Source organism: Ailuropoda melanoleuca, chromosome 6 (genome assembly GCF_002007445.2).
Source record: "Ailuropoda melanoleuca isolate Jingjing chromosome 6, ASM200744v2, whole genome shotgun sequence".
Taxonomy (NCBI): Eukaryota; Metazoa; Chordata; class Mammalia; order Carnivora; family Ursidae; genus Ailuropoda; species Ailuropoda melanoleuca.
In genome coordinates, this window is record NC_048223.1 from 25,925,635 (window position 1) to 25,997,723 (window position 72,089).

At 37.6% G+C, this 72,089-nt stretch overlaps 1 protein-coding gene across 1 annotated transcript; it reads left to right on the forward strand.

Annotated features, from left to right (window-relative positions):
• Positions 1–17,221: 17,221 nt before the first annotated feature.
• On the forward strand, positions 17,222–17,410 carry LOC109491022 (small nuclear ribonucleoprotein G-like). The gene has a single exon (XM_034661798.1). It carries the CDS (start codon positions 17,222–17,224, stop codon positions 17,408–17,410), a length of 189 nt encoding a protein of 62 aa, XP_034517689.1.
• The last annotated feature ends 54,679 nt before the right edge of the window (positions 17,411–72,089 follow it).

Genomic DNA, 72,089 nt, shown 5'->3' on the forward strand with positions numbered 1-72,089 from the left:
TATAAAAATGTAGAATTTCTCCCATGAGTCTTCATGAAGGGGCCTTCATTTGGAAATGGAGCAAAGAAAATACAACGAGTTCCACTGGATTATTTCTTTTACATCTTTACTACCTAGTGTCCAAATATTTTAGCACAAAGCCTAACTTGGTAAGAGTTGTTATACTAGGAGTCTAAGTTAAGAAACTTCTAGAACATCCCTATATATGTTTGCTTGAAAATCCATGAATTCTGCATTCTCCGTGAAGTGATAATAAATCTACTAACATTTGCATTTCACAAAATACTTTCATATGCAGTCCCTACCAAGGCAACTTTCAGGCAAATATTATCATCTTCATTTTAACACTGAGAGAATCATACATATTAAATAATTTACAGAAGATCTTTTAGCCAGGGAATGAGGAACAATATNATTTTCCATCTCTACAGATTTGCTATCCTGGACATTTCATGTAAATGGATTCATAAAATATATGGTCCTTTGTGACTGGCTTTTTTCACTTAGCTTAATACTTTCCAGGTTCACCCTTCTTTTAGTATATATCAGTATTTCTTTCTTTTTTTTTGCTGAATAAAATTCCATTTTATGATTATACCATATTTATTTATTATCAGTTGATGGGCACTTAGGTTGTATCCATTTTTTTTTTTGCTATTTTTAATAATGCTAACATTCTTGTACAAGTTTTTATGTGGACATACATTCTCATTTCTTAGGGTCTATACTTAGGGATACAATTGCTCGGTTCTTATGAATGTTCAGCATTTTGAAGAAGTGCCAAACTGTTTTCCATAGTGGCTGCACCATCATACATGCCCACCAGCAACGTATGAGTTCTGACTTCTCCCCGTCCTTGCCAATGCTAGTTATTGTGCATCTTTTTGATTACAGCAGTCCTGGTGGGTGTGAGGTGGCATCTCATTGTGGTTTTGATTTACATTTTCCCAGAGATTAATGATGCTGGACATCTTCCATGCACTTATTGGCCATTTGTATATCTTTAAAGAAATGTTTATTTGGCTCACTTACCTATTTTAAAAAATGAGTTTTTTGCTTTTTTATTGTTGAGTTATAAGTTTCTTTATGTATTCAGGATACAAGACCATTTTGGGTATACGGTTTAGGAATATTTTCTTCCATTCTGTGGGTTGTCTTTTCATTTTCTTGATAGTGTATTTGATGCACAAAATTTTTACATTTTAATGAAGTCCAATTTATTTATTTTCTTTTGCTGTTGTGCTTTCGGTATCATATCTAAGAAATCATTGCTTAATTCGAAGTCACAAATATTTACTCTGATGTTTTCTTCAAGGAATTTTAGAGCTTTAGCTATTACATTAGGATATATGATCTATATTGAGTTAATTTTGGTATATGGTATGAGGTAGATGTCCAAATTCTCTTTTGCATGTAGATATCAAAATTCTCAGACATTTGTTGGAAAGACAATTCTTTTCCCATTGAATTGTCTTTGTACCCTTATCAAAAATCAATTGACCATAAACATGAGGGTTTATTCCTGGATTCTCAAATCTGTTTCATTGATCTTTATGTCTTTTTTAATGTCAGTACCACATTATCTGTAGTAGGTTTTGAAATCAGAAAGTGTAAGTCCCTCAACTTTGTTGTTCTTTTTCAAGATCATTTGGCTATTCTGAGTCTAGATTGTCAGTATTTTTTCAACAACAAAGTTGGGATTTTGATAGGGTTGACGCTGAAGTTGTAGAACAACTTGGGGAGCATTTCCATCTTAACAATGTTAACTTTTCTGCACCATGAACATGGAGTATCTTTCCCTTTATTTGGATCTTATTTCATTTCTTTCAACAACTTTTTATAGACTTTATGTGTCCTGTACTTCTTTTATTAAATTTTATTCCTAGGTATTTTATTCCTTTGTTGTTGTTGTTGTTGTTGTTGTAATAAATGAGATTGTTTCTTAATTTTATTATTGGGTTGTTCACTGCTATTGTATGGAAGTACTATTGATTTTTAAAAACCTTTACTGCCACATTGCTAAACTTGTTTGTTTTGGTTCTTTTTTACTGCAACATAATATTTCATTGTTATTCTTTGGCCTGTTGAGATATATTTAGATTTGTCTCAGTTTTTGGATATTCTGAATATATATATATATATATATATATATATATATATATATATATACATATATACACACACACACACACTATAGTTTTATGATTAGCTTTGGTAAACATTGCAAGTCAGCTTAGATGATTTGCTTTTTTTTCCATTCTTTGGGTATAGCAACTGTCAGTTCAAACTAATTTATAATGATTTCTATTTATGTGATTAATTGGTATTTATCAAAATTGAAGAAATGGAAAAGACTTCAAAAGACTGGATTTAGTGTGATGAGTGTTGAGGTGTGAGATTGATAGGAGGGTAATAAGAAGATTTGGAATATGAGGAGGAGAATACATAGCTTAAAAAGACATATTCAATAGATTTTTTTTTCTAAAAAGCTACATAAAATTAAAAATTGAAAATATTTCCCAAAGGTGAGAAAGACTGATTTGGTGTCATTTATAGACATGATTTAAGCAGGAAGAACAAGGGTGCCTGGATGGCTTAGTCCATTGAGCATCTGCCTTCAGCTCAGGTCGTGATCTCGGGGTCCTGGGATCGAGTCCTGAGTCGGCCTCCCAGATCAGTGAGGAGTCTGCTTCTCCCTCTCACAATCCCTCTGTGAGCTCTCTCTCTCTCTCTCTCTCTGTCAAAGAAAGAATGGCCCTTACCTCCACCAGCCCTCCTATGCTTTACCTCTCATTTAAAATTAAAATAAATAAATAAATAAAATGAAATAAAATGAAATAAAATAAAATAAAATAAAATAAAAAAACAGAAAGAACATACCAGCTTCTTTCTATGTGCTTAGTTTTAGAGGTCAGTCTTTTCCTATATAGCTAAACCTCATCTGTAATCTAGTCTTCAGATGTTTCATTACAAGTAGTTAAAAAACAAAGTAGTTTAATTTAAATGTAAAGAAATGAATTTAAAGAATTGATTTAAAGGCTATTTTTCCCCAGATTGCATCTCTTCTCTGATGAAAAGGATCAGAAAAAAGTAAAAATAATCTTTACTGGAAAAATTAACTAAAGAATGGTGGTGAGGTGAAATTTGTCATGCTTGAACAAAATCCTTGCCTATTTGGGAGAAACTTGAACAGGTTTCCTAAAATGTTTTTGCTTGGGGAGATAATGAAAAAGATAATAAAAATGTCTTTTAAAATTTAACTAAAAATAGGTACAACTATACACTTCAACATTGGCAGGATTTCAGCTCTTAATGAGAAATGAAAAGGAAGCCAAATTTGAAGAAAAATTGTTAGGTATATTTAAAGTTAGAGTAATTTATTTTGTGTGCACTTTATGGAACATTTTGATTTAGAAGTTTTGGATACAGATGATGGATTAAAGTGTTCTTTTTAAAAGTCAACATAGTTATTGATCTGAAAGTTTAAAAGTTTCTTGAATTTAAGGACTTTAAAAAAATTTTTTTATTATTTTTAAAAGATTTATTTTATTTTATTTCTTTAAAGATTTATTTATTTCAGAGAGAGACAGACAGCACAAGCTGGGGGAGGGAGAGAGGGAGAAGGAAAACAGACTACTGGGTGAGTGTGGAGACTGACCATGCAGGGATTTATCCCAGNAATTTATTATTTTTAAAAGATTTATTTTATTTTATTTCTTTAAAGATTTATTTATTTCAGAGAGAGACAGACAGCACAAGCTGGGGGAGGGAGAGAGGGAGAAGGAAAACAGACTCCTGGGTGAGTGTGGAGACTGACCATGCAGGGATTTATCCCAGGACCCTGAGATCTTGACCTGAGCCTAAATCAAGAGCCAGCTGCTTAACCAAATGAGCCACCTAGTTGCTCCAAGGACATTGTCTGCATTAATATCATTTATATTCCTGTTTTCTTGCTGTATTTTTCTCCACTTCTTTCTCTACCCTTTTCTTTGGTTGTTTCAATGTCTGTGCTTATGACTTTTCCAATATGTTGACTGCATAGTTTTATCACCCTCCTCATTTTCCACGAACTTCTCTGGCTCTTCATTTCACCTGGAGCTGGTATGGATTCCTAGTTCTGAAATTCTGCTTTTGGACCACAACTTTCATTCATCTCTGTCATTGTTAATCTTACAGAACTTTTTCTTCTCTCTCACTGAAAAGCCCTCCTTACCTTATTTCCCACCTTGCTCCTTCTCTGATGAATTATTATAATTAATACCCCTGATAGCTACACAAAAATACTCTTTCATTTGACTCTCTGGCTTGTGGGCTTTGCTAATTCCCCAGTTTTGGTGAATAACAAAATCAATTCTTTTTGCTATCACTTCTGGAAGTTGAGCTTTCCTGGAGAAGATCAGATGACAGTTATGATTGGCTGACTATTCCAGGAGGCAGTCAGTTGGCTTCTTTCCGATTGACCTCTTCTGTACATAGAGCCTCAATATCTTCATAGAACCATGACCCATTTGACAATTGGCTTACCCCCTACTTATTTCCAGCAGGGACTATTCCAATCTCAAATCCTAATTCCCTCCTGTGTTCCCTCTATTTTTCTCAAATAAAGAGCTTCATTCTTGCCTCCTCTCCTTCCTAATACCTCGTTATCTAACCTCCCATTCTTTCCCTTATACCACCGTTTCTTTTTTTTTTCTCTCCAGTATGAACTTCTACCTAGGTGCCTTTGATCCCATCTGCAAGTTTTTTTTTTAAGATTTTATTTATTTATTAGACAGAGATAGAGACAGCCAGTGAGAGAGGGAACACAAGCAGGGAGAGTGGGAGAGGAAGAAGCAGGCTCCTAGCGGATGAGCCTGATGTGGGGCTCGATCCCACAACGCCGGGATCATGCCCTGAGCCGAAGGCAGACGCTTAACCATCTGCAAATTTTAAACCCTACTGCATCACTTACCTTTCTTGCATGGTCAATTTCTCAAACTCACCTATTCCTGTCTCTAAGGAAATATTCCTTTTTCCAAGCTAGTGGTTCTCAACTGGGGACAATTTTCCCCCTAGGGGATATTTAGCAATGCCTGGAGATACTTTTAGTTGTCACAACTGGTAAGAGGGGTACTACTGTCTTCTATTGAGTAGAGGCCAGGTTTGCTGTTGAACATGCTGCAAGACACACAGCACACTCCCATAGTGAAAAAATTACCCAGCCCCAGATGTCATCAGTGCCATGGTGGAAAAACCCTATTCAATGCCTAATTCAAACCCAAATTTTGTTTCTCCAGAAAATTTAAATAATATGTTCTTATGACTGTGTTTATTCTTTGAGATCTTCCCTCCTTAGTCTCCTGCTTTTTCAGTGGCAATCTTCTAGAATAGAAGTCAATATTTACTGGTTTAATTCCCACTCATATCTCTAAAAGACACATGATAATGATGAAAATTACTACCCTCTAGAAATTATTAAGGTCTTTAACAAACTCAGCTTTTCCCCTGAGCTTCTCACAATGACCTTGGGAATGAGGGAAGCACATGGGAATATTTCTGTCATCCTTATGTGTTAATTGATTATTAGCCACATAAACATATGATATTGAACTTTACTTATTTAAACATTTGCTTTATTATGGAGAATAAAAAATTATCCTTGCTGAATTTTCTGTTGAGAAACACTAGGAAGCAGCGTCATGAAACAAATATTCTTAAAGACACATTTAAAATTCAATTGTGTAAAATAATTTTCTACAGTATATGAGTACTTGCCAGAAATTATAGAATTAATTAAAAAGTGTCAGGTTGCTTATACAGATGGGGCCAAATCTGTAAGGCTCTACTGTGGGTGTGATTTCCTACAAGGAGGCCACAGCGTTCCTTAAAAACATCAACAGATCCAACACCATTCGTGGACACACCTTGCTTCAAGCATTTGCTTCTCTGTCTTTTCTGAGCATTTAATAGGATATCTTAAACACAAGAAAATGAACAAATTTCTAGCAAAATGGGAAATAACCCGAAACTCTTCTTCTACCCTATAACTAGCACAGAAAGTTGAAGGAGTTGCTTAGAATCCCTGAACTCAAAATAGAGCTCTTATTTTCCTTCTTAGGGGAAAAACAATGAAACATCATAAGACACAACCCTGGATGAAGTTATTCATCCTAATGATGAAGAGTAGCTTGCAAGGTTGAATTATTCCTTCATAGATTTTTTTTTTTTTTTTTTTTTTTTTTTTTTTTTTTTTTTAGTTTCCAGCTTTTTCCAGTAACTACTCTCCTACAAAGCAAACTGCAGTGAAAATATAGCTTGTGATGCAGAGGGGACTCTGAGTTTAAATATATTTAAAACATGCAATGTAGGTTGTTGCATTAGAGGGTTTTTAAATTAATCACCAACTTTCTCTTTTCACTGTAAAAAGCCCTCAAGAGTACTCTCTCAGGGAAATGTAGAGACTCCTCAGGGATCCAGAGAGCTTTCCTGTCCCTTTTCATGACCCAAATGGCTTGAAATCTCACCAAGAGGAGAAATAGTGACATTTCTACCCAAAGTAGCCTGAACATGTATCACTAATCTTTCTGAAATTCATTTCATTTTTTATAAATTGATAATATAACAGCACTTTATTTATTAGCCATTGACTTAGGGAGGGAAAAATTTTTTGGAAAAGAGGTCTGATTAGATTGGCAGCAGGGTCTGGAGAGTAAAGGCAGAGGTATTTGAAGAATAGGAGTAAAACTCTAATCCTAAAAGTGACATATACCATTAGTATTGGTAGATTTGGATTATTTTCCTGCATATAAAAATAATTTAATTCACAATCTCTTTTTCTAAGAAACTGACACGTAACTCTTTTTACTCTTCCAAGGAATGTGTTCAGACAGTGAAAATATCTATAATGAATGAGGATATCTATTATGAATGCCTTTAAACCATAATACCACAGTTATCCAAAGAAGGGATGATAAAATTTATAGATGACAATCTCAGTTCTCTTTAAATTATTCATTTTTAAAGTTCAAAATCAAGAATATAAAAAAGAAGAAAATAGCGAAAGAAATTAAACAGGATTCCTGTCTGACAGTTATTGGGAACCAGTGATTAGAAACTAGGTACAATATGTTCTACAAAGGACTTTTTAAAATTTCAGTTTTTGGTTGCTTTTAGAGCTGTTCGACCTTTCCTTAGGGGAACACAAGTGTCAAACTGGTGTTGAAGTACTTTTCTGACTGGAGGAAGAAGTTTTGAAGAGAGGGTTGAGTTTTTAATCTCCTGAAGTATGTCTTATTTCAAATTTTAGGACAGACTCTTGTTAATCTACAGTTTGAAATTTTGCTTTTCTGACAATGGAAGATGACTCCAGAAGAAAACAGAGTTTGTGAACACAGTCCAGTGAATTTCTGGTTTTGTTTTTGTTTTTTGTCCTGTTGCATGTGTTAGTTTACATTTCCTACTTGGCATTTAGAAGTCAGGAAGCAAATGGCGCCTCAGAGGATTTAATTGAAAAGTTCAATGAAGGGACTATTTATGCTCATAGGCAGGGTAAGGGAAACAAAAGTTGTGAAGAGCCAAGGTATGAGCAACAGCTAGAAGCCTAAGTATAGGCTTCCCCTAGGCCTGATGGACCCATCAGGGGAAGCTCTCAGTAGACCTGGAGGCAAGAGTTGTGGAAGTGGCTGCACCTGATAGGAGCTGCAATCCTAGGTAGATAAGCTGAGCTTTCCACACTTTCCAAGTCAGCTGCTTCATGCTTGATTGGGTTGATTGGAAACAGTGGTGGGAGATTAGAGCGCAGGAAGAAGAGAAAAGCCACAGTGATTCCTCTCTCAGTCTCCTTCACACCTGCAGTTCCTGTTGGCAGGTCCACCATGGTTCCAGCTACTCCCTGGTAAGCCTGGACCCTGGGCTCCAGCCGTTAACACTTTTTCCTACTTAGCAGGGGGAATGGGTTCTTTCTGTTGCTGATCTCTGGGTTGGCTTACAGTCCTGTCTTGCTTTTTAGCTCTTCTATCACTTTTGAAACGAACTCACAGCTTTTAATTTCCTCCATTTTAAAAACTAAAAATGGTGTATACTCCCCTGTTTCATCCTGATAGATATTTTATATTTTTAATTGCTGCTTTGAGTGGTATCTTATTTTTCCTTATAGTTCTATAATCAATACCTTATTATCTATTTGGTCATTGTTGATACAGAGGAATGACTTTATATATGCCAACCTGGCTCTACTCTGATATTAATTTTAATGTTTATTGATTCTTTTGTGTTTTCAATGGAGATAATCATATCTGGAAAGAAATGCTTATACCTCTTATTTCTTTTGCTAGCATATCACACTGGCCAAGACTTTAAGTCTTATGTTTGGTAGTAGTGATAGTAGCATTCTTTTTTGGATTACAATTTTAATTGGAATATGTCTACGGTTTTCCATTTTGGCATGTTTGTTGCAGTTCTTTTAGATCTATAGCTCTTTACAAATTTAGGAAATTTTTATTTCTAGTTTTTTGAGTGTTTTAATAAAAAATTGATGGTAACTTTTACCATTATTTTTTCAGCATGTTTTGAGATAATCATACACTTTTCCTTCTTTATTTTATTTTTTTTTAAAGATTTTATTTATTTATTTGACAGAGAGACAGTCAGCGAGAGAGGGAACACAAGCAGGGGGAGTGGGAGAGGAAGAAGCAGGCTCCCAGCAGAGGAGCCTGATGTGGGGCTCGGTCCCAGGACCCTGGGATCACGCCCTGAGCCGAAGGCAGACGCTCACGACTGAGCCACCCAGGCGTCCCTCATTTTTCCTTCTTTAATTCCTTAATATGGTGTATTTTGTGGCTAGATTTCCTGATATTTCTTGAATTACTGGGACCAATTTTATTCATACTTTATTTTTTTAAAACATTGTTGATTACATTAGTTAGAAGATTCTATTCTATCTACTTATCATCTCTAATTAACTTTGGATCTAGGTTCATAAATGAAAGGGATATTTTATTATCTTTGTCAGCATTCTGTCTCATTAAGGTTTTCAAAATTCTAGCTTTCGATTTTATTAATCTTCTCTATTGTTTCCATGTGTTTTAGTTCTTCAATTATTTTATTTATCTTTGTTATTACCTTCCTTTTTTTTTTTTTTTTGGTCTCTTTGGACTTGTTCTATTGCTCTTTTCCCATCTTCCTTCATTGCTCGTTTTTTCCAATATTTTTTTGCTTTCTGTTGTATGCATTTAAAACTATAAATTTCCTACTGAATGTCACGTTAGCAATGCCTAAAATTTTTTATGAAATGTTTGCAGTTTTTCTTCTCTTAGTGTTTTTAGATTTCCCTTATTTTTTTTCTCCTTTGGTAGAGGGGTTATTTAGTAATAAGTTATTCAATTTCTATACAATTACAGCTTCTAAGCATATTGTTACTGATTTTCCATTTTTTCCTAATAGATGATATAATAGGTATGATATAAAATTTTAAAACATTTGTTGAGATTCTCATTGTGGAACTCTATGCAATTAATTTTCTTTATTCCAAGAAAATATGTGTTCTCTTGTTGTGGGGGGTCAAATTCCATATAGATCCATATGTTAGTTTTGATATTTTGAATTTTTTCTATTTTTTCTATGCTTAACTTATTTGATTCTGAGAGGGATATGTTGAAAACTTGAATTCCAATTGTTTATGTATCTGTTTTTCACTGTATTTTTCTCAGTTGTGTCTTTACATTTTTTGAGTGTATATTCTTAGGTGCCTGTGTCCATGAACTTACATCTTTTGATATGCTTTTCCTTTTCCCAGTATATATTGTTTTTTTATGTCCTGATTTTTATTTTGTCTGATATTAACATAGCTACTCAGGCCTACATTTTATTTGTTTTATTGTTTATTCATCTTGATGTCATAAAGGTACTCTCCTGTATTCACTCTAAAGATTTTGAAATTTTGCCTTTTACATATAAATCGTTACTCCATCTGGAATTGATTTTTATGTATGGTGTGAGATGGGGTTCAAATTTTATTTTTTTTCTTCCATAGAGTCGATCTCTATTTTTCTTCCCCCTACTGAGCTGAAACGTCAAGTATTATATAACAAACTTCCATATACATGTTACGTTGGTTCTGGTCTTCCTACTCAGGTCTATTTGCCTATCTTTGCACCAAATACCTTGGTCTTACTTACAAGTTCTGTACCAAGTCTTAGTATCATAAGAGCAAGTTCCCCTGAGGTTTTTTTTTTTTTTTTTCCCTCCCAAGTGTTCTTTGTGAGTATCTTGGTCTATTGCTATGCAATGTAAGTTTTCAAAAAAAGCTTGTTGAACTATAGAAAATCTTATTGCCCCATTTTGGAATGCCTTGAGAATGAGAAAAAGTAAAGTCTTGAAAAACAACCAAACCCACTTCGCATGTGATTCTGGCAGGCTTCTCTTCATTTATTTGGCCTTTGATAATGGCCTTTGGTCATTGATATCCTGACAATATTGCACTTTGTATTCATGAACATGGCTGTACTCCCTATTTGTTATGGTACTCTTTAATGTTATTCATTAAGTTTTTATAATTCTTTTTTTTTTTTTAAGATTTTATTAATTTGACAGAGAGAGAGAGACAGCTAGCAAGAGAGGGAGCACAAGCAGGGGGAGTGGGAGAGGAAGAAGCAGGCTCATAGCAGAAGAGCCTGATGCGGGGTTCAATCCCAGGACTCCAGGACCACGCCCTGAGCCTAAGGCAGATGCCTAATGACTCAGCCACCCAGGCGCCCCAAGTTTTTATAATTCTTAACATAAAGGAGATTCACTTACAGCACTAAGCTGAAGTCAGTTCCTGCCATCACTAGTTCTCTGTAGGGCTAAAGTGACAGACACATGACAAAGGCAGCCTCTTGTACAATAATGTGTCTAGTCTGCTTCAGCTGCCATAACAGAATATTAAAAGCTGGGTGCCTTAAACAACAAAAAAAAAGTTTCTTATAGTTCTGGAGGCTACAAGTTCAAGAACAAGGTGCCCACTGATTGAATTTCTGGTGAAAGCTCTGTTCTTGGCCTGTAAACAGCTACCTTCTCAGTGTGTCCTCACATGGTGGAGAGAGAGAGAGATAGCACAAGAGCAAGCAAGGAAGACTGAGCTCTCTGGTATTTCTTCTTGTAAAGACACTAATCCTATTAGATCACAGCTCCACTCTTAGGACCTCAGAAGACCTTAATTACTTCATAAAAACCCTATCTCCAAATACAGTTATAGTGGAGGCTAGGGCTTCAACATAGGAATTCTGGGGAACACCATTCAGTCCAAAGCACAGTGCTTCCAGGCTCTTCCTCATGGCCCTTTGTTCTTTGAAACTAGGGGTAAAAGGCACCACTGCCAGTCTAGCTGCAACTCTCCACTATGCTGAACACCTGCTTTCCATTCTACTGTGTTATAGTTTCAATATGATGGTAAAGATGCTTGAGGAGTATCCGTTTGGAAACCCAGAAATGCAGAGTCATGCAGAAGAAAGTTGCTCATTTTCCTTATTTCCCCATGTCCAGTTGGGGAAAGCAGAACAGGGATGAAATATTTACTCCATTCTTTTAAGCAGGAAGGGATGCTCTGTCTCATAGGGCAAAACATCAGTTGGTCCTACTCTGGTTTTTCTCCTTCTGGTTTCATCAGCCTGATAGAAAGTCCTTCTAGATGCTGAGCTTAAATCATTTGTGTTGATTTTCGGCATTGCTGTGAGCTTTTCTAACTTCACAGATATTTTAGTTGGAAGGCAAAGAGGCTAGCTCAACACCCTTTCAATGGGAACGCCCAACTTACCAGTTTTCACATTAAACAAATTTATGCTTTTTGGCCACAAAAAGAAAAAAGATAAATAAAAACAAAACACCCAGAATACTGGGTGTTGCAATTAGAATTTTTGTGTGTTTAAATAAGATCCATATTTTCAGTCATGGCTATTTTTCCTTTTTCTGTGGGCATATCATCAATATGTGAAAATCCTAAAGGCCAAACAAATGAAGAGAAGCCTGCCAGAATCACATGTGAAGTGGGTTTGGTTGTCTTTCAAGACTTTACTTTTTCTCATACTTATTTCAAGAGTATAGTTGTTAAGTTAAATGCTTTTCTGAGGGTGAACCCTTCTGTGGCTTTGATCGAGAGCAATACTTTTTCAATTACGTGTGGTATTATATGATGGCAATCCAATGCCAAGTTAATATTTCCATAGTTTTCCAGTGTTGATGATGAACAAATCATACAGATTGTTCTTTTATATTTTGAAGATTGAGATGAAGTTCTAAACTAAAAAAAAAAAAAAGAAAAAAGAAAAAAAAATTATCCTTTTAGGAGCCAAAGTTTATAAACTCTTTCAGGCAGGCCTAGCCTTATAACCATGTATAATGTAGTGTTTTAAGAACACAAACTTAGGAATCAGGCACTTTTACCTGAGTGAATAATTAAAACTTCCCGAATCTTAGCTTTCTAACACATAAAATATAAATTACAATATTATCTACCTCACTGTGTTTATGTGACATTTACAAGACTTATTTAGTATAGTACTTGCTGCAAATGAACATTCCTTAAAAGCTGGTTATCGTTAAGTATTACTGTTCTCATGAATTATATCAAAGACTAAATGAAGTTCTTTAGTTATAAGTCTTCTGAAACAGTATTTTCCAAACCAAAGGATACTACACACTAATAAGCTATCTACATACTGAATGCCATAAGTGAGAAGAAAGCTAAGCTTAGCTAGTTTTGCTGAGGGGTGTCTTGAAGGAGACTTAGAAAGTCATAGAATATGCCTGCTCCTTGAAATCTTAGAGGATGGTGGTCAAATCACATTGTATGGTGTTATTTTTCCTGCATTAAGAATTGAAGTACATGAAGCTTTTAGAAACATGGCAATAATAACCATGGCTTAGTATTTTCTGTCCTAAACCAATCAGGAAAACATAATATAAGCCTTTGTTAAAAAGAAGTTGGAATTTTGTCCTTTGAGGAATTTCAAACATCTAGTCTCCATCTCAAACATCTAGTTTGTATCTCAAATAACAAAATAGAAGAATTATTCCAATTAAGATATCTGCTCTGTATGTGCCAATCCATTGTTCAAAGAGCAACATTCTGATATATGATTTGTTTTTCTTCTGAATGGGTCTCCTGACCACAGAAACAGTGGCCAATGTCCCAGGTTAGATCTACATACGTGGGTGCCTTGTGGTGTGTGAGAACGATGGACAAAGACCACTGGTGGTCGTGTCTCCTCTCTTCTGCTCTCAGCAACTAAAATAGTTTGTTCCAAGCATGCATACCGCAACTGTATGTAACTGCACCTAGCCATTTTCTTTGTAATTTGGCTTAATAATCCTCAGTGATCATTTGATTATGCCTCATAGGGATATTGCTTCTACTCCAGTGGTTTATTAAGTTATTTGTATCAATCACATACACTATTATTCTGGTAAACTAGTACTATATAACAAATGACTTCAAAACTTAGTGGCTTAAAACAACAGCCACTTTATTTTTCCATGATTCTTGTGGGTCAGGAATTTAGGCAGGATTTGGTAGGGTGATTCTTGAGTAGAGCCACTAGTGGTAGCTAGTCTGGTCTAGAGGGTCCAACACAGGTCTCCTGCCTTGAAGGAGTGTCTGTAAAGCCCCTCCATGTGGTTTCTAAGCAGGGTAGATGGACTTTTTACACAGCTGATGGCTTCCCCAGAACGGATGTTTCAAGAGAAGAAGATGGCAAGTAGATGTCTTCTTCTGACCTGGCCCCTGAAGTCATTCAGGGTCACTTCCTCCTCATTCCCTTGGTAAGAAGCAAGTCACAGGCCCAGCCCAGATATAAAGAGAGAGGATGATTACACAAGACCATGAATCCTGAGGACATGGGTGGCTATGTGAACATGAGTTCACTGGGTGGCTATGTTTTGAGATTAGTCTCTCTGAGAAGACTCTAGATAAAAACAGTTCTTTCAGTCGCAATATAATTATTTTAGTAATGCTTTCGTAGACTTTATAAATTGGCACCTTGGAAACCATCTGGTTGGCCTACCCCTTCATCAGGTTCTGTTGATGCTAATAACCTGTATTGTTCTGCAGCATATGTCTACAGTCTTCTCCATGGGAATTTAGTTGACATGAGTTCATTTCAAGAGCCAGCTTACCATGTGTGAACTGATTAAAAGAATCTAAGTTTACAACAGTGGAGCTCAGATCATCAGCTGTACTCTGACTCCCATGGAAAGGGGAATACACAGCTAGCCCTAGTTCATTACCATATAGCTTAGTTTGCCACCATACTCAATATATAACATCCCTCCAGTTTTATACATCCCTGTAATGCAGATCTTAAATAATTGTTAAATTAAAGAATCTGCCAATTCTACTGTCAGATGCTGTTTATCATCGAAATAACCTTCTTCCCATTCTTCCTGCTCAGGCCTTCCTCCCTGCAGTCGAAACTACTGTAAATCTAGTGATCCTTTAAAGAGCCAAAAAAGATCATGATACTTCTCAGCTTGGAGCCCTTCAATGGCTGCTATTCTTACTTTAGTAAAATCCAAAGTTGTTACGGTGACTTATGAGGCCCTATGTGACTATGCCCCTTTCTTTCTCTCTGTTCTTTTTTTTTTTTTTAAGATTTTATTTATTTATTTGACAGATAGCATACAAGTGGGGGAGCAGCAGGCAGAGGGAGAGAGAGAAGCCAGCCTCTGGTTGAGCAGGGAGCCTGATGTGGGGTGAGGCTCGATCTCAGGACCCTGAGATCATGACCTGAGCCAAAGGCAGATGGCAGACGCTTATCTGACTGAGCCACCCAGGGGCCCATCTTTTTCTCTGTTCTTATACATTTATTCATTAGTTCATTCATTTTGCAAATATTATTTCTGCTATGTGCTAGACAGTCTCATATGCAGAAGATCCAGCCGTGAACAAAGCAGAGAAAAATGGAGTATTCTCCCCCCCCTTCTCCATTCACATTGGCCTCCCTGCTGTTCTGGAACATTCCTAGCACAGTCCCGTTTCTGGGCCTTTGTGCTTGCCATTCCCTGAGAATGTTCTTCTACCAGATATCTCAGATGGCTTGCTTTCTCATTCATTTAGTTCTTTGTGTTCAAATACCACCTCCACAGTCTATTTCTTGACCATCCAATAGAAAGCAGTAGTTATGGCCATATCATAGTCCCTTCTCCCTGTTATCTTATTATCACCATATGACAAACTAGATATGTAATTGCTGGCTTTTTTCACTAGATTGGAAGGTCTGTGAGGGCAGGGCTTATTTGGTTTATTTAGTGTTACAGCCTGTCTGAATCACAGTAGGCTTTCAAAAAGTGCTTGTTGAGTGAATTTTTGGTTTCAGTCATATGAATTCTGTTAACAAAAAAACCAAATAGTCCAGTTGGGGAAAGCCAATAATTATAAGCCCCTTTCTTGTCTGTATTTGTTATTTATCTAGACCATTTAACTGCAGTTAGATTGCATTTGGTGGTTTGAGCCCCTTCCTTCGAAGTGAAATACATTATAACCTCTATTTACCTATGGTGGCATAAAGAGGGAGGCAGCAAAAGCCCTACACTGTAGTTTAACAGAACAATTAAGGACCCTATTTGTACTTTATTAAGAGAAAATATATGGGAGAAGTATCTTGAATCATCATCTTTAGATTATCCATATTTTCATATTCATGCATTATCCTCATTCCTAACTTACCCTGTTAGGCAATGAAGTAGAAAATGTTGGTTTGCTTTAAATAAAAAGCCACTCAAATTAAACCAACACCATTTAAAATCACATTACATTAAATGGACCACTATTCATCATGAAGTAACTACAACTACACAAGTAAAATGGAGAACTGGACAGAACTCTTTAATTTTGTCACTGATGTGTCTCAAACTGATTAACGTAGGTACAAAACACCACTTACTTTTAACGCAAAGAATTCGGATAATGCCTTGATATGCCACGCTGTTTATGTAAACAGATCGATTTCAATCTTTTCTACCCTCAGCTTTCAAGTTACATAGGATTTTGAGCTATTTAAACAATATTAACTCAAAAAAGGAAAGAAAAGTAATAATCAATGCTGAGTTCTTCCAGTAGGTCTGAAGCAATATAAACTAAATTATAATCATTACTCATGAAGGAAATATTGATACCATTGGAACTTTCATATAGGGGTCAGCAAATCAAGACTGTAGGACAAATCCTGCCTCCCACTTATTTTCGTTCAGCCTGAGAGCTGAGAATGGATTTTACATTTTTAAACAGCTGAAAAATCAAACAGAGAATATTTCATGATATGTGAAAGATGAGATTTAAATTTCAGTATTCATAAAGTTTCACTGGAACACAGGCACAGCTCTTTGTTCACATATTGTGTAGGCCTGCTTTCCTGCTGGAGTTGAGTAGTTTCAAGAGAGATCATTTGGCCCCCAAAGTCTAAAATATCAACTACCTGGACTTGTTCAGAAAAAGATGGCCGACTCTGCTTTGGTACGCTGATTTCTCCAAATTTTGTCAGTAGATCATGCATCAGAATTAAGTCAAGAAAAAAAAAATGTGTAGATTCTCCATCTCTCCTTTAGACCTACTTGTCGCCTGGCCCCAGAGCAGTTTCAAGGCTCTAACCTCTGGGCCTATAAGGCTCTGTTGGGCAGGAAATAGCATCAGAAGGTCTTGAGACTCACTCCCTACACATGGACTGCTACCTATTTTCCTTGCAATAAACTAACTGTGGTATTATTTCCTTGTTCATGACACCACACTCATTCTGTGTATTATTGTAAATAACCGCTTCAGGAGGCAGACTCTTTGGTTCATAATGACAGCACACATTTTTCTCAGGGTTTATTTTGTTTACATCCTTAGAGTATCTTTAGTTACACGCTTATGTTAATAGGGTAATTTAAATAGGGTAATAGAAAAAGACAAAATCCATAAAGTGATATTACAGATTAAATGACTTGCCATGTAGAACAGATTAAGTACCAACACTCATAAGCAAAACTACCACTGGTTTCACATTAATTTAGATTTGAAGATAAAATGGTGCTCAATCATGAATTATGCCTGGAGAAAAAGGGATTGGGCTCATTTATTGAATGACACCTGGGGAGCTGTATTCTAGTGCATTACACAGAAGCAAAAATAATTAATCCACATGTGCTGCATCTTTCAGTCTCTATAGGGTCTAGGTAAGAATTTGAGACCTGAATCCTTTAAAAAAGAGATGTTCCTGGCCGAGTAGACACCATGATCAAAGCTCACTCGCCTGAGTTGAAAATATTTATGGGCAAGAAATTATCATTGAAATTAAATGGTGGTAGACATGTCCAAGGAATATTGAGGGGGTTTGATCCATTTATGAATCTTGTGATAGGTGAATGTGTGGAGATGGCAGCTGGTGGGCCACAGAACAATACTGGAATGGTGGTAATATGAGGAAATAGTGTCATCATGTTAGAAGCCTTGGAATGACTATTAAACAATGGGTGTGTTCATCAGAAGAAATCAACTGCTTCCACATGTCCTCTCTCCAAAGCACCTGTTTTACTACAATATAAAAATCAGGTCATTTGCATTTTCATATTGAACTTTTTTATTAAACTTTTGTAATAGTAAAAAAAAAAACAAAACGCATGCGCTAGAGAGGTGTTCCTGGATTCCTAGGAAACTACATCAACAATCTTTAAATCTCTCTTTTTGGCCTTATTTGATAATGTTGTGACTTATTTATCCTATGAAAATATTTGTAATTTATAATGTCATTATTATTTTCTTCAGGGGTTAACTATCAAAAGAATTACTTTTGAAATGCTTTATTAGTGTGGGCCATATAGGCAATAAATAAATGTTAAATGACGAAATGTGACATGTATAATTTTTTAAGCAAAGGAGGAGAAAGTGAATACTAACTGTTGCTATCTTGTTCTAAAATGGAGCTAGAAGAATACTCATTTCAGTTCTGTAGACAGAGCGGCAGAGAAGCAGAGGTAGAGCAAGAGACACACAAAGAGACAGAGACAGAGAAAGACACACAGAAAACATAGTGAGACAGAGAGACAGAGACAGGGAAAGACGCACAGAAAACATAGTGAGACAGAGAAGACAGAGACAGGGAAAGACGCACAGAAAACATAGTGAGACAGAGAGACAGAGACAGGGAAAGACGCACAGAAAACATAGTGAGACAGAGAGACAGAGACAGGGAAAGACGCACAGAAAACATAGTGAGACAGAGAGACAGAGACAGGGAAAGACGCACAGAAAACATAGTGAGACAGAGAGACAGAGACAGGGAAAGACGCACAGAAAACATAGTGAGACAGAGAGACAGAGACAGGGAAAGACGCACAGAAAACATAGTGAGACAGAGAGACAGAGACAGGGAAAGACGCACAGAAAACATAGTGAGACAGAGAGACAGAGACAGGGAAAGACGCACAGAAAACATAGTGAGACAGAGAGACAGAGACAGGGAAAGACGCACAGAAAACATAGTGAGACAGAGAGACAGAGACAGGGAAAGACGCACAGAAAACATAGTGAGACAGAGAGACAGAGACAGGGAAAGACGCACAGAAAACATAGTGAGACAGAGAGACAGAGACAGGGAAAGACGCACAGAAAACATAGTGAGACAGAGAGACAGAGACAGGGAAAGACGCACAGAAAACATAGTGAGACAGAGAGAGACAGAGACAGGGAAAGAGGGAGACAGACAGACAGAGAGACACACAGAGCAAAACAGACAGAGACAGGGAGACAGAGACAGAGAGAGGGAGACAGAGAGGGAGACAGAGACAGAGAGGGAGACAGAGATGTGGAGAGAGACAGAGGCAGGGGGAGAGGCAGGGGGAGAGGGGAGAAGCAGGGGAAGAAGGGAGGGGGAGAGACACACAGTGGGATGGAGACAGAGAGACACACAGAGGGACAGAGAGAGAGAGGGACAGAGAGAGAGAGGGACAGAGAGAGAGACAGAGAGACACAGAGAGACAGAGGGACACAGAGAGAAAGAGAGAGAGGCAGGGAGAGAGTGACAGAGAGAGAGAGACAGACAAAGAGAGAGAGACACACAGAAAGACACACATACTGAGACAGAGACTAAGAAACAGAGAGATTCTAAGAGAGACAGAGAGATATACTGAGATCTTGAGGAGGCCATGAACAGAGGGAGGAAGAGACTGGAGTTAAGCAACCCCAAGTCAAGGAGTGCCTGGAGACATCAAATTGGGAGAAGCAGAATTCACCCTCAAGCCAAGAGGGAATATAGTCCTACTGACATCTTGATTTTGGACTCAGGCCCTCCAGAACTGTGAGAGAATAAACTTCTGTTGTTGCAAGCCACTCAGTTGGTAGTAATTCATTACAGGAGCCCTAGAAAATTAACACAACAAGATTTCTTTTGGTTTATAGTTTTTCAGGTTCTCTCAGCTTCTGGAATCTATAGGTTTGTGCCTTTCAACAAATTTGGAAAGATTTCAGCCATTATGTCTTTGAATATTTTTTTAGTCTCACTCTCTTTCCTTTTGGAGCTTTAATGATGCAAATGTTGAATCTTTTGTTATTGTCCCAGAGATTCCTAAGTTCTTCCCATTTATTTATTTATTTTTTAGGGCTGCTTTTTTTTTTTTTAATGTTGTCAGATTGCAAAAATTCCATTTTTATGTCCTCAAATTCACCAATTTTATCTTATGTTATCTCCACTCTATTATTAAGTCCTTGCAGTGATTTTCTTAATTTCTCTTACTGTATTTTTCAGTTCTATAATTTCTACTTGGTGCTTTTAAAATAACTTCTCTTCCTTTGTGGAGATTTTCTATTTTTTTTCCATTCATTTCAAGGAAATTTGTGCTTGATTGTGTAAGCATTTTTATGGCAGCTGCTTTAAAATCTTTGTCAGATAATTTCAACATTTGATTCATCTTAGTATTGGCATCACTTGATTGTCTTTTCTCATTCAACTTGTAATTTTCTTGGTTCTTATTCTGACAGGTGATTTTTTTTTTAATTTCTTACTGTACCCTGGACTCTTTTTTTGTTATTTCCAGGGTTTAACCTATAAGACTTATAGTTTTACTAGTCAGGGAGGAGCAAGGAGAAGGGAGTTTATGGCATCTTCTTTGGACCCAAAGTCTTAGGTAAACTTTCTATTCAAGTATAATGCATGCACAGAGAAGGAGCATCCTGATACAGTTGAATTGTATCCTCCAAAAAGATATGTTGAAGTCCTAATCCCTAGTACCTGACAGTGTGACCTTATCTGGAAAGAGGGTTATTGCAGTTGTAATTATTTAAGATGAGGTCCTATTGGAATAGGGTGAACTCTTACTCCAATAGGACTCTTGTAGTGATGGGAAGAGGGTAAGAGACACAGAGATACAGACATATGGGGGGGGGACATCATATGATCATACAGGCAGAGATTGAAGTGCTACAGCTACAAATTAAGGAACACTGAGGATTGCCAGTAAACCAGGAGAAGCTAGAAAGAGGCGAAGGAAAAATTCTCCCCTGCAGGTTTTAGAGGGAACATGGCCCTGCTGACACCTTGATCTCAGAATTCTAACCTCCAGATTTGTGACACAATACATTTTGGTTATTTTAAGCTACCCACTTTGTGTACTTTTTACAGCAGCCTTAGCAAACTACTACACTTTATGTTTTCAAAGTCCCTGCCAGGTAGAGGAAAGATGGTCTGATTATGATATTGAACAACTGGTACTTCACAGAAGTGTCACATGTTTTCCCAGTCTAAAATCAAATTAAATGCTACTAGCCATTATCAGTTATATATAAAGGAGAAAATACAGGGCAGTAAGACTTCTACATGTTTCTTTTTGTAACATTTTCTATTTGGACACCTACAACTTACTATGATGCATGGTTAGGGACAAAGACTTCACTGCTGCTTGGGAAACTTTTATTCATTTCTTGTTGGATCCCTGTCCATCTTCCCACATTTCCCCCCTTGAATCTCTCCCACACTCTATAAATGATTAATTTCTACTCTTCTAAGCAAACTCTCTCCAGATGAACCAGAATTTTCATAAAACAAATCCCTCAGCTCTTCTCCCGTCATCTCCAAGGAAGTGTTCAAATCTGCATTGTACCTACTTCCACATCTTTGTGCAGCCTCTTGTCTCTGAAGACAAAACTCTGGGTCAACAGGGCCCAACTGGGGGAAAAATATTAGCTAGGGGAAAAATATTAGCTAGTGGAAAAAATAATTTAGGTGTATTGCTGACATTTCTAGACCTCTGAATTTTTTATCCATAAATGAAGGGTATAGGATTAGATTATCCTGAGGATTCCTTCCAACCCTCATCACCTTGACTCAATTTCAAGAGATCACTTATGGCAGACAAATCAAGGAAGAGGCTGTGCTGGAAGAGGGCAGAAGATCGTTCAAGAGAACTTGGCAAAGTATAGACCATTTCCTTCCATTACTTACAGTACTTCCTGGTGGCAAACAATGAGCAAAGAAGAAAATCAGGATGGAACTGGAAACCCTTGGCAAGCCAGTCCACATGACACAGGTGAAGGTGTGTGCACGATGAGAAGCAAGAACCAAGGGACTCAATAACTGTTTCATAGTCTTGCTTTATTCCAGCACTGCTAAGTAGAAATATAATGTGGGTCACAAATGGGAGCCACTTACATGAAAAGCAACAGGTGAAATCAATGTTAATGATATGTTAACAATAATGTTACATTCTTATTTATATTAAGTCTTGATTCCTGTGCATATATTTCACCTACATCACAACTCAATTTGATGAGTGACATTTCAAGTGCTCAGTAGCCACATGTGGCTAGTTGCTACCACACTGAACAGTGTAACTCTACACTACCTACTATCAGTGACTTCTGATTATGTACACATTTGCTCCTTCAGTCAACACTAAAACAACCATTCACTATTTCCCATCCTCTAGGTTTCTTACTTCCTGACTTTATCACTGGTTTTCATCTTTCTGTCTACTGTTAGACTCCAAATTAACGTTTTACTAGGACAATAATAAAGCTTGTTAATCATGTCTTACTTTACAAAAAGCAGAATACTAAAAAAATACAGAGGTAGAAAGTCTGAAAGTTGTTTAAAATGCTATTATATATATTTATATAGTGCTTTATGATTTGCCATGATTTTCTGCTACAATGCCTTCTTTAATTCTCATGATGATACTGTGAAGTTTTCCAACCGGAATTTGCACTTGCTTCTTAGCACACCTAAGGTGTCAACATGTCCAAAACTAAAATGATCATTTTTCCTTTCTCTACTTGTATTTTTTTCTGTATTCTTGTGCTTAAAGAGGGTTGTAACACCATTTGCCACTTCAACCTGTCTGGGAGACAACCTAGGTATCTATCTTGCTTCACACCTCTTTTGTCTCTAAAACCCATATCTAACTAGTCACCAAGTCCTGCTGATTCTACCTTTTAAATATATCTTAAATCTAGATGTTTTCTTTTTTTCCCTCTCCTATCTCATCTTGATGGTCAAGCCCACATCATTTCATGCATAAACTATTATAATAGCTTTGTAACTGCTCTCTACCTCCATACTAGTCCCCTAATCCATTCTCTATAATCCCCCTTCCAGAACACAAAAGAGTTTGACACTTCCCCATGTGAAACCTTAATGACTCTACATTTCTTAAACTAGTGCTTTTCTAAGTTTAGTGTAAACTCAAATAATCTGGGCATCTTGTCAAAGACAAGATTCAGATTCTGACTCAGAAGGTCCAAGACAGATTCTGTATTTTGAAGGGAGATGCTGCTGCTGCTTGTCTATGGACCACATGTTGAGTGGTAGTGGCCTGGAGGATGAGGTATACACTTGGAGAATGGCATTCACTAGGCTCTTGGGATCTAGCTCTATCTCTATCTAGCTTTCAGCCTTAAAAAATATTTTCCTTCATCTCCAATCAGCTTAAACTGCTTCTCTACTCTCTAGACTCTCCAATCTAAGTCATTCAATTTTGGCATATGAAAAAAAAATTCACCTGAGCTGAAACCCCAAATTTAAAATTCCAGTAACTTTTTATCTAACTTTACAACCCCATCACTAAGAGGCAAATGGACAGGACAGGCAACAGATTCCAACCTCAGCGTCTATTCTGTCCTCTTGTAGGTTTTTCTTTCTAATGAACCCAAGGAGAACATTTTGTAAAGTCTTCACAGTTCTGTTTGTTAACTGGTCCCACTCAGCATTGTAGGTGTGAGCTGAGAGAAGAGCGACTCAAGCTCCTTAAGGCTGGGGGTTTCATTGAAGCAGCCCGATGGCCTGGATCCTTTGGAGCTGTTCCAACAGCGTTGTGAAGTATAGGATACCTCTCTGAGCAACTTTCTCATCTCTTCTTCCAAGACCACTGTCCTTTGTACTCAGGCAGCAAATATTGTCACATTGTGTGAGGTTTTCCTCTCTTTTACTCGAGGCATAGATCTTCTTCCTTCCCCTTTCCAGTCCGGGTACCTAGGTCAAGTGCCATATTCACTTCCCACACCTTCCCTATCTACATATTACTCTCCTCATACTTTTGTTTTCATTCATGCGTTCATTAGTTTTCATTCTGGAAATATTTACTGAGCAATTGCTATGTGCTCTACTCTGTGTGAGGTACTAGGGAATATAGTGATGAGAGAGATGACATTATTCCTATACTCAACATTGCTTAAGGGCTCTGAGAGAGACAGACACTGAAACAATTATGGTTAAGTATTTTAAAAAACTAAAGGTGTTTTGGGAGCCTGCAGCTAGAGTTCTAATAATTTAATTTACCCCAAGATGTTAATACCTGATGTTAATGTGTCACAGCTCCCACTGGCCCTTCTGTTTTAAAAATTACTCCTTCTTGGGGGCACCTGGGTGGCACAGCGGTTAAGCATCTGCCTTCGGCTCAGGGCGTGATCCCGGCGTTGTGGGATCGAGCCCCACATCAGGCTCTTCTGCTGTGAGCCTGCTTCTTCCTCTCCCACCCCCCCTGCTTGTGTTCCCTCTCTCGCTGGCTGTCTCTATCTCTGTCGAATAAATAAATAAAATCTTTAAAAAAAAAATTACTCTTTCTTGAGGTGCCTGGGTGGCTCAGTCAGTTAGGCTTCTGACTCTTGACTTCAGCTCAGGTTACGATCTCAGGTTGTGAGATTGAGCACTGTTTCGGGCTCCATGCTCAGCTGGGAGTCTGCTGGAGATTCTTTCTCTTTCTCTCCCTCTGCCTCTCCCCCTCCTTCTCTCATCTACATAAATAAATCTTTAAAAATTACTTTCTCTTTATTGTTACTGTTATATTTCCAAATTCCAGACATATATTAATATCTGTGATTTAGGAATAAGAATTCAGAATTCTCAGAAATTTCCAAAATTATGAGTCATTCTTAAAATACATCCAATATTCTTCNTAAAATACATCTGATATTCTTCCTACTCTTAAAACTCATCATTATGGATTTCTAGAATTATTTGATTAATAAATAAGAGATAATAAGTTTGTAAGTTACTTGCCAAGAACCATAGCCTACAGTGAAAATTTAGACGCTGAAAAATTCTAGTGAACATTATTAGGTGGTATTCAAATAATGTAATATTTGTATCTTCTAGCAAGGTTAATAGCACCCCACCAAATCAGATGCCTAAATTGCCATTTTAAGGCCTTATTTTATCTCTTAAATTTGTTCACTGAAACACTTTTCATAGGATTTTTGTAAGGTAAACTGTTTATGTAGGCTATGAACACATAATATGGCTATAGCTGCAAGCCTGAGTTACTGACTAGATGAATCATTTCTCTTATGTAGCCTTGTCCTTGTTCCTAAAAAAGTTGACCTTGACCTTTAACTTCACATGTCCACTTTTACTTCTTGCTTTTGACTTGACGTTTGCATATTCCTTAGAATTAATAAGTTTTCTGTGTTGATTATTAGGTTTAATTCCTGCAGGGGAATTTAAATTATTTTCCCTGATTTCTCAATTGATTTCTTAGTATTTGGAATTTAGGAACCATTTTTCATGCGGTTCTGGGGAGGAATTCCTATCTGCAAACACTGCTATTTATACATCATTTTTATAGGGAAATGTGTTTCAAGTTCCAAATGACTGGTTTACCATTGTGAATACTCTTGAAAACACCCTTTATGGATAAAGGGGCTTTCTACTATGACCTTTGCGGTTATTCTTTCCTGGGAGCGGAGATGGGATTATTATATTTTTACCTGTTGCTAATAGGCTCTGAATGCCTCTTCTCGAAATAATTTTATACATATTTCAACCAAGTAAGGGGGACTGCTTTTCTTTGTGAGTTTCCTATGTAAGCTTTGTCTAGAAATTGTGCTTGCTTCTAGGTTTAACATTGGCATTAGAGAATAAGGGGGGAAAAGAGGCCTTTTCCTCAGTTTTTTGAATAAGATAAGTGTGCCTCAGTATTAGTGCACTCCGTGTATGTACCAGGGGAATTTGTAAAAGGAACAGGTCCTTCCTTTCAACCATTTATCTCTCTGCACTGCCGGGGCTTAGCTGTGGACAGTGGAAAGATTCCTCTGGGGCTGACTATTAATCTCTGGCATCCAAAAATGCTATGATATTTGGAAGAAGAAAATAATAATCCCTCTAACAGAGGGCTGAAAGACAATTTGGGCAATATTTGGACTTGGTATGATTTTCATGAGAACTGTAAATAAAAAAGAAAGTGACAAGTTATGGACAGCAAAAGGATGGTTCTAATCGTTCACTCGTGAGTCCAACAAGCACATGTACTGAGTGATCCCTAAGGAATTAAACCCTGTAAGATGGGAAGGCAGAAAAGAAATGAGGTCAAATGTCTGGCATGCAGACGTTCAGTAGACATTTGCCTCACTGAATTAAAGTTAGGTCCTCGCCTTTGAATGCTTTCCTGATCAATGAACCAAAGCAAGATTTAAAAACTCTTAAATAAATCACATTTAAAGAAAAATGAGCATAGGGTAAATTTACCATAGCAAACCCTCAATTTATCATAACCTTACTAATACCAACCCTTAATTACCTAGAGTTTTAAAGAAAGAACAAACATGAGAAAATGAACTCCCATTAGTGTCCATTCAGGATCTAACATTCTATTGCCTTTCTAATTACACCAAAAATAGTATATGGTGAAAAATGGTTCAGCATGATCAATTTTAAACACAGAAATGACAGAAATAAAAAAACATGCTTACTTTTAAGATTTTTATTATGGAAAAGCAGATAAAAACATTTAAAGTGTTGAAACAAAACGAAGGTTTTATAACCACAAAAATTGAATGCAGCAGAATAGCCAAATATCCATAAATACTGGTTAATTCAAGCTGCTTTATACCTGAGAACCCATGAGGAAACTGGAGTCATTCTATCATAGCAGCTTTTAAACCTTCTGGATTTGCAGGGAGTTATGGGGATTACTATGACCTGACTTTTGTGACATGGTTAACCATTCCTCTAAAATTCAATCTTCCAAATGATATGGCCCTCTACCAAGACCCTCAGTCTTTTGGGGAATTTCCATTCAAACCAAGCTGTTCATGGTAAATGGCATCCTTCAGGAAATTTCCACTTGTGGGATCTGATACTTGACTTCTTTCCTCCAATGCATCCTCTAGGGTACTCTCAAGTGTGGTTTAGGATTATTTGAGCCATCTCCTCAGATTTATCTCCCTATTCTATCTGTCACAGCCCAGTGCTGCCTTGGCAGGTAATTCCATAACACAAGCTTAGAGTTGCAGCAGCAGGGGAATAATCCATTCCAGAGTCTACACAAAACTCTAGGCAGTCACACAAAGGGACTGCAGAGTAGCTAACCTTCCCCCCCTCAGCACCTCACACACACCTCCTGGAAACAGATGATATTACCTCAGTCAGGCAGTGCAAATGCAATCAGTAAGAAGCCTTTGGAGAAGGCTGGAAGCCTGGAATAATCTTCATCCCAAACCTAGAATGAAACTGGAAACTCAGAGAAACCCAAAGATGATTTTCAATTCTCCAACTCCTTCAACCTAAAAACAAATAAAAACAAATAAAGGAAGGAAGGAGGGAAAGAAGGAAGAAGCTGAAAGAATTTATTTCCCCGGCTACAATTACAAAGCTAACTGTGGAAGAAAGAAAACCTAAAAATGATAAGTAGGCTGCCCTTATGGGAGGAAGCAATTCCTCTCCATTAGGAAACTCCCAAGAGGATGTTCTTAGGTATTTAAAAAAATTTTTTATTAAATAATAATCCAATTGTTATTCAGTATTAGTATCATCAACATGATTTTTACAATGATGGTGGTAGTGAAGGAGCTGTTAGGTAAACAACAGAATAATGTGGCTTCCATTTTCTACCATGGCAGCTGTTTATGAAATACATTATGTATCGTTATGTTATAGTATATTTTATATTATACTGTATATAGCTGACTACAGGGTTTTTCATGGGGAAAATCACAGGACAGGCTGACTACAAAAATATATTCTTTTAAATTGAGGTATAACTGACATATATTAGTTTCAGATGCACACCATAATGATTCCATATTTGTATATACTGAAATGATCATCACTATAAGGCTACTTATATCTGTTTCCATACACAGTTACAAAATTTTTTCTTGTCATGAGAACTTTTAAGATTTATTCCTAGCAACTTTTAAATATACAATATAGCAGTATTGACTATAGTCACCATGCTGTGTGTTACGTGCTGTACAGTATGCTTTTAGAAAGCACATTTTTGTTAAATAAAGAAAAATAAGAAAATGAATTTAAGTCAATAGGTGTTATTAAGAATAGAGAACCCAGAAATGGACCCTCGGCTCTTTGGGCAACTAATCTTTGATAAAGCAGGAAAAAACTTCCGGTGGAAAAAAGACAGTCTCTTCAATAACTCGTGCTGGGAAAATTGGACAGCTACATGCAAAAGAATGAAACTTGACCACTCTCTCACACCATACACAAAAATAAACTCCAAATGGATGAAAGACCTCAATGTGAGACAGGAATCCATCAAAATTCTAGAGGAGAACATAGGCAACAACTTCTATGACATCGGCCAGAGCAACCTTTTTCACGACACATCTCCAAAGGCAAGAGAAATAAAAGATAAAATGAACTTATGGGACTTTATCAGGATAAAGAGCTTCTGCACAGCCAAGGAAACAGTCAAAAAAACTAAGAGACAGCCCACGGAATGGGAGAATATATTTGCAAAGGACACCACAGATAAAGGACTGGTATCCAAGATCTACAAAGAACTTCTCAAACTCAATACACGAGAAACAAATAAACAAATCATAAAATGGGCAGAAGATATGAACAGACACTTTTCCAATGAAGACATACAAATGGCTAACAGACACATGAAAAAATGTTCAAAATCATTAGCCATCAGGGAAATTCAAATCAAAACCACACTGAGATACCACCTTACGCCAGTTAGAATGGCAAAGATAGACAAGGCAAGAAACAACAATTGTTGGAGAGGATGTGGAGAAAGGGGATCCCTCCTACATTGTTGGTGGGAATGCAAGTTGGTACAGCCACTCTGGAAAACAGTGTGGAGGTCCCTTAAAAAGTTAAAAATTGAACTACCCTATGACCCAGCCATTGCACTACTGGGTGTTTACCCCAAAGATACAGACGTAGTAAAGAGAAGGGCCATATGCACCCCAATGTTCATAGCTGCATTGTCCACAATAGCCAAATCATGGAAGGAGCCGAGATGCCCTTCAACAGATGACTGGATTAAGAAGCTGTGGTCCATATATACAATGGAATATTACTCAGCTATCAGAAAGAACGAATTCTCAACATTTGCTGCAACATGGACGGCACTGGAGGAGATAATGCTAAGTGAAATAAGTCAAGCAGAGAAAGACAATTATCATATGATTTCTCTCATCTATGGAACATAAGAACTAGGATGATCGGTAGGGGAAGAAAGGGATAAAGAAAAGGGGGGTAATCAGAAGGGGGAATGAAACATGAGAGACTATGGACTATGAGAAACAAACTGAAGACTTCAGAGGGGAGGGGGTGGGGGAATGGGATAGACTGGTGATGGGTAGTAAGGAGGGCACGTATTGCATGGTGCACTGGGTGTTATACGCAACTAATGAAGCATCAAACTTTGCATCGGAATCCGGGGATGTACTGTATGGTGATTAACATAATATAATAATAAAAAAAAAAGAATAGGTGTTATTCTCAACAAAAGACATTCTTTCATGCTTTATGTGCAAATAGAATCTCCTATCTGGATATGCCCAATCTTTGACTCACTTGTAACCCACTCTGCGTCTCCCACTGTGTCCGTTACCATTGGTGCCTCACCCATATTGCTCCACATTTCTGGGCACCCCAAACACTAAGTTCTTGTGACTCTTTCCTTGAGGGTTTTCTCTGGCCATGGAAGTCCACCTAATGCATGTGTGGGGCAGACCAGAAATGCCTAGGAGGTAACACTTTCTGGGGACCATCCTCAACCAGTAACTGAGGGAAGTTGGTGGAAAAATAACCCAGCTGCCTCACACCTCACTTGCGACAATGCTGAAGTGTATTCTACATAACGAGAGTCCTTGGGAGGGACTAGTCCCCTGGTCTCTATCATGCTAACTTGAAATCACCTGTTAGATCAACTCCTGCGCCACATCCTTGTCTTAGGGCATGTTTGGGGGAACTCAACCTAAGGTATCCCTCACAGGCCCAATTTCACCCATTCTATCACCTTTATCCTTACAACTCTCATCACCAATCACTTAGGGAGCAATAAGTCTCAGAAAATCTTGGGCCTAAGATGAATGGAGATGCCTTCTTCCTTCTAGTTTGTGCTTGCTTCAGCCCCACCTGTAACCCCATGCCCACCTCCACTCCCTCCCTTACCCTGACCCAGCTCCTACCCTCCCACCTATAAGCCACCACTCCTCCTAGAAACAATAGCTATTGCTGATTCTTGTTCAAAAGAAAAAAAAAAAAAAGAATGAAGCTGCACTGATAAAATAGCAGATGGCAAAGATAGGTACATATCAACTTCCTGCATACAACCTTTCTTAATTCGCTAAGACCAGAATTTCTGAGGAACATCCGGAAATCCAGACGTTTCCTTTGATTGTTGCAGCTATGATAAAAGTAAGCAGAGCAAATCTCTGATTCTACACCTACCACCCACTTTTCCCCCACGCCAAGATAATAAATTGTTTAAAATACTTTGCTTTAACTCTTATGATATATTGCTTCTGTTATTGCTTTCTATTTATACCTCTAGTCCAACAGTTCCTGGAACTGTTGATGCGTAAAGCTTAAACCAACTGCTCCAGTTCTGAACAAAACTGACAGCTATCTCCGGGTTTGCTAATTAGGAAAATCTTTAAGGCAAAGAACTGGGTAAAAAGAGCGTATTATTCATTTCTAAGCAGTATTTTTTGATCTAAATCAATAAGAGCTGTTTCCCCCTCTGATCTGTCCTATATGTTGTTCGTATTCCTAGATAATCATTCTTTAATCTGGTTATTCCGTGGGGCGCATAGCTTTGTTATGAGCTGCATTTACTGTCTTCTTCAGCCATTTGTGCTCCCAACACATGTAGTTTTGGACAGACCAGTGACTTTGCAGAGTTTTCAAAAGCAAGGTCCCGGACCACCTGCATCAGCACCCTATGGGGCAGTGGCTGAGATTCATCAGGCCACCCGCAGCTGGCTCAATGCCACTCTGGGGAGAAGCCCAATGATTGTTAGGTGCAGATTAAGTTTGGGAACAACAGATTTGGGTGTTTAAATTTGACCAGACTTAGATTGTGAAGTTCAAGCTACATTTTCTTCCTCTCTCCCAGGACTGAATTCATGGCTTTGCCCTCATCAGTTGGCTGTAGCTGACTAAGCTAATAAGCTTTTATGCTAATACCATTCCTAGGAATGACAGACACACACTAATCCCTTCTGCTGGAAAGTGAAAAAAAGAAAACAATGACAAATATTGTTTTCGAAGAGTAAAAATACACCCATGTTTTCTAATGGAAAAAATATGACTTGTATAAGCATCACATTTTACAGGGCAGAAGCAGGGCTCATATTTTCATGATTTTGCTAGACTACCCCTCTGGGAGCAGATCTTTGAGGAAAGACGTTCTTTCTAGTTTCCTGACTTAGATGTTGGAGAAAAATGAAGAAGATTGCTCTACATTTGTATTGGTGAAGAAATGTTCTTATTTTTATTTTTTTTTTCAAAAATCAGTGTTTTGGGGATAGCTACAGTTCAAATCTCATGTGGTCTTATGTAAACGCTCTTGGTTTTTCCATCTGTCAAGATGCTATTAAGTAAATTCAGTCTCTTTAGAAATAATCATTGTTTCCTGGCCCTGGGTTTGGAAGGATTTCCAAAGAAGATGACAGAAGTTTGGAACACAGTCACACTTGGCATTGTCATGACAGTATTCATTATGGGCATATAGAGTACAGTTTGGCTTAAAGAGGAGGGGGATTTTACTCTGGAATCCTATGTGTTTGTAGATGTCAACAAACCACTGTGAGAAAACATATACGACTCTGGTGAGTAAATAAATACTTTCTTCCTGGAGTAGAGAACCCATTGTAGGATCAATTGATCTGTGTAAGAACAGAACAATAGTGATGTCTTTTAGAAACAGCTTCCAGAGCAATGTGCAAAGTACACATCTTTTGATGAAGTTCACATTTGCCATTGATGGGAGATGGCAGCATGTGGCATTTTCCCATAAATGTTTGCATTGTTCTTTGGATATTGTGGCATGTCCTTATATCCATGTGAGGGCATCGCAAAATAATATTGTTTGTGGCTCAGTACTGCTGAGACCTAAAGACTTAGGTCAGCAGTGGTTCCATATGAGAGATGTTTATAGTAGGAGTTAATTCATGGAAATGTGCCTGATGAAAAGAGTGTGAGCTCTTGTGCTCAGAATGGGTTTACAAGCTCCTCTCTCTTTCCAGCCTGATATGTTATACAGCTCCCTATCTCTTTATGTCTAGCCAAGAATTTTCCAAGGCAAAAGATCTGGAAATGTTTCTTCATCACTTGAATACCTGGCAACATAAATGAATAATATTTTGCACAGCTTTTCTGTTTTTGAGTCATAGACCTAAGGAGCATAAACCAATTTTTCAGTTTTTAAATCATTTGAACCTTTTGTTACTCTCCTCCTAATTAGTGTCCATTGTATTTCAAAACCCATTTTTATGTATTTATTAATAGCAAGAGTATTAAATGAAACCATAGAAACCTCTGGAGGAGAAAGAGTTCTATTTCTTTTTTTAAAAACAAGTAATTTACTGAACTTCTTTTCTACTAAAGTCAAAAGCTTTAATTTTAATGGCTGGAAATTAACATTCAGTAAATTTTTTTTCAGCTTCTCTTTGAACTTCTACCTTGACACATAGTCTGCCAACTCCATGAAAAGAATTATTTAAATCAATCAATCAGAAGTGCTTTTTAACAGGTTTATATATCATATACATGTATTAAATTTTCTGCCTTACTCAATTTTCTGAAGAGTTACATTAAAATATCATTTTTTGGAAAGCAGTTTTTATTTCTCTATCATGGGCATCTTAATTGAACTGATTTTTGTTTGGGTTTGGGTGTTTTGGCTTGGATTTTTAAAACATTGACTTAGAGGTTTTGTGCTTCAATTTTATCCTAAACCCAGCCGGCACACCCCAGCTGAATTTGATAATCTACAGATCCTTGTCGCTGGAGAAGGTCTACGGACAGCATCTCCAGCCTCACCTGGGAGCTTATGAGAGTCAGCGTCTCAGGCCCCAACCTAGACCTCCGGATTCAGAATCTGTACTTTTCTTTTCTTTTCTTTTTTTTTTTTTTTAAGATTGATTTATTTGAGAGACAGAGAGAGAGAGAGAGCGTGAGCAGGGAGAGGGGCAGAGGAAGAGAGAGAAGCCTCAAGCAGACTTGCTGCTGAGTGTGGAGTCTGCTTCAGGGCTTGATCCCGGGACCCTGAGATCATGACCTGAGCCAAGATCAAGAGCCAGATGCTTAACTGGCTGAGCCACCCAGTTTCCCTCCAGAATCCGTACTTTAACAAGATTTCCTAGGTGAGTCTTCTATACATTAAAATTGAGAAGCTCTATTCTGATGTAATCCTTCCACTTTAGGGTGGCATTTTCAAATTAAAGAACTCAGTGGCTTGGTTTTATAGATTTAAAAGATACATAATAACTAAAAGATAGTAAATCTTTAAGGCAGAAGGCACCACAATGATTCTGTAGTGCTGAGCACCCTGCTAGCAGGTCGATCTGCGCTTAAGTTTGAAGTGCTATGGTGTTGACATGATGGCCCCCCGGCCCTGTACTGGAACTAGAGAAAGGGACGGAAGCGTGCATGGAGAGGGAGCTCACAGCTGAGAGGAGCGACACACAGGTAAATGTGGAAATAGGACACACTGCTGACCACAGAGATCTAGAAGTAGCTCAGGGAGTGCCTAATTCTGTGGTTAGAAGGTGGGGCAGAGAACAGATCATGAAGCCTTCTCAGAAAAGATGAGTCGATGTCTAGCATTTCACTGCACGGGCAAGTTGGAGAATGATCCAGGCAGACAAGCATGAAGGGAGGGAGACAGATAAACATCTCTAAGGAAATTCACAGGGTTGGGTTTTGGGGAACACGAGGTATGTATAAGCAAGGGGGCAGCAGGTGGGAGAGAACCTCAGGAAGCTGTGGGAAATGAGGCTGCATAAGAGACACAGAGGCCTTCGGGTGCTAAGGAGCTGGGCTTTTGTCAAACGGGGCCTGGGGAAGTTTTGAGTAGGGAGGGCACAGCCAGCTTGGTGGTTTTGAAAGGTCATTCCGGATGCAGTGTGGAGAATGGACTAGAGGCCGATGGAGAAAGAGAAGAGTAAGGGAGACCAGCACGGAGGTGGCCGCAGGGGCCCGGATGAGAGATGGTGATTGCCTTGCATGAGGTGGTAGCCGTGGCGATGGTCAGCTCAGGATAGAATCAAAAAATAAAGAGGAGGAATTTCTTTTCTCTCTGCCCCACTCTGTCCTTCAAATCTTTGCAGACACTGTTCTTTGCTGAATCTTTGCTTATTCAGAGCAAACATTTTCTGGTCTTTGAAATGCTACATTTAAGACTTGGGTTTGCATCCCTCCACAACTCCCTCAGTTTATTTATATCCCACATGCATGGTCGTGCCAAGAGTTAAGAAAAGGGAAAGTTAAGTGGGGAAAGGGAACTAAAAATTGCTGGGTTACCTAAACAGGCCAGGTGCACCATAAACATGCCTCATTTACTTCCCACAACCCTGCAAAGTAAGTATTCTTACCTGTTTTAGAGATGAAAAGAATACAGATCTCCCTATGATTATTGGCTTCCACCAGTAGAACCTGAATTTGTAACCAGAGGTCTGTGATTCACATATTAAACTTGTCTGCATGGCAAGGATGCTCGGAGCAGCGTCAACCACCACTGCCCCATGGTTCGCTGCATGCATGGGTGCCCATCAGTGGCCTTCTCTGGCTCCACAACTTTCCTATTGAACAAGTTAACTGGAACCAGAAGATAAGCGGAGAAAATACCCCGAGTGGCCAGGTAGGTGACAAAAAAATCCAAATTCTCTTTGAAAGGACCTCATAGGCACAGCTTGTTTACTTTATTTGTACATAATTCTCTCAAGCTGGGCCATATGTTTTTGCAGCCCACAGACAATTAGAAACAGCAAATTAAGAACGTGTGGGAAGCAAGTGAGATCTAATAGCCGACAAACTGACATCAAGGGATGAGATGGAAAAATGTTAAGAGCCGTAGAGATGAGAAGTCAAGAAGCCTCAGTGATAGTTTTGGTCACCGAGAGAGAGGCAGACAGTCCCACGGATTTTACTAATCCTCCAGGGCGTGACGGTATACAGCACAAATTATAAACCCGAAGAGTCAAAGTAAACCTTATCTCCCACCCAAAGGAGAAAGTCTCAGTATAACATCTGGTGTCGGAGCACCACTTTTGCCTCTAGCTGAGCCATTCCGGTAGTATGAGAGTGTGGATCCTTTCCTGGTTAACAGTTGTCAGCAATTCTAGAAGATCCTTACAGTCTGCTACACAAAACCTCTCTTAGTGATGTCTACCAATTAGCCAGTGTTCAGTGTTTTTTTGTTTTTTACATAATAATCATCCAAATATTAGGAGACAAGTGTTACCAGCATGGACTAGTAACATGAAAGTCCAGGACTATAGTCTTCAAAGAGCTGCTGCTTCCTTGTCTCTTACTTTCTTTCAAGTCTGCTCGGAGAGGATGCTCTGCCCCTGCCGGGACCATCCGGGGACATTACTTGTGAATCTCAGGAAACAAAATATTCTGTAGTCACTTGAAGTTGTAAACACAGACCCAATCCTGTGGTTTAGTGTCTAACCAAATATATTCATCGATCCTTCAGTATTCATTGGAAGCAAGTCTTCCTCCTGTCCTACACCTTCTTGCCTCCTGCTTTCAGTGGCAGGCTTTTCCGCTCTGTTTACCACTCATCTTCCCAATTCTATAACTGCTGTTTCCAAACATGGAGCTCTAAGCAAGGGGGGGAAGAAAAGTGGAGGGGGACAGGAAAGTTCCTACTTGACTGGTACTACCCTGCCCTGGCTCTTAAGTCTCAAGAGTTTAATGTGCAATGAATCACATGGAGATCTCATTAAAATGAAGATTCTGATTAGGTAGGCCTGGAGTGAAATCTGAGATTCTGCATTTCTAATAAGTTCCCAGCTTACACAGATCGTGTTATGCTATGGATCTTGCTTGCTTTGAGTAACAAGCATTCAGAGAGTCCCCTTTAGGTCCTCTCACTTACTGCCATTCTCTTAATGTAGCTAGTTAATGCAATTTCTTTACTTTAGCAACTCTTTCAACTATACTGCCTTGGTGGTACATATCATTATCCTTTACTATTGGTGACCCTCACCCTGATGGGACACCTCCTTGATCACAATACCTTCCAATATAACTTCAGGTTCAGTTTCCAAAGGTAATTCATCTAGATGTAGGAAATGCATCTAGAACACCCCAAGAGGTATGGAAGTCCACACAGTGGACTTGGGTTTGGAATGTGGAAACTGAAACTGGCAATACAGCTCTTTCCAAAGAAGTTGCTTCACATGTTCTTTCTCCTTATCCAACAATCTAGCTTTTTAAAATTCACAGTCTGGGTGAAAAGTCATGTATGTCATAACCAATTCTAGATATTTCCTTTTTTTTTTTTTCAATTCTAGATATTTCTTTTAAAAATTTACATCTTGGTCATTGCTCTCATAGCTAAATTTGTATCTCATAAACTGCAGTAGACACCTATTTTCTCCTGACTGTGACAAAAATCTTGCTTTCACATATAGTTTCTGAATATTCACTATTTTCTAGATGCCTCTTCATTTGTCATTAGTCTACCTAAACTAAGGTAGCTAGAATCAGACCTCTTACTCCTCATAGAGTCTGACCAGCCCAGAGTTCGCTGGGGTGGTTGTTTTCTGTCTTCTACATGTTTGACTTAATGCTCTTGACATTTGAATGTATATGGACAAGCAAAGGGAAAAAGGGAAAAATCAATGTCAAGTATATAATCTTGAGCTGGACTACCTGTAAAATTGAACACCATTAATAGAAAGCAAAGAAATTAAGATGATATGGGAGGTAGAGTAGTTCCATTTTAGACCTTTCGAGTTTAAGAGGCCAGCAGGATACCTGTGTGGAAATGTTCAGTAGGTATTAAGAAATTGGAGACTGGAACATTCTAGAAGTTAAATCTAGAAAAAGAGATTTGGTGATTATTCTTATAAAGATAATATTTGAAATCTAGAGAATATATATGTCAGTTGAGCTTAGAGGAAGAAGGTAGTCAGTTCGAGCCTGGAGATGATGAAAGCTTACCCAGATTCCAAGAGAAGATAACATGTTCTCCAGAACTGGATAGTTACCTAACTGATTCAAAATATTTCTACCTGTCACATTGTGTGAAAGTTGTATCAGTTTTATTTCTTAGAATTTTCCTAACAGAGAAGTATGCATGATGCCACCTAGGAGGGAGTTACAAGGTAGTTGTCTGATATATCATAAGGAACATCATTTACCTGATTAATAACCATTGCCACCCACTGCTTGTCAGGCCAGAGTCTTACAAGAATGGCACATGGAATTTTTGATGTGTAGGAGGAATTGGAGATGAGACCTGGATCAGTTGGGGAAAAAAGTAGGGTTGGGCAGCTGGGGGTTGAGTGGGCTAGGTTGTAGGAAGGTATTTGCAAACACCACAGGGAGACTCCAAAATTTATTGCTTCATGGAACTAGCATCTATTCAAAATGAGCTATTTTGTTGAGTAATCCTCACCTAGCCAATGATTTTATAAAAAATGTATGTATTCCAGTTAAAAATAATTTTAGGTTTACTTTTTCCTTTCTCTCTTAAAAATTGGATTATATTGCATTATTCTTTTTTTATATCATATATTTGTTATCTATAGTCAAAGGAGTGGCAATGGCTGTTTTACAGGAAAGCATGAAGAAATGATACAATAGAAATTTAAAGGATATCCACAAATTTTTTTTCTATTTCAAAAATGTACCTTTTTACTTGGATCTGGCATTAAAAATCCATACTTCAGAATACAAATACCCAATGTAACTTTTGATTATTGTTTTACTTTCTATAAATAAAATACTAAGATAATCATAATTTAATAATTGCATGAAATAGTAAGTTTAATAATTGCATAGCTAAAGAGATATAGTGTTAAGTGTGTGGTGTGCGTGTATGTATGTGTGCGTGCGTGTATATATGAGAGAGGGAGAGAGAGAGAGAGAACGCTATTACCCATTTAGTCTAAACTCTCATAAGCTGTCATCTTGTCTATATAAGCAGGCTAGTGATACAAGAATTATACATACGTGGTCTTTATGTCATCGTAATACATTCTGAAAAATCTTTTTTCAGACTTGTTACAACATTTAAAGGTAAGACATTCAGTGGTATGATTTCTGGTAGAAACTTTTTAGTGTTATACAAGTTCCCTTAATTGGCAATGTTTGGTAGATTTGACATTGACTAAAAATGCAAAGTTGGAATCAGCATTCTAAGGATTCTTTAGGAGAGTGTGGGGATATACCAGAGATCACAACATGTACCACAAACTTGGCTGTTTAAATTTTCTGAAGCTAGTCATTCCCAAGTACCACAGTCAGCATTGAAAACACATATGGTAAAGGCTGGGTGATCCAACATTTAGTCAACTAGAACTCTCAGTTTGAAAAGTTATAACATAATAATATCCCCAATCATGACTGTTGGGATAAAAGTCTTAGCTACATTTCTTTCATGCCTACTGCAAAAAGCTTTAATATAGTTTCTAATGTAATAGAAAGTTTAATATAGGTTCTAATGTGATATGTTGTTTTATTTAAGTAACAGAAGAATTCTATGAGGGGCGCCTGTATGGCTCAGTCAGTTAAGTGTCCAACTTTTGATTTCAGTTCAGATCCTGATCTCAGGGTTGTGGGATAGAGCCTGGTGTTGGGCTCTGTGCTCTGCATGGAGCCTACTTAAGGTTTTCGCTCTCCCTCTCCCTCTTAAAGAATTTTTTGAAATGGGTGGTGTTATCCCCCATATTATGGATAAAACAAACAATGTTCAGAGAAGTTAAATTAATTTTTCCAAGGTCTAATGGTGCGAAAGAGACACCGTCGTGTTCTCCTGTCTCTCAGGAACATTTAAGTTCCAAAATGTTGTCATGTGCTCATTTTTGGTAAGCTAGTAATCTATATTTGATCTGTCTTTAATAAGATAGTGTACTTCATTTTCAATCGTGTTGGATAAGAATATTGCATTTGTGCATACTGGTTGCTCCTTTTATACAAATGTAATGCCACCATGGGCAGTAGAATACATGCTTCAAGTTATTTTTCCTTTCATAATGGAATCCAGTGTCGTTATCCAACCAGTATCCAGCCATCTTCCCATTAGAATCCCCTAGTGACCAATAAGCTTCTTAAGATGGAAGTCTAGAGCTAATATTGGAGATAGTGGCCATTGCTCACATCAAAGTTAAATAATGACCTCATTGACTCCATGTGCTCACTCTCCCTTCTTCCCTCCCTCAGATGCACAGACATACACGCAAATGAAAAGATTTGGGATTTATATATAATATAGATTTGGGATCTATTTAGAAAGTGGAATTGGTAGAATCATCCATTTGTCATCAGCAATTGTTTCCTAGATAGATACCTGATACCATTTCCTAGATACGTCCTGAATCTCCTACTTCTGTTGGTTTCCACAATCGCCACCCTAGTCCAATTCGTTATTGCCTTCCTGGACCTCAGTAACATCCTAACCAGTCTCCTTGTTTCCTCTCTTGCCCTTGGCCACCACCAATCCATTCTCCCCAGTGCCACCAGAGCATTCTTAAAATCCAAGTCTTATCACCTCGCTACTCTACCTAAAATCCTGCCTTGGCTGCCCACTCAGGGGCTGTCAGAGTTGACCCCTGCCTAGCTCCACAGTTGGCTCATCTTGAGCTTTCTTTACTCAAGATGCTCTGGCTTTCTTGGGATGTCTCTTACTTACTAAGCTTCACTCAGTCTCAGGATCTTGGGGCTCGCCATTCCTTTCATTTGGAACACTTCTTTTCTCTCTTTTCACTTTGATTAACCATCCTTTAGGACTTAGCCTAAATGTTGATTGCTCATAGCGACTTTGTATGATATCCAGAGTAGGCTAGGCTATCCAATTACTCTCATAGCATTCTGTCCTTTTGTAGGATTCCCCATAACTGTATGATTTAAACAGTCCTGTGTTAGCCTCATTAGCGTTTGTCTCCTACACTTGGTTACTAACTTTGTAAGATTAGGTTCTTCTTCCTCCACTCCTATTTCCCTAGCCCCTTAGTATAGTGCCTGACCTTTGTCAGCACACAATATGTTTTCTTAAAACAATTTTGCTTATGCTCACAGATATCAAGCTTCTCACCCTTTAATCATAAAATATGACTATGGCCTATGTCTTAGAAATGGCCGAAGCTACTATGGGTTTGAATTTAATAGCAAGAATTTGACCAGATGAACTCAGGGATTCACCACTAAGGCTGATACACCATTGTCAAGTGGACCTTGAATTTATGTTTGATCATCTACCAATTATGTCACTTACTGATAGTTAAATAATGGAGCTAAGAGGACTTAGTGATGGGAAGCGTTGAAAAGTCAGGAAAAAGGCAGCAAAAAGCTATGAATGTAGGATGGAGATAGATAGTATAAAACACTGAATAAGGTAGGGGCTAAAGAGAGAGAAGTTACATGGATAAAGATATAAGGAAGAAAATTATTTTCTGAAAAGAGGTCCATTAAATAGACGATAGGGTTTGAGACTTTGAGACACATTAGCAAGTTTAGATTAGAAGAGGTTATTGAGAAAATTCAGCATTTTTTTGTCTCTCTGCTTTTCTTTCTCTCCCTCCCTTTCTCAGTCTCTCTTCCTCCCTCCCTTTCTTCCTTTCTTCTTCCCTTCCCCTCTTGAGCAATTAATATGCTGCTCATGAGAGTGGAATTATTTTACAAGCACCAGGATAAAGGTCAAGACACGGACAATGTTTATAGAGTAACAGGGGTTTCGATTAGGTAATTTGCTGGTAACACCTTTAGTAAACAAATGTGAGAATAATACAAAGTGTTTATCATGGCAGTCAGTTTTTAATCAAATCCATTCATTAAGAAAGCTGTAAAATAATTTGCAAAGTGCCTTGAGATAATAAACTACTATATAAACACAGTCTTATCCTAGCAACTGAAATTATAAAACTATTTGTTTTAGAAAATTTCAACTCTGGTATTTTGCTTCACTTGAGTGATGACAATAGATTGATTTATGAAACTGAATGTTTCTTCACTTGGATTAAATGATTCTATGTGTATTTATGCTGATTAGCTGTTAGGAGGGGATGAACACTGCTAGCAATAACTTTTGCTTTTGAATTTCATTAAAAAATTTTTGAGATTCAGAAAAGCTTTTGTGAATCACATCTGGTGTGCAGGACACGGGTGAGTTTTAAGCCTGTGCTTTGTTCTTGGAATCATGCTTGTGCCAAAGCACAGGCAGAAACTCAATATTCCTAAAGAGAGTGACTGCGCTTTTTTTTTTTTTTTTTTTTTTTTTTTTTTGGGGGTTAAAAAGAAAGAGCTATTGGCTTGGTAAAAATGAGACGGGGGAGAGAAGGAGAGAGAACACAAACAAAAGCCTCAGCAACATCTAAAATTTGATACTCTCAATGCATGATATATTATTGGAGACAAGCAGATGAGCAGAGATTTCCAACAGGCTGCTTTTAATTTTAATTTGTTTCCGAAATCAGAAGAAGAGCTGCTCCTTTAAGACTCACAGTTCGGTCCCTTTTGTGTAACCTGTCTACTAGGGGGCACCTTGCTAAACTGGAGGTCTCCAAGGTTCAGAGAAACCATAAACCCAGACTGCAGTTCTTGCTATAGTTACTATGCTAAAAAACCATGACCGACCCATCTCAGGTCCATCATGAGCTTATCTGCTAGTTTATAATACACCAAAGACTGTGGAGAAGAAAAAGACAGCATCAAACTTTTATTGGATGTTTAACATGGGCTGTGGCCATTTTCAACATGGTGCACAGAATCTGAGATCCACCTATGCTCTAGTTGGTATGAGGTTTTTTTGTTTTAGGGTTTTTTTTTTTTTAAGATTTATTTATTTATTTGAGAGAGTGAGAGAGAGTGCAAGCACAAGCGGGAGGGGCAAAGGGAGAGGGAGAGAGAGAATCTCAAGCAGACTCTCTGCTGAGCCTGGAGCCCAAAGTGGGGCTCAATTTCACAACTCAGAGATCCCAACCTGAGCTGAAAACGAGGAGGTGGATGCTTCACCGAGTGTACCAGCCAGGCACCCCAAGTTGCATGAGGTTTTAAACTGGCCATCACGTGTGTGTTAAGAGGATCCCATAATTAGTAAAAAAAAATATACCCCATGATCTCAATGGAAATGAAGTGTCCATAAAAGTTTAATCCCAACCACTGTCTTTTAATCAAGAATCTGTCCTAATGTCCTAGTTTCCTGATGTAATTTTAGGGGAATTAAAACATGAATTATTAATTATATTCAGTGTCAATTGAAAATGCTACTTGATACAATCCTACTAACTGAACATGTGGATGGGATTAGGTACTCACAGCTTCATTGGTTCGTAGGCCCTACAACCTACTTCCTCACTATCGGTTAGCTAAGTATGAAGTATACACACACACACACACACACACACACACACACACACACACTTTTTTTTTTCCCTCCTAAAAAATCTCAAGTTAGCAGTGATTTAAAGACGGGGCTTTTGCTCTTGCTTTGTGCTGAGTGCTTCAAGGTTTTAAAACTTGAAGCATTTAAAAAAGTAGTGATGGGGCGCCTGGGTGGCACAGCGGTTAAGCGTCTGCCTTCGGCTCAGGGCGTGATCCCGGCGTTATGGGATCGAGCCCCACATCAGGCTCCTCCACTGGAAGCCTGCTTCTTCCTCTCCCACTCCCCCTGCTTGTGTTCCCTCTCTCGCTGGGTGTCTCTATCTCTGTCGAATAAATAAATAAAATCTTAATTAAAAAAAAAAAAAGTAGTGATGCCCAGGCCCCACTCTCACAGAGTCTGAGTAAGCCCAACTTGAAGAAGACCTGGGCATTCCTGTATTTTAAAAGGTGGTTGTTATGAGAGCCCAAGGTTGAGAACAGTTAAATGCTACTGCATTTCTTCTTCCTGATCACATTAGTAAGTAGACTTTGCCATGATAATTTTGCATATCCAGAAATTGACATTCAGTTTAAGGCTAAGATTTGAACCCATGTCTTTAGGATTTTTTAAATCTTTGCTTTTCTCATCAATTCGCAATTCTTAAGACTTCCAGTAAGATCAAAGAATTTTCATAGAAAGATGCTCATAACTATTGAGCAAGAAAGGGAAAAGAAATTCAATTATAGCAGTTAGGCTAAAAATAGAAGATTTATTTAAGGCTTAGCAAATTCTCTGAAGTTTTACACGGTTGCCATGATGGAAAGCTTAATGTATCTAACTTGGTTACATAATGTCACGTTGAAGAAGCTGGCACTGAGGTATCAAGCCGTCTTCCCCCCAACTTGCCTAATATGTGAACTTTGAAAACAGGGCACAAAAAGGTAACATTTTAGAGTTTTCTCCACATGCATTAGAACTTTGTAGAAAACAAAATATTTTTTTAAACCATTTTTCTCTGCCATTCAATCCCTTCCATAAAACATGGATAATAAAAACTGTTTTGTACCTTCCATTACTGTGGTTGGCTATTTCCTTTGAATGTCTCTGCTCCTCATTTATGTCTGAGGGGAGAAGAGGAGGATGTTGAACAGGCAAAATATTTTCATGGGCATCTTATCCCTAGTGTATCCTCAAAACACAAATAATCACCCAAATGTAAAAGTGTAAATCCGAGCCTCAGGTAGGTCAGTTTCATGTAAGATCAAGCTCTGTTCTATGTTTCTGTCCTTCCCATTTTCATTTTCTGTCTTTGGCAGAGCCCCCTGTAACAGATGTACGAAGAATGTGTAGAGGCGCCAAGATGCTTAATCAAGTTCCTGTGATTGTTGTGACTGTCACCTCACATTTCAGATTCAGAAACACAACTTTATCAACTCATCCACAAACAATGAGGCTCTTGAGGGAAAGAATAATTTGTATCGACAAAACTCACAAGCAATTAATTTATAAATCATGATGCCAATTTGTTAAATTACAATGGCCTGAGAACAGTTTTCTCATTCGATCTTTTTCCTTTTTGTTGTTTGTTCTTTCAGTAATGATTAACTGAATCCCTCTTTCTTATAAGATGTTCTTCCATTTGGGCTGGTCTTTACACGGTAACAGATTATATATGTTTTGGGCTGTTGATTGGTTAAAAAGGGCAAAATCCCACTCAAGCTTGTTTGAATTAAAAGGAGGTTTATAGTAAAATAATAGATACGTTCACAAATAAAGTATAGGAAGGGAGTAAAGTAAAAAGTTTTCAGGCATCTCTCTTACTCTTGCTCTCACTCCTTAACGCTCTGTCTTGCTCTTGTACTTTCAGACTGCGTGGTCTTATATCTACTGCTCTCTGTACCTCAGCCCTGGTCTGGGCAAGCTTCCTCAGCTTGCGCACAGCCCAACATGGCTGTCACCCAACATGATCACCAATTCAGAATGTACGAGACCTCACAGCCAGCAGCAACACCCAGCCCCACACAATCTGCACAGTCTCTAGGCTTCTTAGTTCTTATTTCCTTGGAAAGACTCTGACTGGCTCATCCTCGTCTATGTATATTTCCCTAGGCCAGGTGTCTACGTCCTGCCCAGTCATGATCTATACATACCTGACCCAGACCTATCCCTCTTCTAGGGGCTACAGATTCAGTTTTGATGGAGAGCTTGTGCGAGGGAGACAATGAGAGAGCATCTAATATATTGGTGAATATGAGGCAGTCTTTAGGCATTCTCCTGTTGGGTATAGGAGCATTCTGACTGAGGACTGTAGGGCTGGGACCAAATTGATGGGGCAATTGAAGGGGGTGTCCTTTCAGCAAGCCATAGAAGGTTAAGTCAGGGAGGCAGGGCCAGGAGAAAAGGGGCAGCACTCCGGAGGTTTCCATGCCTCCAGGGTACATAGCTAAAGTAAAACCCTATCATGCAGAGTTCTTTCAGGGGCTCTTCCTCCTCTGCTCCAAAGAACAAGCTTTGTTGAGCCCCTACAATGTATTTGGAAGACAAGTAGGTCAATGTCAGGAGAGGAAGATGCTGAAACTCACAGAAAGAAAGGTACTGGGGCTTTCTGGAAAGAAACCTGGACACAGGGTTTAATGGGTTGAATAGAGGCCCCCAAAAGACATGTCCAAATCCTAAACTCCGGTATCTGTGGGTATGCTCATATTTGGAAATAGGGATGTAAGTAAGTAAGGTAAAAATGTAAGTAAGGTAAAGATCTCAAGATGAGACTATCTTGGATTAGGGTGGATCCTAAATCCAATGACAACAGATGTCCTTTAAGAGATGGGAAAGGAGAAAACACAGAGGAACACAGGGAAGAAGGCCATGACAAGTTGAAGGCAGAGATTGGAGTTATGTTGTCACAAGCCAAGGAACACCAGGAGCCACCAGAAGCTGGGAGAGGCAAGGGAGGATTCTCCTGTAGAGATTTCAGAAGGAGTGCAGGCCTTCATTTTAGACTTTTGGCCTCCAGAACCATGAGAGAATACATTTGTATTTTTTTAAGCCAAGAAGTTTGTGATAATTTGTTAGGGAAGCTCTAATAAACAAATGTATTAGGCTTATGACAGGCAGAGCTTTTCTGAGAAATGGAGTTTGAGCCAAGACAGATAAGAATCAGGCACCTCAGAGCATGTCTCAGCTTTCTTCAGTAGCAGCTCCCAGACCATGAACTTTAAGGGTGAGCCTCTGAGCACTGGGGATAAAGTGGGGGTAGGGGTCCCACTCTCAGTGAGGATATAGACTCTGAGCCAGATTGGGCAGAGAGCGCTTTTGCTCTGTCTTCAGTTGGAAATGCTGTCCTGTGAGATTGTAAAAAGATGCCCTAGTTTCACCCCTCACTTTGCCACTGACTCCCTGAACACCCTTATGTATGTTCTTCACCCTCTAAGGGCCTCGACTACAGCAGCCATGCATAAACTATTGAAGAAGATGGCCTTTAAATGTCCTTGTGGTTAGGGCCATCTGGTCCTTAAGCCTATGTGGTTTGGCTAAGGGGAGAGTCAAGCCTGAGCCTGGCTCTCTCCTTTAGATACGTTAACTTGATGGAGGTATTGCCTCTCCTCACCACCCTCTTGGGATCAATCCTTAGACCTGGTGCTCCCCATGTCTCAATTACTACCTGGGACCAACAGTTGCCTTGGGAGGATTTGGCCCTTGAGTTCCCACTCATAGTCAATGTCTCTGCCTATCTCAGCCTTTTGGGGATATATAGCTCTTCAGACATAAACCCCATAGGGACCTTGCTGGATGTCCCATAAGGTATATTATTTTCCAGGCTCAGACCAACAATAGAATGTTCCAGGTGACTTTGGAGGCTTATGGGAGTGAGCTGTAAGTGTCCCACCTGGGATTCTTTTCTGAGAGCATAATTTAGAGCTGCACTGTACAATATGCAGCCCCCTACCTGAATGTGGCTTTATAAATTTAAATTTAAATAAAATAAAATTAAAAATTAAATCTGAATTGTATTAGCCACAATTGCTTGATATCCATATTCACATGTGGCTAGTGGCTACATACTGTACATTGGAGAGAGAGATCATTTCCATCATTGTAGAAAGTTGTATTGGACAGCACTATTTTATATCAGTGTTTCAATTCATCTGAGGAACTTATTAAAATACAGATTCAGATTCAGTTGGTCTGGGTTGTGGCCTGAGATTCTGCAATTCTAGCAAGTACCCAGATGATGTCAATGCTGCTGGTTTGTGGACCACACTTTGAAAAGCAAGTAATTCATCACTATGAATTATTTAGGGCCACTGTGTTAACTAACTAACTGTATTCTGGGGCTGGGGATAGGGCAAGAGGGAGAACATATCACCTACAAGAAGTAGAAAAGAGACTATCTTGGTTGTAAGAGAGGCTTCATGGAAGAGAAAAATGGAAAGTCCTTTGTCTAGGTAAGTCAGGCCCTAAATGTCAGCCAAAAGGATAGAGACTTTCCTCTGTAGAGCAATTAAGACAAGAGATACATTGGTGCAGGGATTGGTAAACTTTTTTTCTAAAGGGCCCTATAATAACTATTTTCGGCTCTGGGGGCTATTAGGTCTCTGGCTCAATTACTCAAGTTTGATGACGTTGCATGAATGCAGCTATCAACAATATGTAGGGAAATGAATGTAGCTGTGTTCCAATAAAACTTTGTTTACAAAATCAGGTGGGATATTAGATTTGACCTGTGTGGCATAGTTTTCTGACCCTTGCACTAGTGGGTCATGATGGGTGAGGGTGCATCAAGTGAACTTACAATTGTCAATTAGAATGTCTATATAACCTAAAGCCAGTTTTAGCTATCCTCATTGTTAATCATCACTAATAAGAGTAAATGTCAATCATTAGTATAATTGGTTTAATTTCAGTTTTAAAGCAATAATTTCCTAACACATACAATACATAATTACAGTGATACCAAAGTCAAACTATGATATGCACAAATTGCAAGTTGTTCAGAAAGAAAAAGTGAAACATCTAGACAGTCAACTTAAGAGTAAAAATCCATCCACCAGCTGGTACCTTCTATTAAGATGTTACAGCAAAAATAATGATCTGAGAGCATCTGGTTGGCTCAGTAGGTTAAGTGTCTGCCTTTGGATCAGGTCATGATCCCAAGGGTCTTGAGATCGAACCCTGCGTTCCTGCTTGGTGGGGAGCCTGCTTCTCCCTCTCACTCAGCCTGCCACTGCCCCTGCTTGTGCTCTCTTTCTCTCTCTCTCTCTCTCCCTCCCTCTTTGTCAAATAAATAAATAAAATCTTAAAAAAAAATAATGATCTGAATCCCAGGTTTTAGAATTTCTTTATTATAAGGTAAACAAAAACCTAGAGAGAGTCACTGGTCTGATGACCATAGCTAGTGGTTGGTCAGTTTAGGATAAAATCAGGGTTCATATTTCTTAACCACCATGTAAACCTTCCCCGACATCACCACTACAGAGTGAACAAAGCACTATTCAAATACTGTCAGTACCAGGTGCCTGTAGTCCAGAAAATGCTCACTGAGCCCAAGGAAATTATACTGAATTATGGCTGTAAACTCAGTCATTGATATTACAGGCATTCGTTGAACATTTCATAAATCATCTCATTTTCTTAGACTTTTGGGAGAAGGATTTAGATGATAAACATCTCTTTAAAGAGCTATCCAAGAAATTTTAAATGAAGTCTTCAGTAATTCTGCAAGAATTTCTATGTGACAAGCAAAAAAAAAAAAAAAAAGATCATTTCATTTATAATTTTTTCTTTTTTAAGACATTCCATGCAACAGTTTTGTTGGAGGAAGCATTGACCTAGATAATAAGAGATTTTAGTTCCAGAGAAGGTCTGTTGAGGCTTCTGATGATTTAATATTCTGATACTTGAATTCCAAATCACCCCTATCTTCCCTCTCTTTCACATCTGTCCAATTCTCGAAGATCTCTTATTTGTAAACATGTTATCCTCTCAAAGACTTGACTTTCTTCTTCATACAGTCCACTTGGCAAGTCATTAAACCAAGTCCTAGATCACCACGGGCTTCAGAGTGGGTCATTTTAACAGGTTTGTGAAGGCACCAGGTTTTGACTTAAAAAGCAGTGATCCCATGACACCTCTGTGAGCCATGAAGGACAAATGATATCAATCCTATTTTATAGATGAGGAAACCAAGGCTCAGAGAGTTGCATCAATGTGCCCATGGTCATCATCTGTCTTCAAGTTCAGGCCTCCTTTCCCACACTTATAGTTCTGGCAGCCCTGTCATTTTCCAGGTATCTGGTGGGACTTTGGATGGAGACAGGGCTCAATTATCATGGATCCAGAATGCCTCATCAGCCTCATTTGATAGAAGAAGTCAGGATCAAAATTACTTTGATCTGACAGAAATAAAGTAATATTTCTTGAATCTTAGCTTGTAGACTGATCTATATCCTTTGTATAAACAAACAAGAATTTATTATGTGAAAATATTCAGTGGAAATGTCTTTATCTCAGTGAATGGCATAACATAGTTGATCAATTGGCCAAACCAGAGTCTGGAGGTTTTTCTTGAGTCCTTATTTGTCCGTTCCATCACAATGGTCAATCACCCATTTTATTTTAAGATAGTGTCTCATTGTTAGATTATTTTTTAAACCACAAAATTAATAAATTCTCATCAGGGTAAATAAGACACTACACAAATATATGAAGAGAGAAAATAAATTTCTTTTCTTTTGGCTCAGTATCTTTCCCTAATCCTGAGGTACTTTATTTAACATTTTGATGTATATCTTCCAAAACATACATATGCCTATAGGTAGGTCCGTCCTTCCTTTCTTGAAAATATCTAATACTACAAATATAGTTTTTTTTTAAAAAAAGTCATAACTTTCTTTTTTTCTTTGTGAAAATTGTATCTTGTTCTAAATTTCCAAATTGGAGTGATATTGAGCATGTTCTCATAGGTTTCATCACTTTTGTATTGTATGTATTTTACCAATTTTTGTATTTTATTAATATATTAAAACTTTTAATATACCAGAGATATTGACCATATGAATGGCAAATGATTTCTCCCAGTCTAGCATTAAAAAAAAAAAAAACCAAAGCAAAAACCTGTTTATGGCATCTTTGCCTACAGTTTTTCATTTTGATGTACACTTGTCAACGTCTTTTGTGATATCTAGTTTTTTGTGTTACTTAAGATGTTCCTCATTCATGTAGTTGCCTATACTTTCTTAAATTATTCATGTAGTCTCCTATACTTTCTTCTTATTCTTTTATATTAAGAATGTCAGATCTTCAATCTATTTGTTTACATTTACATTTTTACATTTATATGTTTAAATTTACATTTACACTTCATTTACATATGGTGTGAGGAAGGGGTCTACTTTTATTTCTTCCAGATGGATAGGCCAACTGAATTAACTAAAACATCCATTATTCCCCAATGCATTAGAATGATGGCTTTATCATATATGAAATTCCCATGTTATAGGATCTATTTTTGGACTCTTCACATTCTACTCATCAATTTATTAGTGTCTTTGGTAGCTGTGCCCTCTTTAAATTCTCCAGAGCAGAAGCTTCTACCAGCTCCCAACTCTTGTTTCATGGATAATCTCTTTAGGTAACACATTTTCTCATTTCTGTTTGGAACCTGAATGACTCAGTATATTTTTTAGGAACATAAGGGGGAGGTAGTTCTGATGTTTTAATGAAGTCCTCTACTTCCTGTGACATCCAATAAAACTGACTAACATCCCATCTCAATGTTCTGAAAAGATGAGAGAGGGAGATTCTCTCAGGAAAATAAGTGGTAGGGTACCAACCATATATACTCTCAATGCTAACTCCATCAGCCCTTTTCCTTTACTGCATCCAGCCCTTCGCTAATCTCAGTCCCAGGTGCCGTAGCTTGCATCTGAAGTGGTGTCCATCCCACGAGTACTCTCAACCATACATTGACCCAACCAGCCCTATAATTCAGACACTACAGAATGTAAGGTGCTCACAAAACTCAAAGCCTTTTCCTTAAGTGCTTTAAAAGTTAAAATAGGAAATAAAGCAAAATTTGTCCCACATAGCTCAAGTTCTATTATGAAAACATTTTTAAAACATCAATTGATGATAACCTCTGAATTGCAATTTCTAAGGCAAAAAATTAATGAAGTAATAATATACCGAGAAAATGAATGGAGAAAATTTCTTCAAGTTGTTTAAAGTAAAAAAAAAAAAAAAAAATCCCAGCAGCTTTCTCTCCCTTCCCTCTGCCACTGACCCCCCCCTGCACCCACCAGGCAGCCTCAATTCTTATGTAAAAGTAGATTGGGCAGAGATGGTGTCCTCTGGAGCCAAAGGTCCCAGTGGAGAAAGCAAATGTCTCAAATTACTAACTGAAATAGAAAAAAAAAAAAAAGTTTGCCTTTTACAATCTTAAATCCCTCTCCAACAAAAGACAGAAATTCTTGCAAGATAGCTTCAAAACACAGCAGCTTGTGAGGGAGCGGCGTGGCTGCCAGCCATGAAGCTGGCATCTAATCCAGCCTGCGACCATTCTCCACCAACCCTCACCTCGAGCCTCCAGGATTTTAGAACCACCTCAAGGTAGATCCTCACCACCATAAGGCTTTTATATGCTGACGACTTCCTTCAAAAGGGTTCAACTGGACATTTCTGGTTACTGAACCCCTTCTGAGTGGCACGGAAATGGATATAAAACATATCTACATACACAGACTCAGAAAGAGACCCCACCTCTGTCTCCTCTGAATCATGGGGACTCTGGGAAATTTATTGCCCACAAGGGACAAAAGAGCAAAACAGATGGTGAAATTTCATGCTTTTTCTGGAGAGTTAAAAATATCATCAATCATGTACTTAGAAATTGGCAGTAACTGAAATTTTGTTATTCCGTAAGTTATACCAGACAGAAAGTTTTTTAAGCAAAAGAGCATGGATGTCTACCACCAAGTAGACATCGTTCATGATTTCTGGCTGCACAGTACATTGGTAGAATCGAGAAAATTCCTTCTCAGCTTCTCTTGTACCTAGAACTAGTGACCTAAATTCTACCAGTCAGACACATCGAATAGGAGACCTCAATTTGGGAGTGAGCAACTTGAGAAGGAAGTGCCATATGGACCCCACTCTGGTGACAGTAGAGGCCTCCTGCTTTTGGAGTGGCCACAACAGCAAAGCCTGAAACTCTGTCCTGCAAGTGGCATCAACAGGGGGCAACAGCAGCGGCCCTCAATTCTTCATTGGACCAGCGGTACTGCAGGGCTTTGGACTTGGATCCTGGAAGCTTAGCTTGGGTATGGTCTCCATTTCTCTCAAGGATTTTGTAAGATGCCCAATATTGTTTTCATAAAATCCTTTTCTGTTTTATAAACCAGAGGCAGCTTCTGTTGCTTGCAATTAAGAATCTTGAGTAAGATAACACTTATGACTTCTATTTGTGCGTATCGGAAGTGAAAAATGTTTTGGATTACTCTATCTGATCGAAGCCATGGATAAATTTACCTGACAGAAAATGTCTAAGATGCCAAAATTGCCTTTGGAGGAGGACCCCCAAGGGCACCCCCAGAAGCTATACAATGGAGTAACTGATTTACCTGAATCCAGAGCCCTCACAACCATTAACACTGAGAGGGAGTAATCCTACTCACAGTATCTTGTATGCCCCAAATCTGGGAAATTTATGGGCTGAGGATGTCATTTCTTTGGGGGTTTAAGCCCCCTTCCTACTGACTTTCTTTAACCCATGCCTGCACTACCAAGGAATTTTGTATTAATTATTTTTGGTGTTGTTCCTTCTTTTCTATAAGATTGAAAATCTGACTCCATGTGTGAAGAAGAAGGTGGATGGAACAGATGCCTCACATCTGATGAGTTGCTTGGGGAAGACTGTAGTGGGCTGGATACTTTCATTTTCTCAGTAAAAACTGTGAAATCTAACACATGTACAGGAAAGCATATAAAATGTATATGACCTTTAAAGAATAATAATGAACACACATATTGCCATTGCTAAAAATGAGAATAAAGAATATTACCAATAATCCACCAGCTCTGAGACTGTTCTTGAGTGCATTTCCCTTTATTCTGCCTTAAGAATAACCATTATCCTACCTTTTGTGTTATTCATTCTTTTGCTTTTCTTTGTTACCACCTATATATGTATCCCTAAAAATATTAAGTTTTTCATGTTTTTAAACTTCGTATCGATTTGCCAGATGTACTCCTTTCTGTCTTGTCTTTTGCACAACATTATGGTAGTGAAATTTGTTCATATTGTTGCACGTGGTTGTAGTTCATTCATTTTCACTGCTGGAGAGTATTCTATTGTGTGAACATACTACTGTTTACTTCTCTATTCTAATGTTGATGAACATATGGATGGTTTCCAGTATTTGGCTGTTGCAAGTAATGTTGCCATGGACATTTTGAGTGCATCTCCTGATTTATACATACAAGTGTCTTCGTACATATACGTCACACCATGGTCACACAAGGAATTGGGTCTTCATGCATCCTTGGAGCTCGGAAATTGAGGGAATCAATGGGAATGAATGAACAATAATGGAAGGGTTTCCAGTGTCAGTGATGTTTGTCCACATGAGCATCCATGTTTGAGGACATCTCAGAAGCTGCAGACCTGTTGGTCCTTCCAGAAATTCAAGTACTTCTCAGTGTAAATAAATTTGTGTTACAGAAGATTTTGGAAGCTTTGTTGCCTCCACCCTTCAGTATCCCTGAAAAGTTTGCTCTTAGATTGGAAGAAACAAGGATTCTTGGCAGTGTTTTCAAGATGGACTGGGGTTGTAAGGATCCTGTTTGCCACCATAACTGATTATTCCTAGAATCCTGCAGACCTGTAGAGAGGGGAGACCTAGGAGAACAGGGCAGGGTTTTTAAACCTCAGCAGTATGTTCACTTTAAGTGGGTGATTCTTTTTGTGTTATAGGAGTGGGGTTGCCCTGTGCCTTGTAGGATGTTGAGCAATATCCTTGACCTCTATCCTTGCCCCCAGTTGTGACATCAAAAAAAGTCTCCGAATATTGCCAAATGTCTTCTGAGCAAAATTGCCTCTGGTTGAAAACCATTGGCATTGAGATGGATAATATTTTATAAAGTGAGATGATATCTTTAAGTGGGAAAAGCAGGTTACAAGGCAGAATATGTACCATAATCCTATTTTGACTTGAGAAAACGTATCTACATACAGGTACACATTAACTGTTTGATTATGAGTGTTGTCTGTTTTATTCTATACATGTTTTGGTATGTTCTACTTTTTTGACAACAGACATGCAGATGTTACACTGAAAGGAAAATATAGATATTTAAAATCTTAACATATGCATAGAAAAAATCATGAAAGGATACACAACAAAATGATAAGGATAGTTACTTCTTAGTTTTGAGATTTTTCTTTTCTTTTTCCTGTTTTTGTTTGCATTTTCTAAATCTTACAGTGAACACATACTAATTTTGTAATCAGAAACAAAGTAAAGAAATTATTTCAAACATAAATTCCCAGATTTTAACTAACCACTAGGTGCCTGCAGATAATTAAGCCCATTAAAATGCATGCTTCTACATTCAGTTGTTCAATCCATCTTAACTCTTAGACAATCGTATAATGACCTTTCCTCATTGAAAACAGCTATGTTTCACAAATGTTCTCCACTTACCTCACCATACCTCCTTTCCAGCTGAAGTTCACTTATTTTAATGTAGAAATGGATACAATCTAGTGTTGTCATCCTCAGTATTTCTCCCCTCCAAATTTCTCTGCATGTTGACTTTCCTCTATCTTAACCTCTGTCTTTTAACTACACTTTGGAATATCCATCAAGTATTACCAGGTTAGTTTGCCTCACTTCTAAAAGATCAGGACTTCTATATTCCTTAAAGGAACACAAAATCATCTTAAACTTCATTGCTTTGAATCCTTCGAAGGTCTAATCATTTCCCCATGTTTATACTGTTGCTGTTATATACGCTGCTTTCAGCTCATACTATCATATCCAGTCAAAAAGCCAAGATTAATTTCACCATTTTATATATGATAGACTGAAACCCAGAGAGGTGAAATGACTTGCCAATGTCAACTGGCTAAATGACCTGCAAAATCATAATAAAAAACCCAGATCCTCTGAATTAAATGTCATTTCCACCATGCCGCTTATCAGTTATCATGCCAAGTTTAAATCAGATGATTCACCAAATTATCATAACTGAAGCCGTACTTCACTAAAAATACTCCGCACTTGGTATAGTGCTGCGAGGAAATGCAGTCTGTGAAGAAATTACCCACTTCCAGGATTTCCTCCAGCTATTCGCAAAGCTATATAATAATTCCATTGGTTTAAAAGGTTTAATTATGAGGGTTGAATATAGTCTCTGAAGATTATGAATAATTGAAAATTGAATGTATGAAGTTATTTATATAGTCAGAGTATATGGGAAAGAAATAGATACTCACTTTTAGAAACTACCAAAAGTAGAGCTAAATCGCTGTCACGTGCCAAGACAAAACCTATGAATGGACAGTTGACTATAGTAACATGGTCACCCCCACTGAAGGGAACTGGGGGTTTACTGCTGAGGTCAGTGTTTGGAGCATCCGGCTCTCAGTGCCTCAGTTAATAAAAACTTCAAGCAGGCCACCCAAGATGGGCTGGCTCCGAGTACCATCTCTATTTCTGAGAGCCCTGGCTCCCCCACCCCCTCCCCCAAGAGCAAACTCCCTGGGCACGTGAGGCCCAGCTGCTGGGACATTCTGCAGGCAGTCCAAGGTGTTCAACTCTGTCTCTCTTCCTTTTTCCCTGGGCGTTGCTTTCTGTTTTCTGATCGGAATCAAAGATCGTGAGTAAGGAGAATAATTACAAAATCACTCCTTAAAGTCACAGTGTTTTCAATTTCCATTCTACCTCGTCCAGTTTAAAGTCTACTAAACCAAGGGACAAATGAAACCACTTAGCCAATTGGAATTAAAAAAAAAAAAGCAGAAGAGAACTTTTAAGGGTAAATCTTAAGATCATATTACTCATCAGTCAAACATAGTGATAGGCTGAGCAACCACCCCAAGACTCAGGACTTCCAGTGCTAAAATGGGGACAGTGGGGACAAACCAGGATGGTCGATCACCCTAATACCGGTATGTCATGTTAGAAGATGGCATAAATTTTCAAATGGCTAGTGAAGGTAGTCAGAATAAAATCCTTTTGCTGTTACCAAACCTATCTATGTTTTTGTTAGATTCAGGTTTATATATTGAAACTTAAAGGATCAATGCTGGATGGTCCTTAATTCTAACTCACTCTATAGCCTAAAAAAAAAATCAAAACCAAAAAGACTCCCTTTAAAATTAAAGTCCCTTAGAAAAATTGATACAAATTTGGCGTAAGCTCAGAATCAAATAAAATCAAAGGAATATTTAAATACAGGAGGAAAATCTTTTTTAAAAAGTCTACTTGGTGGAAAACTAAAGGTCACTCAGTACTTGGACTTTCATTTTACAAATGAAGAAATCGAGGCCTGTAGAGGTGGCCATGCAGGGTCATCCCATTTTGTAAAGTCAGATTCACACCGGAAGTCTGTGTAGGGCACCTGACTGCCAGTCGTGACCATTCTCTTCCAGAGCTTGTCTTCCTTTCTTCCAAGGCTAAAAACATTGATTAAATGAGGGTGTGCTAGAAAGGGTATCTTCCCCCCATTTAATGCTACATGTGTGGAAGGCTTGGCGGAACTGTAAATAATCCTTTGTTTTCAACACATCTCTGTTTTTGATTTATACATCCTGCGATTTTGAGGAGTGGATGGGAGCAGGCTGTGAAGTTCATTGTGTTCTAGTCAGCAGAACGGCTGACTCCCCCTCCCTGAGAGAGAAGCCACCGGGCCTGATAAGTCACAGCAGTGATAAGGAAGAGGTGATAATATTGAGTGATACCATACTTCCCTGGTTTTTGAACTTCAGTGCTTTAAAATCACCTCGTTTATTTTATTTTTTTTTTAAAGATTTTATTTATTTATTCAACAGAGATAGAGACAGCCAGCGAGAGAGGGAACACAAGCAGGGGGAGTGGGAGAGGAAGAAGCAGGCTCATAGCGGAGGAGCCTGATATGGGGCTCGATCCCATAATGCCAGGATCACGCCCTGAGCCGAAGGCAGACGCTTAACCGCTGTGCCACCCAGGCGCCCCTAGAATCACCTCGTTTATTGAAACCAGACTGCTAGGCTCTCCCCTCAAAGTTTCTGACTCTCTCGCTTTGGAGCATACCTGAAATTTTGCGTTTTATACAATCCCCAGGTGAGACTGCTGCTGGTGGCCTGGGGCCATGCTTTGAAAACAATTGGTATCTCCCAGTGCCCCCCCGCCCCCCATGGAGCAGAATTTTCATGTTAGGGAAGGGATCGCATCAGAAATCCATTTAAAAAAATAGCAGTACTTAATATGAAAAACTGCTAAGATTTATAAATTTGAGAAGGAATTTTTCCGCATTTTCCCCATCTATCAAATCTCAGCTTTGTGGAAAGAAAAGGTTTTAGAAATCACCTTATTTAAATATTTCTACTCTAGTAGGAAGAGAACTATAGGAGAGCTCTTTTAATGACTTATTTACAAATTGTGTTTTTATAGCCTTGGAGTGTAATATACCTTTAGAAAAAGCTTACTAAGCTTACTTGTGAATCATTTACAGCAACAGTTAAAGCTTTTAACCCATCATTAATTTTCACAATGGTTGTTGCTTTATGACTCAAGTAATTAACTAAACAATGTTTCACAAGCATTTTAAACAACTAGTTATATCAAGGGCTCAATGTGTGTAATAAGAAAGTAAATCAACAGATTTATTGGCACTGGGAAAATTCTTGCCTTGTCCTTGAGTGTCAGGAGCTTAAGAAGAGCTAGTTTAGTCAAATCAGACTTGTAGCTGCTTTGAGAACCTCAGCTTTTAACATCTAGCTGTCAAGCTGTTTACTGTTCAGAAAGTGATTTCCTTTTTTTTTTCCTTCCTCCCTCCCTCCCTTCCTCCCTCCCTCCCTTCCTCCCTCCCTTCCTTCCTTCCTTCCTTCCTTCCTTCCTTCCTTCCTTCCTTCCTTCCTTCCTTTCTTTTGTGGGGAGGGATGGAGGGAGAGAGAGATTCTTAAGTAGGTTCCACACCCAGGACAGAGCCCAATGTGGGGCTCAATCTCAGGATCCTGAGATCATGACCTGAGCCAAAATCAAGAGTCAGACACTTAACTGACTGAGACACCCAGGGCCCCCTGACTCCACTCTTAATGAAAAAACATATTTCTTTTTTTTTTTAAAGATTTTATTTATTTATTCGACAGAGATAGAGACAGCCAGCGAGAGAGGGAATACAAGCAGAGGGAGTGGGAGAGGAAGAAGCAGGCTCATAGCAGAGGAGCCTGATGTGGGGCTCCATCCCATAACGCCGGGATCACGCCCTGAGCCGAAGGAAGACGCTTAACCGCTGTGCAACCCAGGCGCCCCGAAAAAACATATTTCTGATCTTACTTTTTTTTAAAGAGAAATATATATGCTTTCCTTGAAATTCTCTCAATTTGCAGCTTATTTCAATATCATCTTTTCCTCAGAACTAAATCCCCCATATTGCTTTTTCTTACCAAGCTACTCCTATGTGTCGTATAGGGCTTAGTTGAAGGGACATTTTCTCAGTGAAGCGTTCAGTGATTCCGCTATTATATTTGCCTATAGCATCATGAGCTCATTCTTTCAGACAAGTTTTATAATAATAGAAATAGAATTATTAGTTTAAGATCAGTTTTCTTTCGGGGCGCCTGGGTGGCACAGCGGTTAAGCGTCTGCCTCAGCTCAGGGCGTGATCCCGGCGTTATGGGATCGAGCCCCACGTCAGGCTCCTCAGCTATGAGCCTGCTTCTTCCTCTCCCACTCCCCCTGCTTGTGTTCCCTCTCTCGCTGGCTGTCTCTATCTCTGTCTAATAAATAAATAAAAAATCTTTAAAAAAAAAAAAAGATCAGTTTTCTTTCAAAATGGAAGATTCATGAAAGAAGGATTCATGTATATTTTCCCCCTAGTGCGTAGTGCACTACTTACCTACTAGAAGGTATGTGTTCAAGCCATCCTCCAAGATGGCCTCCACCGATCCCTGCCTCCTGGTGTCTACATCCTTGTTAGTCTTCTCCTACATGTAGCAGAGTTGATTCATGTGACTGGTAGTATACAGCAAAAGTGATGGTATTTCACTTCTGAGATTAGGTTATAAAGTACTGTGACTACTACCTCGGGGTGCTCTCTTGTTCTTTCTTTCCTTTCTATGGAAAGCCAGCTGCCATGTTGTGAGAAACCCTGTGGAGAGTCTCATGTGGCAAAGAACTGCCACAACTGTGTGAGTGAGTTGGAGAATTGAATTCTCTAGCCTAAGCTGAGTTTTGAGAAGACTGTTGACCAGGCTGGCAGCTTGATTGCAACTTCCTGAGAGGCTCTGAGTCAGAACTGGCCAGCTAAGGTGTTCCCGTATCCTGATCCTCAGAAACTGTGTGTGGTAATAAATGCTCATTGATTTAATTTGGGGAGCAGTTTATTATGTAGCAATAGATACCTAATATAATACTGAGTAGATATGAAATAACTAAATGAATAGAAGATCTAGAATACTGTGATTCATTTATCAACAATCCATGACAAATAATTTGTCTCAACTTTTCTCACATTATCTTGCTTCTATCAGAATGTAATCTAATACAGATCTAAAACTGAAGGCTAGGAGTTGTGATGATTAGCACAAGTTATTTTTTTATTGTTACAGGTTTAACCAATTTAAATAGTTTATTCAGTATAGAATGTCTGCTTAGCCCCTTAAAAGTTCTCAGACACAGTAACTTAGCAAGGCCACCACTTGCCCAAAGGTACCATAAGAGTTGGTACATTATTCACAAATAATAACTAAAACAAACAATGTGATTAGGTGTGAATTATACAGATCAAATAATTAAACGCAAGCACATTCTAGTCACAATAATTAGGTGTTCAAAGTCTTAGCATTTAACAATTTGTTATAAAATAGCTACATATCTTGCTTTCATGGAAATAAAATTCCTTACGATAGTTTCAGAGTTTACTTGCTCTGATATCTAACGTGACAGTCACTAGATATAATAGCTTTCTTATGAAGTTATGGTAGAACTTGGAGAATTTTGAATACATTTTAATTTGAGAAGCTACATCTACTGATTAAGTTAAATATATCCTGACAGCTGCAAAGCATTCACAATGTCAGGTAAATTCTTGCTCTAAATACAGTGTAGGACTTCAACACACATCGTATTAGGTTTTAGGAAAACAAAGGGTGTTTATTATATATTTGGTATCATAAATACACTTTCCTTAGTATGTTTATTAATTTAAATTGTGCATTTTTACACAGTTGCAATTGTTCACATTCACTAATGCTTCAAATCTCTTATGTCATCTAGAACATGAAAAAGGTCATGACATTCTTTCAGTTTCTTAAACTTTTCTTTTAAAGCTGACTGGGGGGTGCCTGGGTGGCTCAGTCAGTTAACTGTCTGACTTTGGTGGCGGGGCTCCGTGCTCAGTGGGGAGTCTGCTTCTCCCTTTCCCTCTGCCCCTTCCCCCACTCATGCTCTCTCTCTGTCAAATAAATAAATAAAATCTTTATTTAAAAAAGCTGATATTATTGTATTTTATGTAGGTTGAAAATCAGATTTGCATGAGAATCAAGTTTTCTTTCTCCTTTTTTTCTCTCTAGTATTTTCTATGTTGGAAAAGTTGTTGTGGATGTCAGCCTGTGACAATTTGTTTAGCATATGTTGTAGGTTGGAGTCCCTAGAAAGCAGAGTCTGAGAGACAGATTCACATGCAAAAAGCATATTGGTAAGCACTCTTGAGATTAATGCCTTTGGAAGAATGGAAGGAAAACCAGGAAAGGAAAGGGAAGGAAGCTGGATTGGGCAATGAAGCCTCAGCTGACCACACAGCAGGATCTGGAACTGGGATGGTTCCTCATAGTTTGGAGTTGGTGTAAGAGAATGGCCATTATACCCCCATGTTGATCAGAGGTTGGAGCATTGCTGCCCCAGGAAGGCGGTATGCCCTCAGATGAGGTGGGTCTCCTCAGTAAAAGCAATTCAGGAAGAGGGCCAACAGCACCCCCACCCCAGCAGATGGGGGACTCTTGACAGCACAACCTGGAATCTACTACATCATCAATAACGTATTTTTATGAGGATAGCTTTATTTTTCCTTGAATAATTTTTATATTCCTTGCTATAGTCAAGAGGATTAGCTACACTGAGTTCTTATTCTTGTACCATTTTGTATATAATATTTTGTCATTGTGACAAATTAGTCCTGACCAAATGAATTTACAGAGGAATGTAGGAGTGTTTTCTAAAGTAGTCATTCCGTAGTCTATACTGCTCACTGCTCTCCGTCTCTGCTTGGAATTTTAGTGATAGGGCAGCATTGTCTCTACTTTCCTGTTGTACATTTGGTAACAGTTTCAAATTTATGTTTGGTAAATATGTTTTAAATCAATATTTTCATTCAGTAGACTTCCACTGAAGTCCAAACTTGATTGTGTAGTTTTTGGAAGCTATAAAAAAAAAATAAATCCTGTTTTTTATTTATTATTCATGTATTAAGCTTTAAAATGCAGAAAAGGGTAAAGAATTTCCTCTAAGTTTTACTTTTTAAAATATTTTTAAATAAGCTCTTATATTTTTCACATATACTTGTGGCATAATGATATCCCTGGACCCACAGATTATTTTTTGTCTAGATTTGATTGTGGAAATTATCTACATATGTGTGTGTGTGTATATGTGTGGTCATGTTACTTTACTGAAAAAAATTCACAAAATGTTCAAAAATATTTATATTTTGGAAAAACCATAATGCTGTGTCAGTAACTTTTGTCTTCTTTACATTGTTCATGACAGGTGTTAAGAATGATTTAGATATTTATAATTTCTTAACTTATTCTAAAAGATTTTGCTCACTGCATATGCTATAACTTTATTCACTTGGTTTTTTACTTGGTACACTTAACTATTATAATACTTTAGTTTCATAGCTGGTGTTCTGAATTAATATTCTGACATAAAATAAGAAAATGTTTTATAGTTTCTGCTAACTAAAGAAAATTGCCATTAATATTCCTCTGTAATTTTATTGCTGATCCTTTAGTAGAAATTTAATGTGCAAAAATGGAGTCAGTCCATCCTAAAACATATAGAATTTCAAGGGACCCTGGATAATCAAAACAATCAGGGGCGCCTGGGTGGCACAGTCCTTAAGTGTCTGCCTTCAGCTCAGGGCATGATCCCGGCGTTATGGGATGGAGCCCCACATCAGGCTCCTCTGTCGGGAGCCTGCTTCTTCCTCTCCCACTCCCCCTGCTTGTGTTCCCTCTCTTGCTGGCTGTCTCTCTCTGTCAAATAAGTAAATAAAATCTTAAAAAAAAAATTTAAAACAATCTTAAAAAAGAACAGAGTTGGAGATCTCACGCTTTCTGATTTTGAAACTTATTACAAAGCTACAATTATTGAAATATGTGGTACTGGCATAAAAATGGACATAGAGACCAATGCAATAGAATGAAAAGCACAGATATAAACCCTCACATATAGAGTCAAATGATTTTTAATGAGGGTCCAAGACAGTCAGTGGGGGAAAAAAACAGTATTTTCAATAAGTGGTGCTGGGAAAACGGAATATCCTCATGCAAAAAAGAAGAAAATATAGCTGGACACCGTGTACAAAAATTAACTTGAAATGGATCAAAGGTGTAAATGTAAGAGCTAAAACTATAAACCTTTTAGAAGAAAACATAGGGGGCTATGTTCATGTTATTGCATTTGGCAATAATTTCTTAAATATGACACCAAAAACGTGAGCAACAAAAGAAAAAAATAGAGAAATTGTACTACATCAAAATTAAATACTTCTGCACTTCAGAGGACACAATTGACAGTGAAAATGCAACCCATGATACTTTTCAAAAAGTATATTAAGAATATACTTAATACCTTGCAAATCATATGTCTGATAAGGGGTTAATATCCAGAATACATAAAGAACAACAACTCAGCAACAACAAAAAACCCCCAAACAGCCAATTAAAAGATGGGCAAAAGACTTGAATGGATATTTTCCCAAAGAAACAGCTGATAAACCCATAAAAAAGATGTTTAACACCACTAAATATTAGGAAAATGGAAATCAAAACCACAAGGAGATACCATCTCATGCCTATTAGGTTGGCTACTTAGGAAAAAAAAAACCAACAGATGATAGCAAGTGTTGGTAAGAATATGGAGAAATTGGAACCCTTGTGTATTATTGATGAGAACGTAAAGTGGTATAGCAACTATGGAAAACAGAATGGAGGTTCCTCCAAAAATTAAGCATAGAATGATCATATAGTTCAGCAATTCCACTTCTAGGTGTATTTCTAAAGGAATTGAGAGCAGGACCTTAAAGAGATATTTGTACATTTGTGTTCATGGCAGCATTATTCACAATAGCTGAAAGGTAGAAGCAACTCAAGTGTTCATGGATAAATAAAATGTGGTATGTACATACAATGGAATATTATTTAGCCTTAGGAAGGAGATTCTGATACATGCTACAATGTGGCTGAACCTTGAGAACGTTATGCTAACTGAAATTAGCCAGTCATTAAAAGATAAGTATTGTATGATTACCCTTATATGAGGGACCAAGAGTAGTCGAATTCATAGAGACAGGAAGTAGAATGATGGTTGTCAGGGCTGGTGGATGTAGGGAGTTATTGTTTAATGTGTATAGAGTTTCAGTTTTGCAAGATGATAAGAATTCTGGAGATGGATGGTGGTGATGAACATATGAATATACTTAATACCTTCGAACTATACACCTAAAAATTATTAAGATGGTAAATTTTATGTTATGTGCGTAATAAAAATAACTTAATCAGGCTTAACACTAACACACCTATATGATTTCTACCTTTCTTGTTCTATAACATTAATAGCTAGATATTTTAAATTTTGATTTTGAATATTAACGTTATTTCTGATGAACATTTGGATTTCTTTACCAGGAAAGTGTGATAAATATTGCTGCCACTACTTGAGTCAATTCTCTCTTTCAATCCCCAAAGAGTTTATTGATTTGTGTTTAATATGTCTCTGAAACCTCTTACCTACTCCATCTTTTGGAAAATTAAAATTTCATGCTTGAGGTGGATAATAGTCAATGAGAAGGCCAGCTGTTTAATATTTGAACTACGCTGCCATGTAGCTGTATGAGCAGAAAGAATATTGATTTTAATGGAGTCTTTTTTTTTTCCTATCCAGTTTTCCTTGAAATTCAACTACTGTGATTGAGAAAGAAATTCGTATTCTGCTCCCTTTCTGAGGTAGCTCTAAGTTATTAGCTCTAAAAATAGAAATATTAAAAATTACCTAATAGAAATTAACTCTAAAATATTTTTCTTACCTTCAAGCTATTTTCCCCAAATTTATTTAGTAATACAAATATTCGCATTTTCCTCTTCAATACTATGTTATTTTCTGTGTTCTGGTCCTGATTTTCTATATAAAATTTTCTATTTTACATTAGGGAAAATATTTTATCATAGAATTTATAAAATTGTAAGTGACTTGATTTTCACAGTGATTAATTTTTATACTACTGAAATTTTCATTAAAAACAAATAATTAGAATATAATTAGCATAATTATGTTTATATAATGTTTATGATTATTAAAAGTAAACATATCCAATTATTACATGTTTAATGGCATAATTAAAGTACTTTTAAATTTCATTTTGGTACCAACAACTCCATTTAGGAATATATGTGAATGGCTAAATATATAAATAGCAATCTGAAATGGCAAATTTAACCAAGGCACTAATAGCAACATTAAGAACAGCAGCTCTTTGTTTAGTGGCACAGGACACGGGAGATATTAGTTCAGCAAGGTATTCTTTTTTCCATTTTTTTGTTGTGATAAAATATGCGTAATAAACTTTACCATCTCAACCATTTTGAGCATATAGTTCAGTAGTATTAAATACGTTCATAATGTTGCACAACCATCACTACCATCCCTCTCTAGAACTCTTCATTTTGTAAAACTGAAACTCTAAGACCATCAAACAATAAGCCCTTTCCCCCTTCCCCAGCCCCTGGAACTACCATTCTACTTTCTCCATGATGTCAACAGCGTATTTTAATCGTTATACCTGTTCCTACTTTGTAAATTTTCATATTTTCAATATGAAACTTTCAAAAAATTTTAACCCTTTTAAAATTTTTTATGTATTTATTTTTAGAGACAGAGAGAGATCAAGAGAGAAGGAGGGGGAGAAAGCGAGAGAGAGACAGAGAGACAGAAAAGGGTGGGAGAAAGGGCAGAGGGATAGAGAAAGTCTTAAGCAGGCTCCAGGCCCAGCGTGGAGTCCAACACGGGGCTCAATCTCACAACCCTGAGATTATGACCTGAGCTGAAATCAAGAATCAGTCACTTAACTGACTGAGACACCTAGGTGCCCCTCCAAATTTAATCCTCTTAGAGTTAAGTACTTTATTTCCATCAACCAGAAAACTGAAAAAATATACTTACTTGGTTGGAAGAAGAGAGTTTACTGCCATCTGTCAGAAGTGTTCAAAATTCTCAAATAAACTTGTTTAACTATAATAAAAGCTTTTCAAACATAATGAAGGTATAAATGATATAAATGGTGCCCAGTTAGATGCAGCATCTGTTTGCAGTGCACAACCTGAACAACCAAAGGTTTCACCTTTGCAAAGAAGCTGGAGTTGCAAACATGTTCCTAAAAAGATGTCCATGAAGAGATATTTTGTATGTAAAAACCATGTTTATAGTATAAAATTGGAAACCCTTTCTTCTTTCTGTAGATATGTTGAATATACCTGAGGTTCAAGATTCACAGGAAGGTCTGGGTTTATATTAAACACTTAAAAATGTTAATAAGTCTTCCTATGCTTTTGAGTAAAGTAATTTAAAACTTTTCAAAGTAGGATATATTATACATATATAAGTGTATACATATATTTGTGTATCTATATAGTGTATGTATTTTTAAATTTTAATGTTAAAGTTGGTATTAATAATTTTAAAATCTAGGTTAAGAAATATCTCAAGATTCTTAAGAAGTTTTTATTTACTAAATAGAAATTATGTGCAAACACATTCAGACGTGATGTCTGTTAGCCATTTGGATGTCTTCTTTGGAAAACTGTCTATTCATGTCTTCTGCCCACTTCTTAACTAGATTATTTGTTTATTGGGTGTTGAGTTTGATAAGTTCTTTAAAGCTTTTGGATACTAGCCCTTTATAAGATATGTTGTTTGCAAATACGTTCTCCCATTCTGTAGGCTGCCTTTTAGTTTTGTTGATTATTTCCTTTGCTGTGCAGAAGCTTTTTATCTTGATGAGGTCCCAATAGTTCATTTTTGCTTTTGTTTTCCTTGCCTCCAGCAACGCGCCTATTAAAATTGTTACGGTTAGGCTCAAAGAGGTTTCTGCCTGTGTTCTCTAGGATTTTAATGGTTTCCTCTCTCCATTTAGGTGTTTTATCCATTTTTACTTTTGTGTATGGTGTAAGAAAATGGTCCATTTTCATTCTTCTGCATGTGGCTGCCCAGTTTTCCCAACACCATTTGTTGAAGAGACTGTCTTTTTTTCCTTTGGACATTCTTTCCTGCTTTGTTGAAGATTAGTTGACCATATAGTTGTGGGTCCATTTCTGGACCACTGATCCCTGTGTCTGTTTTTTGTGCCAGTAGCGTACTGTCTTGATGATGACAGCTTCATTAATACAGCTTGAAATCTGGAATTGTTATGCCCCCAGTTCTGTTTTCTTTCAGAATTTCTTTGGCTATTTGGGATCTTTTGTGGTTCAATACAAATTTTAGGGGTGTTTGCTCTAGCTCTGTGAAAAATGCTGATGGTATTTTGATAGGGATTGCATTAAAAGTGTAGATTGCTTTGGGTAGTATAGACATTTTAACTGTTTGTCCTTCCAAACCATGAGCATGGAATGCTTTTCCAAGTCATTGTGTCGTCTTCAATTTCTTTCATAAGTGTTCTATGGTTTTCAGCGTACAGATCTTTTACCTCTTTAGTTGTTTATTCTTCGGTATCTTATTGCTTTTGGTGCAATTGCAAATGGGATCGATTCCTTGATTTCTTTTTTTCTGCTTTGTTATTGGTATATAGAAATGAGTAAGATTTCTGCACATTGATTTTCTATCCTGCATGAACTTTAAAGTTTTAACTTTCACACTTAGGTTTCTAATATATTGTGAGTCTGTCTTTATCAGATGTTAGCCAACTACCGATTTTTATTTTTCTTCATGTTTTTTCTGCAGTATACTGGGTTCTTTTCACATTGTTTTTGCATTTCCTCTTAATAATGATATTTTCTTATATACCTAAGTTTTTTTTTTTCTGAAGTACCTATTTTGTTCTATTGGTCAATTGTTCTGTTCTTGAGCCAATACTATATTGTTTTTATAATTTTGAACTTATATGCTTGATATGTGGCAGGACACATTTAGTTTCTCTTTCAAAGTTACCTTAGCTATTCATGTCTTTTATTCCTTTCATTTACATTTTAGTTTGTTGGATTCCTCAAAAAAATCCCAGAAATTTTCATATGAACTTCATTAGATTCCTATTATTTCAAATTGACTTTATTATAATATGGAGTTATTTAATCCAATAGAAAAGGATACATTTCCATTTCAGATAATTTTGATGACTTTTATTAGTTTTTTAAAATATTCTTCTTAGATTACTTTATATTCTGTGTTATCCCTGGATAGTTCATAATTTTTGTTTCTATTGGGACTGGTATAATTTCCATTTGGTTATATATTAAGTAGATTTTTCTAAGATAATTTGTATACACAATTATTTCTGAAGTCTACTATTATTTATGACAGTTAAAAAAAATTCAGCAGGACTTTCTAGATGTATCATCACCATCATCTCCAGGTAATGATAGTACTATTTCTAAAGTACAATTTTTAAGTTGCTTAATTTTTTATTCACAGTATTGGTTAGGACTTAAGCAGGTGTCTTTGACATCATTTTAAGTTGTCTTATTTCCTGGCCAATGTATTTAAAGCAATAAATATCTTGTTATGTGTTGTTTTAGCTGTGTCAAATAAATTTAGACATGAGCTGTTTTATTGCCACTTAGTTTTAAGCAATTTATTATTCCCTTTTTAGTCCAATATTATTTAGCAATATATAATTTGGGTTTTGCACATACAGGAAGTTTTAAACTCTGGCCCTTTATTATTAATTTCTAATTTTATTTCATTATGACCAGAGAATATAGTCAATATTATTGTCTGTGGAATTTATCTTTGTGGCTTTGTGACCTTATCTGCAATCAATTGATGTAAATATTCCTTGTGTGCTTTAAAAAATGTTTCCCCTGTTTGTTTGTTGGAGTTGGTGGTTTTTTCATTTTTGTTTGTGTGTGTGATTCAGGGTTCCATGTATATCTAATACCTGGAACTTATTAATTGAATTGTTCTGATTTTTCATATATTTGCTCAATTTTTGTCTGAACTCCAAGTTTTTGAGATGGGTATATAAAAATTGTTCACTACAATTATTGATAAACATATTTCTCACTAAACTTTTGCAAATGCTCTGAAGCTGTATTGTTTTGAGAGTGTAGGATTATGGTGGCTGAAAGTCTTGTTCTAATATGTCTTTCACCAGACATAATATTTACTCTTTACTCCTAATACTATTTTTTGCCTTGAATGAAATTTTGCCAGATATTAAGACTTATATTCTAGCCTTATGTTGGTTGATATTTCTTATACCTTTCTTTCATCCTTTTATTTTTAGTCTTTCTGATCTTTTATTTTAAATGTGTGTCTTGTAAACAACTTGTTAGATCTTATGTTTTTAAAAATCCCCTGGCTGACTTGCCTTGTCCCCAGAGCCTTCAGATAGCTTCATTGTTTTGCTTTGTTTTGTTTGCATGTTACACAAGTTTTTACAGATGTTCTCAGTGGGAGGGCTGCTATTCGGTCATATCCAGAAACAAAAGAAACACATTTTTAAATTAAGAAAAAAAAAGTATTTGTTTTAACTAAATGCGATTAAGGCCATGTTTGAAAAAAAAATGTAAACTTTTCAAATAAGGCTCTTGGTAGAAGTTAGATACAGGAAGGATAAACCAATACTTAATTTAGAATTCTTTAAATGTAAATGAATACAATACACCAGTCATTCTTGTCTTCCATGTGGTTTTGAACCTCAGAATGATCTTTACTTAATAAAAATATCAAACACTATTTCTGAAAATTTATATCATGAAGATAACATTAAAATCTATCACATTCCCCAAACTGATTCGCTGTGCAGAAGGGCATTACATACATGGCATAAACGACCTTCCCAGACATAAATCTATACTAGAAGCTTCTAAGAGCACAAATATCAAACTATTCATTTCACCCATAATTCAAGGATAGGTCTAAGAATTTCAAGACTCATTTTTACAAATTTTTGGATGTCTCTACTATTATGACCAAGGCCGGTAGATCAATTCCCATGCAAATATTTAGGCAGAATTCTGGTGAAAATGGCTTGGTTAAATTTTATCTCCTATAAACTAATGTTCATTGGCCTAGGGCAGTCACTACCTACTAAATGTATAAAGTGACTTTAAAAATCTTCACATAAAAGATTTTCCTTTAAAAATGCACTTAATCCGTTTAAAAATATCTTTCAAATACACAGTATTGCTAAAAAAGAATACTGGGAAAACAAGGTAAATATAGATGGTTCATGCTTGGGTCTACACCCACACTCTCTCTCATTCCCCAGGAAGATGGTGGGGGAGCGGTAAAAGACACTGCTATAGTCCCCAGCCAAGTTTTGCAGAAACCCAAGAATTAACCTTGAGTTTCTCAATCCAATTTCTTGCCGTGACAACATGAGACAGAATCGGTGGGACAAATGTGTATTTGAGAATGCATGATTTATTTGCTCTGGCTGCAGCAAAGATGTGGCAGAGCTGACAGCAGGGCTGGTAGGCCGAGCTTCTCTACTCACAGGTCCAGTTTAACCACCTCTATGCAAAAACCCAACCTCCCCTTTTATAATCATTCCCTCTGTCTACTGTACAAACTTCACTCCATCTCTTCTCTAGTCTTTGCCCCAAGATGGAGCTGACCAGACTACTTGTTTGTGCTTGGTTAACTCTTCCTGTGATTTATATAAGAATTTTCTTATTTTAATATCATGAAGTGCAGAAGGTGCCCTTTTATGGAAGTAATTGGGATTGAGGTAATTTACTATGGTGATTAGTGTGAGCAAGAGCAGCCTTTGCTGGGACCTCAGCTCTGTTTGGATGAATTCTGATGGTGATCTTGAGTCATCTCACACTTCCAGGTGTGAGTGTGGAAAAATTACAGATTTGAGCTCTTTTCAACGCAACTCATTGACTGGGAAAGCACTCTGCAATAGTCTACCCACCACATTCTATTTTTCATTAATTAAAAGTTCTCACAGCCATTATGATCTTCTTCAATCTACATATGTATGTATGTATGTATACACACACAAAACTCTAATACTAACAGCGTAGACTACTTTAATATATTTTCCAAAATGATGTTATTCCTTTCTAAAACAATAAAATCTGATATAATAAAATGTCTTTCTTCTTTTCTCATGTCCCACCGTAGGCAGATCATCCTTTTGTTCTTTCTGATTAAAATGGATGAAGTACAGGACGAATGCCATTTCCTGAGGTTAAAAAATGAGTTTATATGTATATATCATTTCACTCAGGCATTACTATAAATAAATAACCCCGTCTCTGTGGCTTGCATACTAGAATAACATTTTTTGGCTTTATCATCTCTGGTAGAAATTGTTTGGTCCTAAGCACTTTTCATAAAACTATGAGATACTGTGTTAGATTCTCATTTAGCACCATACTAAGTTGACCAAGTTACAGATACTATTTGAACAGAAAGGCATAACCACAGTGGGATTATCACGTTCAAATCTGAAGACAATGCAGAATGTTTTTTACTCAAATTCAGAAACTATGCATGACAGAAATTGTTAGTGTCTGAAAATGATAATTATAATTTACCAAGTTCATTCACGTATATATTACCATTTAGAAAAACAAAGATGAAAAGAGAGCTTACAGGAATCAAAGCTCTTTAAAAACCAGAAGTGGGAGTATATTTGTAAGTTTTCAAATTGAGGGGACTTTTTTTTTTGAAGATTTTATTTATTTGTGAGAGCAAGAGAGAGCACGCGCGCGCCTATAGTGGAGGGAGGGGCAGAGAGAGCAACAGGTTCCCCCATGGGCAGGGATCCCGACATGGGATCGATTCCAGGGCCCTGGGATCATGACCTGAGCTGAAGACAGATGCTTGACTCACTGAGCTACCCAGGCGCCCCTGAGGGAACTTTCTAAATAGGATATTCACCATATGATGACAAGAGGAATAGTATGAAATTCCATGTAATTCAGGTTTCCTTGAAAGAATTATTTTTTAAGAATATGGCTTACTGAAATAATGTGACTGAGGAGAGCTAAAGATCCATGATTAAAAGCTTATTTCTTGGTTCTGTTTTAATGAAGGGTTCGATCAAGCGGGCTTAACCTGAAGGCCTTGTTCTGAGGGCTTTACTCACAAGCTTCAAGGGCTTTGACCTTCCTGAGATTATNAGAGGAATAGTATGAAATTCCATGTAATTCAGGTTTCCTTGAAAGAATTATTTTTTAAGAATATGGCTTACTGAAATAATGTGACTGAGGTGAGCTAAAGATCCATGATTAAAAGCTTATTTCTTGGTTCTGTTTTAATGAAGGGTTCGATCAAGCAGGCTTAACCTGAAGGCCTTGTTCTGAGGGCTTTACTCACAAGCTTCAAGGGCTTTGACCTTCCTGAGATTATATGCAAAGTCTATCCAAAGAGGAGATGTTTTCTGTGAAGAGGGCTCATAGCTTGCATTAGATTCTCAACAGCATCTGGACATAACCTCTTCTGTCTCCACAACGTTACAAACTAGTGGAGAAAATGAGTTCATAGAGCTCTTGTTAACAGCACTGAGAGTGATGATGTGTATTTATTTCATCCTCCAATGCCTTATACAATGACTGAAAATAATTCTACACATTGATATGAAATGCAAAAAGAATAAATTATAAGGAAGGTTTGCCCCCAGTTTAACAACATTGATGCCTAAATAAATTGCCACTTTAGTATAATTGTTACCTGACAAGTTTCCCAGAGAAGACTGGGATACACAGCCAGAAATATGACCAAACTTTTCCTCACATGGAGGTCAGATGCTCTCTTCTCCTCGGGGATTATTCTAATTTGAAATCCCTAATTAAGAGAATAATCCCAATTTTGATCATGTGAATCTCAAGATTTGGACTTGCAAGCAAAGTTGAACTTAATGACATTTAAAACTCAATTTTCTTTATCTTGCCAAAGCACCTGCTGAAGCAGACTGCTGGACCGCAGTGATGTTGAAAGATTAAGACTCACGGTTCGATTTCATTATTAGAAGAATGAAAGCTATGGTTATTGCTGCTTGGTTTTTATGTTACATATATTCCTTACAAATAAGCAGGTCATAAGCTAAACAGATGAGTCACTTATCAGGGTCTGTTTATGCTCCCTTTCAAATCCAGAAAACACTGCTGTCTATTTATTTTTTTTTGCAGGAATCCTAAATCAACATGTCTTTACGACTCTTGAGCAATCCTTGGCAGGGTACAGGGCACTAAATCATGTTTTATTATTGCAAGATAGCAGAAGCTACAGGGTTATCTG

Bases quoted from the DNA above. Each gene is read 5' to 3' on its own strand.
- LOC109491022 (XM_034661798.1), top strand. From the start codon at position 17,222: ATGATCAAAGCTCACTCGCCTGAGTTGAAAATATTTATGGGCAAGAAA.